The following is a 72,089-nucleotide window of genomic DNA, read 5'->3' on the forward strand; positions in this document are numbered from 1 at the left end:
CCCAGCTACAAGCCAAGAGGGAGAATTGGTGAGCGACTTTTTGTTTGCACATGATTGTGTAATCAATGCAGCCTCTGAGGCGGAGGTACAACAGAGTAAGGATCCATTTTCTGCTATTTGTGCTCATTTTGGCTCGACATGTGGAAGGACCATCAGCCACCATCGGACACACTGTAATTTGACCCCAATGTTAATGATGCCATTTGGGTTCTCTTTGAGTATGAAAGTCTCCCCCCAATTGGAGCTGGAATGGGCAAGGCTTTGTGAGATCTCAATAGAGGCAGGTGGCAGTTTGCTACCAGTGGGACCCTGAGCAGTGACCTCTAGGATCCAGTATAGTATTGAATTGGACTCAGTTGCCAAGATTCAGTTTTCCAGAATAACTGCTGCATTCAGAGGGGAGCTTGCAGGGGACAAATGCTTTGTGTCAACTGTTATATGTTTGTAACAACTACTGTCTCCAGGCTTTGAGATGGAGTGAGCCCCTGGTTTGAGGGAATGAGATGAGCTTCTCTTCTTGCTATTTCTTCTCAATAAATCCCTTTGCAAAAGCTAATTGATATTGCTTGGTTAAATGAAACCAGTTGCTAATCATGGGAAGGTATAGAGCACAGAAGGGAAATATTAACTATAACTGGCAATCGCAGTTGGGAAAACATAATGGAATGGAGATGTAAGCTGATGGCATTCGATGAGAACTCAACTGTCACAAAGAGAAACCTTGAAGTTGGAAGAAATGTGACCAACCTGGCTCTAAGAGTTGGTTACAAAGTCCAGAACTTTGCTATATCTTTCTAATCTTTGGGGAAGTTCTAGAAGTCTAGCTATTCCATCATCTCTGGGTAGAGTTGTTTCTGTTATGGTCTTGCTTTTCCACTCTTTTTTATCTCACATTGGTTAAGGTAATTGTGTTTTCTCTCTCCCCCGCGGCGCCCCCCCCCCCATTTTGCTTACTCATTTCTTTGTTCTTTCTGTTTGTTTTCCTTTGAGATTTTTCCTGTAAGAGCTCTTTTTCTTTTCTTTTTTTAAACAGGCATACATATTTATATAATGATCTTGCTGTACAAGAAAACTCAGATCAAAAAATTTTAAAAAGTGAGAAAGAAAATAAAATTCAAGCAAACCACAACAAAAAGAGTGAAAATGCTATATTGTGAACCACCCTCAGTTCTCATAGTCTCTCTCTCTTATCATCACAAGATCATTGGAACAACCCTGAATCATCTCACTATTGAGAAGAGCCATGTCCATGAGAATTGATCATCATATAGTCTTGTGTTGCTGTGTACAATGATCTCCTGGTTCTGCTCATTTCATTCAGCATCAGTTCTATAAGTGTCTCCAGGTCTCTCTGAAATCCTCCTGCTGATCATTTCTTACAGAACAATAATATTCTATAACCTTCATATACCATAACTTATTCAGCCATTCTCCAACTGATGGGCGTCCACTCAGTTTCCAGATTCTTGAAGGGCTCCTTTTCTTTTCTTTTCCTTTCCTTTTTCTTTTTTTTTCTGTTGTCATCCTTTTATTTTATTTGGAACATTTGTCACCTCAGTCACCAGGTCTTTAGTGAGTCACTAGTTATTTATTGACTTACCATCTATTTCCTGACTCTGTTGCCAAAACCTATATCCTTGTTACTCTGGAGACAGAGCAGGAACAAACTGATGCTTACCTTCCATCATCATAGGACCCTTGAGGGCAAAACAATTAATCAAGTTGTACTATAATAAGCAAACTCCCACCTTCTTCTTTTCTAATCTCTGTGATTCAGAATTGATGACTACCTGGGTAAAACTTCCCCTTTCCACCAAGTTCAGATGAATTATACACATTCAAGGGAACTGAAAAAGCCAGCTACTAAAACTGTTGAGTTACTGGCATTGATATCTGAAAGTTCACGAAAGATGGGAGAAGTACTGGAATTAGAGAAGATTGAATATTGTTCCAACTTAAAAAAAAATAAAGAAATGAATTTGGATTCCTGGAAAAATTCTAGAAGGTAATTTTTCACTTTATTTTTTAATTAAAAAGTTTAAATCAGCAGAATTTGTCTCTTAACCAGACCTCTTAACACTGGCAATGAAAGATAAACAAAACCCCTGTTATGAACATATATAGTCAAACAAAACAAAATTCTACTTTGTCCATATCCAAAAATGTTCTATTTTGCATTATAAGACTTTTATCTCTTTATAGTAATTGAGTTACATATTTTATATTTGTCTTTTGGAGTAATGGTTAGTAATTATACTGATCAGAATTCCTCGGTCTTTCAAAAGTTGTTTGCTTTCATGATATTACTGTCATTGTATAAATGGTTCTCCTGGTTCTGATCATTTGCTCTGCATCAATTCATATGAAATCTTTCTGAAACCACGTGAATTCATAATTTCTTATAGCAAATAGTATTCCATCACATTTATATACCAAGAACTTATTTAATCATTTTCTAATTTATGGAAAGATTCCCATTCTTTGTCATTTTAAAAAGGCTTTTTTTTTGGGGGGGGTACATCCTCAAAGTTTGTTTTGCTTAGAACTAATCTCTCTCTGTTAATCTACCCTCCCTCTAGTTCCTCCTTTCTTTTCTTTCCCTTTTAAGAGAGATATATTTCTGTACCTAAATGAATGGGATTGTATTCTGCCTTCCTTTGACCAATTTAAATGTGTGAAGTTCAAGGGCCAGCAACTCCTCTCCACTCCCTCTTCCTTGTTCATCTTTAGTTGAAGAGTACAATCTACTTGTACACCTTCATTATGTGAGGTAACTTTTCCTAATCTTCCTTTCCTTTCTAAGACCAAGGTCTCCCACTGCAACCTGGTCCATTTCCAGTTGTCCTGATCTCTCTCTAGGACAATGGACCCAAGTGGCTCTGGAGGAAAAAGTGAAGCTGGTGACGTTGCACAACCCTCCCTTTCTTTAAACCAATTCACTTGCATATGATGGCATCCCTGATGTCATGGTCCTCCTCGAGAATGAAGGGAAAATCCTCCACTCTCTACTCAGCATAGGAGCAGAGTTTGACTTTGCAAGACCAAAGAAGAGGTAGAATGACAACACATATCATCAGATCAAGGAATTTCAGAATTCTTGAACACGGAAGTGATGCCTTTGTGTGAGAAAATTGAGGAACCTGAAAGGAAGTTTGAGGGAGTATTACTTTTTACTTTAAAGTTCCCTACTTGCTATAGGAAAAAGTATAAAATTTGGGGAGATGGGGAGGAGAGAAAAAAACAAATGTTCTCCTCTTTCATCTCTGTCTCTCTTCCTTCAGGTCCTAGTTAAAATTCCTCATCTAATAGAAGCCTTTCCCCGCTTCCCCTTACATGCCTTTCCTCCATTGATGATTTCCTATTTTCCCCTCATATGACTGAACTTTTCAAGAGCAGAGATTCTATTTTGCCTTTCTTGTCTCCAGTGCTTAGTACATAGGAGTGGGTGTTTAATGTTTATTGATTGACTGACTGAACCAAGAACAGAACTCATTGAGGAAAGAAAGGAGTGTCCTGGAGTTCAAGAGACAACAGTCATAAGAATCAAGTGATTTGACAGCAATTCTTCTGAGTGATATACGTGTGTGTGAGAAATGGCAGCCATGCTAAAAATGTAATGATAACCAAACTAAAACCTTATGTATCCTAATGAAGTTTATTAAAGGTTATATATATTTGTATGTATGTATTTAACAGATGGAACTGTAAAAAGATTGAAGATTAGAATTGCTGCAAATGTTTGTGTACCAGGGAAATGTACGCTCACTGGTTTGGAGAAGCAACTCTCGTTGGAAGGCAACGCTAAATGTGGCTTGCCAATGTTCTTTTTTATACCCTATAATTCCTCTCTTTGAATTTTCAAAAGGATGCTCCTTTAGCTGTTTAGTTCCCAGGGATTCTGGGTCAATGGTTGCTAGATGGGAAAGGGACAGGGTGAAGAATAGAATACTCATTTCCTTTATCTTTGCTCAAAGTCCTTTATTATGATGATTCCCTAGTCTGTTATCTGTGATTCCCAGGAACCCAGGTGCCATACAAGACTCCTCCATTTGTGTGGAGATGGACACATCTCTGCAACTTTCATTTTTAGAGGCAAAGGAAGATCTCAGCTGTTTAGGAGTTTGAGGAAAAATAATGAGAAGCAATAAAACTGTGCGAGTCTGTACTTGACCCCTGCCAGGAAAATGACTTTGGGATAGATTCTTAGATGAGGAGAAAAAAGGCCTTTGATCAAGCAGAATGGCTTTGCCTTGGGAATCTATATAGGAATAAGAGGCTATGTCCTACAAGATGGAGTTTCTTTAAAGAAAAAAAATCTAAAATGAATTCTTTATCAGGTCATTGATCAGTAAGGACCTTAGTGGCTGTCAAGTCCAATGCTCTCATTTTACAAATGGGAACACTGAGGCAGAGAGATGAAGTGACTTGCCTAGAGTCTTAACCATAGGTTCTTAAATGTGAGCTCAATGACTGTCTCTCTTAACTCAAGTATTGGATGGGGATTTGTCCTGGGGAACTTGACCTCTAGTAAGAGGGGGCTCCCCTGTTTCCTACTCTTTGGCTCTTTAGATTCCCCATTGTTATCCTGTAGATGACATTAGTTATTATTCCTTTTATCTGCCCCCAAACTGTGTATACTCTGTATAATATATCAAGTAGGGGACAGGTAATTTATTCCTGTATAGGCAAGACATGTTAAGCATAGATGCTCATTCCCTTTTCCAGTGCCCACAAAATATAGACATCAGAAAATTGACTTGATCTATTATTATAGCTAATTGTTGGGAGGCTGACCCATATATTTCTTCCAAATAGACTTAATTAACAGGACTGTTAATTAAGCCATCTCAGTGCCATCTTTAGCCAGCTACTATCTGAACAATTACCGCTACATGTATCCTGGTAAAATAAGAGGCTGATCCTCTTATTATTCACTATCCCCCCATCCAGAAGCCTTCCTTGGATGCTGCTGAGCAGCCATGTCGTGATCTCACTGGTCCCAGGACCTCTGGACGGCCGCCCCCAGTCCTGAACCGGCGCGGTGTCCGTTTCTGGAGAGCTGCTCACTTGCCCAAGGACAGGAGTCCCAGAAGGCTTTGGTTGGCGAAATCCCTTTGCTGCCAGGAGCTCCAAGCTGCCCAAGCTTTTCAAGTACGATCCCATAGGATCTCGGGATAACGATAGCGCTTTAAGGTTTACAGAATATTATGTATCTGTTATCTTATCCTCATGATGGCCCTGGCACAAATTAGGTTCCCGGGACAGGAGATGAAAAGGAGAATGAGAGCTCTTCCGTTGTGGGGGGCACATTCATGGAGGAAATGGCAGCATGAGATCTGGGCCTTGAAGGACGCCCTCCCTCGGGTGCCGGGGCCCTGCCAGCCCCCCCTCCCACCCCCCATGAAGGGCATGGGAAGAAAGACTGTTTTTCCCCGGGTTCCAGACCCCAGAGTTACGGCGCTAATTAATGGGCACAGGCTGTTTAGCACTGGGGATCCTCGTGTTTGATGGGTAACAATCTGATTGCCCTCAGAGGCTCTACTGGGGTCCTTCAATTACCAGCCAATTTAAGCCCATTTCGATCAATTCTATCTAGAGGGGATAACTGGCTCGGAGAGCAAGGGGATATTTTCCGGATTGATCTGAGGGAAGGGGGAAAGGAGGCTGAGTAGTGGATAAAGACAGATAAAGCACTGTCTTGAAATCCTCCCTCTCAGCGTCTCCCACTTGGACGTTCAGTCGAAGACCCGGGGGCCTGGAGTGGCCAATGGGAACTGCTGGGCCCTCCGTTTCAAAGCTCTTAAATGCTGCTCATCCAACGATCTTGTTTACGGGTGAGGAAATAGAGACCATGGAAGTATTGACCTCTTAAGACATGGGAAAGAACAGATGATCTTTAAGATGCGGTCTGATAGTCCTTCTCAGCCTGCGGGGTGTATTTGTGGCCCACCCCCTGCACCTGGATCCCCCTCCTTCCTGGTTTTTTGGACACACGTCTCTTTTCTTCTCAGTTGCCTTCGCCAGCATTTCATTCACACCCCTCCCTGTAACCGGGGATTCGATCTCAGGTCTCCTTATGTCCCTGGCCGTTCTCGCCCGGGCCTTGTCAGCTCTCGTGGCTTTACCTGACGACTTTGTGCCCGTCACGCCCAGATCTATGTTTCCAGAACCAGTTTCTCGCCAAGAGCCTCAGGATGGGGTCACTGATCTCCCACAGGGCGTTTCCAGCTGGACACGTCTCAGACCTAGGGTACGTAGGACTGGGCTCATCTTTCCTCCCGAGCGCTCCCGCTTCCAGACTAGCTTATTTCTGCGCCACCAGTCTCCGGGTTGTGATCTTGGCTTTCTCCCGGGCCCTCAATCTCTCTCACCCCACACACAGAGTCAGCGGCCAAACCCGCCGTTTCCCCTTGCACCTGCTCTCTCTCTCCGCTCACACAACTGCCCCCTCGGTTCAGGTTATTGTCTTATTGCAGCGGCCTCCTCGTGGGCCTCCCTGCCTCACGCCAGCACATCCTCCCCTCTCCCATCAAAGTGAATTCCCTGCTCATCTGGCTTTTGTTGCCTCTGTGGTAAAGCAGAGGCTCCTCATTAACTCTTAAAGTCCTATACGACTTTATCCCAACCTGTGTAGCCTCTTCTGCACCCCGGCCTCCAACTAACCTGGTCTTTTCTCTGTCATTCATTCTCCATCCTCCATTTCCCATCACACACCTTTACCTGGGCCTTCTCCCCTACCTGGAATGCCTTCCTCCTTCCTCCACTTTTTTTTTTTTTTTTTTTTTTTTTTTTGCTGAGGCAATTGGGGTTAAGTGACTGGCGCAGGGTCAGGCAGGCAGGAAGGGTTAAATATCTGAGGCCGGATCTGAACTGTGGTTCTCCTGACTTCAGGGCTGGGGCTCCATCCACTGCGCCACCCGGCTGCCCCTCCCCCATCCTTCTGTTTGATGTTTTGTGTAATAGCCCGTGTGTGTGTGTGTGTGTGTGTGTGTATGTGTGTGTGTGTGTGTGTGTGTGTGTGTGTGTGTGTACTTTGCCCTTCATTCCCTAAATTTCCCAACCTCTTCTGGCCTAGAGCTAATGAATTTTTTAGTTAAAGCATGATCCCGGGGAGTTTGGACCAATGTACTGTGTTAATTATTTTTTATTAAAAATATAAAGATCCAACACACATACACACACAAGGGGCAGCTAAGGGGTATAGTGCACCAGCCCTGAAGTCAGGAGGTCCTGAGTTCGAATCCGATCTCAGACACTTAATACTTCCTAGCTGTGTTACGCTGGGCAAGTTACTTGATCCCAGTTACCTCAGCAAAAAAAAAACAAAAACAAAAACAAAAAATAAAATTCAGGAACCATGTTTGATATAAAGCCTTGCCTGATCGCCTCTCTCTTAGTGCCCTTCCTCCTCAACCATATTGTATATATTCACTTTCTGCTCATGCTGAAAACAGCCTTTTATGTTCCTGTGGTCACTCCCTTTGTAATGTCAGCTTTTTGTGAGGAGCGATGTTTCATGAATTGTACTTGTACCCCTATTACCTAGCACAGAGCCTGGCATACAGTAGGTACTTAATTAATCCTTTTCAATTGATTGATAGATCAAATTCTCTAACTCCAAATTCAGTCTCCTTCTTCTCTACCTCTTTCACTGCTTGACCAAGTGGCCTCTCATTTTCCTAGGCTGGACTTTCAATTCCTCTTTGATTGGCTTTCATAGCAGATGACCTTTTTTTAATTTTTAATTTTTTTATAAAGCTTTTTATTTTGAAAACATATGCACGGACAATTTGACAACATTGACCCTTGCACAGCCTTGTGTTTCAGATTTTCCCCTCCTTCCTCCCACCATCTCCCCCAGATTGCAAGTAATCTAATATATTATACATGTTAAATATATGTTAAATCCATTATGTGTAAACATTTGTACAGTTATCTTGCTGCAAGATCAGATGTAAAGATCAGAATAAAAAGGAAACAAATGAGAAAGAAAATGAAATGCAAGCAAACAACAACAAAAAGAGTGAGAATGTCATGTTATGATCCACACTCAGTCCCCACAGTCTCTCTCTGGGTATAGACGGCTCTCTCCACCACAAAGTCACTGAAACTGGCCTGAACCATCTCACTGTTGGAAAGAGCCACGTTCAACAGAATTATCATCTTATAATCTTGTTGTTGTCTTGTATAAGTGTACAATGATATCCTGGTCTTGCTCACTTCCCTCAGCATCAGTTCCTGTAAGTCTCCTCAGGCCTCTCTGAAATCCTCCTGCTGATCGTTTCTTACAGAACAATAATATTCCATAACATTCATATATAATTTATTCAGCCATTCTCCAACTGATGAGCATTTACTCAGTTTCCAGTCTCTGGCCACTACAAAAAGGGCTGCCATGAACAGTTTGGCACATGTGGGTCCCTTTCCCTCCTTTCAGATCTCTTTGGGATAGAATCCCAGTAGTCTGTGTATCCCTGTACCACTGCTGGATCAAAGCGGATGCACAGTTTGATATCCATTTGGGCATAGTTCCAAACTGCTCTCCAGAATGGTTGGATCAGTTCACAACTCCACTAACAATGCATCAATCTCCCAGTTTCTCCACATCCCCTCCAACATTCGTCATTATCTTTTCCTGTCATCTTAGCCAATCTGAGAGGTGTGTAGTGGTATCTCAGAGCTGTCTTACTTTGCATTTCTCTGACCAGTAGTGATTTGGAGCACCTTCTCACATGATTAGAAATAGTTTCAACTTCTTCATCTGAAAATTGTCTGTTCAAATCCTTTGATCATTTTATCAATTGGAGAATGGCTTGGATTCTTACAAATTTGAGTCAATTTTCTATATATTTTAGAAATGAGGCTTTTCAAATGATCTATTGTTTCTGCCCTTCAGAGAAGAGGAATTAGCAATAACATTCAAGAGAAAAGATCTGTCAGGTGGATCTTTTTATTTCTGTAAGCTGTATATGCGTCCATGTAAGTTAGAACTGAAAACTCGGAGGTTTGGATGATGAGCTGCAGCTTGTGGGTAAAAAGGAAGGATGTCTCTGGAATCTGACCCATTTCTCTCCAAGGGAGACTACTTTGAGGGGAACAGGAAAAGGACTAAGGACAAAGCTTTCCTAGAAGGAATAGATCTCTAAGAAGCCTATCAAGGGAAATCTAGGTTACATCAGTCCCCAAACCCCTTGGTATGAGCTTTTCTCCTCATTCATAAATATCAATGTCCTGTGCCTGCATGAAGAGAGACAGAGAGAGGGAGAAAGACACACATACACACACAGAGAGCTAGAAACACAGAGAAAAAGGCAGAGAGACAAGAGATAGAGACAGAAACAGAGAGACATGGAGAGTCAAAGAGACAGAAGGATAGAAAGACAGTGGGGAAAAGACAGAGATAGAAACAGAGAGAAAAGACAGACAGACAAGAGACAGACAAAGAGACAAGAGACACAGAGATAGGAACAGAGAAACAAACACACAGAGAGAGACAGTCAAAGAGATAGAGGGCTAGAGAGATAGAGAGAGAGACAAAGAGAGAGAGAGACAGACAGACAGACAGATAGACAGAGACAGAGAGAGAGAGACAGAGAGACAGAGAGACAGAGAGAGACAGAGAAAGAGAGCTCCAATCTTTTTGGACTCTTCAGACTTTCTGTGAGTCTCTGAGGTTTCTTTGGACATTTTAGTTATTTCAGATACTTCTATCTCTCCACTTCTAGAGAGAAAATAAATATACCAATTCCACTTCAGAATACTGAAGGAAAAGACTCTGGGAAGAAGCCAACATGAGTGTCCATCATGTCCCTCTTACCAGCTTTTTACACTAGAGACTGGAGAACTTCTCCTTGTGTGAGATCTTTTCTCTTTTCTTTTGCTTACAGTAAGTTATCTTGTTTCCAAGAGAAGAAATCCTTCACTTGGTATTGTTTGGAATATGTTCTGCAATGTGTACTCCTCTGATTTCTGTTTTACTACGAAATGTCTAGGAGTTTGTAGTGGCTAGAAACTGGAAAATGAATGGATGCCCATCAATTGGAGAATGGCTGGGTAAATTGTGGTATATGAATGTTATGGAATATTATTGTTCTGTAAGAAATGACCAGCAGGATGAATACAGAGAGGACTGGCGAGACTTACATGAACTGATGCTAAGTGAAATGAGCAGAACCAGGAGATCATTATACACTTCGACAACGATATTGTATGAGGACATATTTTGATGGAAATGGATTTCTTTGACAAAGAGACCTGAGTTTCAATTGATAAATGACGGACGAAAGCAGCTACACCCAAAGAAAGAACACTGGGAAACGAATGTGAACTATCTGCATGTTTGTTTTTCTTCCCGGGTTATTTATACCTTCTGAATCCAATTCTCCCTATGCAACAAGAGAACTGTTCGGTTCTGCAAACATATATTGTATCTAGGATATACTGCAACATATCCAACATATAAAGGACTGCTTGCCATCTAGGGGAGGGGGTGGAGGAAGGGAGGGAAAAAAAATCGGAACAGAAACGAGTGTCAATATAAAGTAATTATTAAATAAAAATTTTAAAAAAGAGAAATGTCTAGGAGTGCAGCTAGGACAGTGAAAGGCTTTGAGTTTATGTCATTTTAGGATTTGATGATGGTCTGGAGATGAGAAGACTCAGAGGGATGTGTAGCGAACACCTTCAGGTCTTTGAAGGGCCATATGGTGGAAGAAGAAATAGACTTATTTTCTTTGACCCCAAAGGGAAAAAACAGAGCCACCCATGGAAATGATGGAGAGGAGGTGATTAGAGCAGCCCTGAAGTAGAGAAGGCTGCCTTGCAGGGAGGAAGGTTTTCCCACATTGGAGATCTTCAAACCTGGGTTGGATGACCCTTTATTGAGTTTGTTAAGGTATGAATTGGTCTTGCTGGCTTCTGAAGTTCCTTCCAATACGAGCCTACATGGTTATCTCAGTAGTTGTATATGCTAGACACCAAATAAGTATTTTACAACTTCTTAGGGGGTCAAAGAAGGTTAGAGGAGATGAGACTTGGGCTGGGCCTTGAAGGATGATAGAGGAGGAGGACAATGGTCAAGGTAGAAGTACTTGCCCTGCTGGCAGTGGGTTAGGAGTACTATCCTTGCTCTTCCTTGAAGAAGATATGGTAACTCCAAACACTTAAGCGTTTTCACTGACTGTCTCTCTCTCCCCCATCATCTCTGCCTCTTGACTTTCCTGGATTCCTTTAAGTCTCAGCTAAAGTCCCAACCTCCACAAGAAAGCTTTGCTATTGCTCCTTAATCTCAGTGCCATCCCCCTGAGACTCTCTCCAATTTATTCTGTATATTTCTTGCTTGTACTTTATTGTCTGCCTGTTGACTGCTCCTTAGACTGAGATCCTTGATGACAGGGACTATTTTTTCCCCCTTTCTTTGCATCTTTCCTCTTTTGCACAGTGCCTGGTACATAGTAGGCACTTATAAAAGCTTATTTACTGATTTTTTGTTTTACAATTTACAATTCCTTATATTTGTTTATATATACTACAATGTTAGACTAGTTTTGAATTATTATACAATAATTAGACCGTCGGCTTTCCAAGGATGAGACTAATATGGACAAACTTAGCAACAGTCAGTCTGTCAGTCAATAAACATTTAATGAGTGCCTACTAAATGCCATGCATTGTACTAAGAAAATTGAAAGAGTAGGAATTTTTTTGGGGGGGGCAGTTTACTGGAGAAGATGAGATTGAATGGGATCACTTCTTGCCAAGTCATACTCCTTTACATGTAGAAGTGATCCTATTCAATCTCATCTTCTCCAGTAAACTGCCCTATTCTGGTGGAAGATATCTAAATAGTTTAAGATAAGAAGAAGGGAAAAAGCAGGCAAATAACCTCAGTTTCCCCCCATGAAATATGAGGCAAGATTTTTGGCATACAGAGTAAAGGAGGGGAAGCTATTAAAGATCTGAGGAGGGACAAAAAGGTTTGGAAGAACTGCTGTATTGAATGGGATTACAAGTCAATTAGGAGAGTATAAAAAGATTGCTTTGCTGCGTGAAGGCCCAGTTGAAATGATGTATCGTAAACTTATAGTAGATCCAGTTGGCGTGCTTTTGCGATTGTGTCTGGTTTCATTCAGCAATATGTGAGAAGAAGCAAAGGCAGAAGATGGTAGGAGTAGTTAAAAACTGAACTCGTCAGGGCAAAATCAGTGATAAAATCAGGAGGCCCGGTAACTAAAAGAAGAAAGAGAGTTGGGTTGGTTCGCTAAAGAGTCAAAATGAAGAAGGTGGGAGAATATAGCCACGATAGGAATGATAGCCTGGAAAGACAATAAGGGACAAGGAATTAAAAGTTTCTGGAGGATGAAGAACAGGATTTGGAACTGGATGGCAGAGGGAGAAGTGGAATGGCAAAGATTATGAATAGGTAAGGGAATTTTAATAAGAGTTTCTAAACATCATTTGTAGGTTATGAGGAGATCTCAAGGAACATGAGATAGGGTCTGAGACAGTATAGGAGCATGTGAAAAGACTTAGTTTAGGAATTGGGGGAGGGGTTAAGGAGTCTGAGGGAGTTTCAACATATATGTTGAAGTTCCCTACTATAAAGGAAGGTGTTGAGGAAGAAAGAGACTGTAAGCTAGACATTGAACTCATTGAGAAAAGAAGGGAGGTGGCTTAGAGGTCCATAAACAACAGTTAGTATAATCTTGATTGGGTGTAGATATGGTTTGAGTGAACCACAAAGGAAAACACATTAGTAAGTGATAGAGTAAAGGGAGATCTTGGAAGTGGCAAGTAGAACAAGCAGCATTCCAAGTCATCATCTCAACTGGTGAGTTGAGAGGAGGGAGTAAAAGAGTAGCCAGTGATGGAAGGGGAGGTCAGTCATCCAGAGAGATGCTTGCTCCCTCTGTAAATATAGAAGATGAAAGGAGAAGGAAAAGAATGAAGATGGAAGTCTAGTTGGTTACTTATAGAACAGGCATTCTAGGGGGCACAGTGGAAGGGATGGGATTTAGAGAAGGACGTTGAACAGGTAGTTGGTTGGAGGGAATGTAAAGGAGGATTAGAGAGTGGACAGTGGAGGATACAGAATGAGATTTGAATAAAAGTGGCCTGGGATTCAGAATCACTGGGAAGAAGAGGGTATGATCAGGTGGGAGTTCGTAAATCATTGCTGAATTATTCAGGTGGATTATCAATATTATTAGAATTCCCTCTCAGGGTAGAGAAAACAGGTGTTATGGAGTTCCGTGCAGCGAAGGGCCCAGTCGTATGGACCTGATGGAAAGGTATTTCTTCATCCCCCAATGAAAGAAAGAGATCAGCAATATTAAGCCGGCTACTTGGTGATGACTTAGCCAAGACAACCTGTGAAATAAAGAACATTACAGCTTATTCTTCAGTGATGGTGGCATGAGATGCTGACTTAAACAGTATTTAAATCATCTATAAACTTGGCTGTTAATACTTTAAATCTGAGATTCTTATGTCCAGTGATCAAGTGATAAGTTCCACGAATAATGAATCAAAATATCTTGATATTCTTGCTATAAATAGAGCCAGAAGAAATAAGCTATAACTTAATGAAAGGATAGTTCCCAGGTATTCTTTGGAGACAGACATAAAAGTTGGTAAAGTTGATTTGATTACACACCCAAATGTAAAAAAAAAACAAAACTTCATTTTCTGCATCATCTGGTCATCTTGTGATAATCCTCCCATTAAATGCATGCACAAAAATCATGAAAACATTTGAAACTTATGGACCAACATATGTTACAGAGGACAAAAAAGCAGAAAAATGCTTTGGAGAAGTTGATGAGACTCCCCAAGTTAAATTAACATACACTTTAATTCTTGGTATTTTCATTGCAAAGATGGAAATAGGTGAGGAGGGTAAGAATTCTATTAAAAATGATGAGGAAAGAGAGACCAATGATTTTTTCAAATTCAATTTAATTAATTTTGATGAATAGATATCTACTTTCTCTTTCTTCCTGATTTCATTGAAAAAGAAAAAAAAAACCAAAACGCTTGTAACATATGCATAATTAAGCAAAACAAACTCCTTCATTGGCCATATCTATCTATCTATCTATCTATCTATCTATCTATCTATCTATCTATCTACACTCTGAGTTCATCACTTCTCTTTTAGGAGGTGAGTAGTATGCTTTATCATGAATCTTCTGCAACTGTGTTTGGCACCTTGATTATAGTTCTCAAATTTTTCAAAGTTGTTTATCTTATAAATTGGTCTCCTGACTCTGCTCACTTCCCTCTGTCTCTGTTTATACAAATCTTCTAAGGCTTCTCTGAAACCATCTCCTTTATCATTTCTTACAGCACCATAATATTCGATTTATTCGATTACACTCATATAGCATGATTTGAATAGCCATTCTGCAGTTGATGGGCAACCACCCGTCCTCCCAAAGACTTTTTGAGAATATAAAAATCTTGAGCCTTTACAACATGAATATTTTCTTGGAGAAAAGGACCAGCAGACTCTAGATATGATAAACACCAAACAACAATTTAAAAAGACAGAAGAAGATTTATTATTGATTTGAGAGTTTTGCCCGAGTTAGCTGTTTTGAATTCAATCAGATCACCGACAGAACAAAGATAAGAATTTATATGAAGCTAGAAGGAAGACAATTAATCAGAAAAATATATGGCATGCAATTGAAACAACTTAACTCTGACCTATTTAAATAAGCCTTGGTAGTAAAAAATGGGATGAAGATAGTAGAGATGACATTGACATGGATTAAAACAATTTTGATACAGGTGTTTCACTGGAATAAATCAAAAGCCTAAAAAGTGCCCTAATCAGCAAACATTGGATTTATTTGACAAGCAGGGAGAGATGGTTGCTAAAGGCAATACTGGTTTGAATTTAAGCGTGTTTGTAAAATCTTACTTTAACCATTGTGTGGTTGACTGAAAAATACATAGAGAGAATTGAGAACTGAAAATACATTAAAATTAGGGAGAAAATAAAATATTAATAATGCAAATTAAATTTAAAAGTGATAAAACTTTTTTTAAATAAAAAAATTAAAAGCGATAAAACAATTAACTATATAGGTTGAGGGAATGAAGCATCAAGGATGATGTTGAGATTGTGATACTTGGGTAACCAGAAAGAAGGTGGTCCTCTCAATGGGAATAGGGAATTTTGGTAATGGGGACTACTTTATGGGGAAAGATAATGAGTTCTGTTTTGGACATGCCATGTAAATGCTTTTATAGTGAAGAAAATAGAAAATAAAATATAAATTTACTTCAAAATGTCACTGAATTCATAAGAGGCTTTTGTTATCAGTTTCTTATCAATGGCTATTTATAGTACAGTACATCTTGTGGGGATTCCCCTCTTCATTGGTCCAGTTTATAAGTCTGGTTGTCACTTTCATTCCTGCTTTTTCTGATCATGTTGATGATTTTTTTTATGTCACCTCATATTTGAAAGTCATCTAAGGTGAGAGGCAACAGCCTATATTTACCAACCTACCTGCTTGTCTCTGTCTCTCTTTGTGCCTCTATGTCTGCTCATTTCTTTCTATCTCTGTCTTCCTCTATTTCTGTCTCTGTCTGGCTGTCTCTATCTATCCTCTGTCCATCTCTGACTCTGTCTCTCTCTGTCTCTCTCCCCCTCTTTCTCTCCCTCTCTCTCCTTGTCTGTCTGTCTTTCTTTCTCTGTTTCTGTGTCTATCTTTATCTGTATAACTCTGTCCATCTCTTTCTGTCTCTTTCTCCTTTCTTTTCTCTCTCTCTGTCCCTGTATCTCTATATTTATCTCTCCATCTCTGTCTTCTCTGTCTCTGTCTTTCTGCCTTTCTCTTCCTATGAATCATTAGCAATTAGAATTCTGTAAGAATCACACATGTTTAACCTAGCTTGGATTACTTCTCTAGGAGAGGAGATGGAGACAAGGGAGGGAGAGAAGGGAAGATTTTAAAAGGGTGAATGTTGAAAACTATCTTTGCATGTATTTGGAAAATAAAAAACTATTATTTAAAAAAATAAAATAAACCCTTTTTAAAAAAGAATTCTTCTGCAAAAACAAGGTTCATTGGTTTGCAGCCTGGAGAGTAGAAATGTCAAAGACCTATGACAACAATGAGATAAAAAACATAATAATAACAAGATAATCCAAGAAGTACACTAAGAGGAAAAAGAGGTGGTATGGGGACAGAAGAAAATAGTCTTTAGTGCTTTATGATTTGCCTAATTTTATCCTCATTGATACCCTGGAAGGCAGGCATTATTCTTGTCTCCATTTGACAGATGACAAAACTAAGCCTGAGAAAGACGAAGTGTTAAATTAGGCTAGAATTGAACTTGTTTTTCTGATTTCAAGTCCCATATTGTATACTTGACTTCTCTAGTTATTGCTTTGTTAAAGTGTATGTGTTTTTTTTCCTTGGAAAATTAGGAATTTATAGTTTTACTTGTGATTTTATTTCTGATTTGGTTTATTTCCTTATTTTTGTTAATTTTTGTAATGGCAGGATGATGCAAAAGAAAGAAGGCCGAATGTGTTATAGCAAGACATGTTTGAACCCTGTGACTTTGCCACTTGTGCCCTGCATGATCGATCATAGGTGAGCCACCTAAACCTGTCTCAATTCCATTTTCCTCACTCATGTATGATTAAGGATTGGCAAAAAGCTCAGGCCTCGTGAATATGCATGAGATTGCCTCGACTAATGCAGCCCCTATGGGGACTTGAAAGTATATCCAGACAATCTTTAACTTCTCTTTGATTATTCTTTTATCTATATATCTATCTATCATTGTGTCTTTCTTTCTTTCTATCTGTCTATCCATTAATTCATTTATCTATCCATCCATCCATCTATCTATCTATTTTTCCATTCATTCATTCATTCATTTATTCATTTATCTATGTATATGTTTGTTTATTTATTTATCATTGATTATTCTTTTATTTTAGATGAAGGAGATTGGAAATAGAGGTCTGAGAGTAAAGGCTAACTGGAGTATTAAAAGCCAGATGCCTCAAGGATCAAGCAGTGGCCTTTGGGACCTTTGGGACCCCCAGCTCCTTCGGTAGTTGAGTTTGGGACAGAACCAGAGGTGAAGCAGCCTTTAGACATGAACTTGGTGGGATCAATGTTTTATAGAACTAAGAGTTCATTCTTCCAGAGACTGAGGTGATATAAGGAAGAGTTTGTCCCCCAAGTCTCTGGGGAGAAATGGTTGTGCTTCTGCCCTTGCTGTATATTCACACCAAATATCCCATTGTTGACGCTAAAATATCTTAGTTAAATGGAGCTGGAGTTATTTATTATTCATTAATAGTAGAGAAATCATACTGGATCGGAGGCTCGAGTGAATAATGTCAGAGAAGAGACAGACTGGCCAGCTAAGTTGCTTGGGAGGAGGTGGAGAAACTCAATTTCTTTAAGTCCCTTCAAGCAAACGGTGAATTCAGGAGATCCACCAGCCTGTTTTCCCTTTTGCTTGTATCCCTTGTACTTAGTACTGGCACACAGTAGGTACTTAATAAATTCTTGTGGTTGTGCCTTGCCTTGTCATTCATATTCAACTCCTTATGACCCCATTTGTTTTTGTTTTTTTGACAGAGATACTGGAGTGTTTGCCATTTCCTTCGCCAGCTCATTTTATGGATAAGGAAACTGTGAGTGACTTGCCCAGAGTCACATACCTCGGAAGTACCGGAGGCCAGATTTGAATTCAGGAAGGTGAGTCTTCCTAATTCTATGTACTATGGCGTCAGTTACAATAGCAATCTCCCAGGTGCAGCAATGGTTGAGGAGAAAAGCCTGGAAAGACTTATATGAACCGATGCTGAGGGAAGCAAGCAAAACCAGGAAACCATTGGGTGGTAGAAAGATGGTGTGATGATCCACTATGATGACTTGGCTCTTCTCAACAATTTAGTGATCCAAGGAAATCCCACTACACTTTGGGTAGAAAATGTCATCCACATCCAGAGAGAAAATTTTGGCGACTGAATGTAGGTCACAGCATACTTTTCACTTTTTGTTGCCTTCTCTTTTTTTTCCCCTTTGATTTTCCCCCTTTTTTGTTCTAATTTTTCTCTCGCAACATAACTCATATGGCAATATGTAAAAAGTGAACGAACATATATGACCTAAAAAATAAAAGCTTAAAAAAAGAAGCTGAGATACATTCAGGACAAACTTAGATATTTATTATCTAAGGGAAAGATGGCATTAGGACTCTTCAAGGCCAGGGAACTCAACAGTTATACCAAAGAAGAATATTATCAGTTTTCTGTGAAAGAAGACAAGGAGTTCCAAGAAGCAGGATCTGTGAAGTGTACTTTTGCCCTGTGTTTTCTCTACACGTACTCTCCGTCATTTGTAGTTTAAGTTTGTTCCCTCTCCCTCCATGGTTCCAGTGAATATTTGTGGGAGAAACTTCTTCAGACTTTTTGGTGATTGTTCTTCCTACCAACTGTTTGGCATTTCAATAACAACAGCTAGTTGAGGCTACTGTCTAGTAATTAATACGGGGGCTCATTGGTAAGAAGACTAGAAAACTCCGGCTCCTCAGGATTACCCCTAGAATCTTATAGGGAGAAGGACCAACCTGCCAGCATCAGTGGGAGTGGGGGAGTGGTTCTAAAAGTCACTTAACTTCTCAGGGCCTCTTTGTAAAGCTACAGACTATAAAAGAGTTATTCGTCAGCATTGGTAGAAGGGGTTTCCACATTGTGAGCTCCCTACACCTAATGAAATCACAAATCTGGATAGAAAAATTTTTTTAAAAATGTATTCACAGACAGGGCTTTAGAGGCAACCATAGCACAGAGTGAAGTCCAATTTGAGAGGGAGCACAGAACTTGGAATGTCAGAGCTGGAAGGGAGTTTAGAACACAAAATGTCGGAGTTGGGACAGGACCTTAGAATGGGATGTTAGACTTAGGAGGGATTTGGAACAGAAAGTCAGAGCTGGGAGGAGCCTCGGAACAGGGAATGTCAGAGCTGGGAGGAGCCTCGGAACAGGTTAATGTCAAAGCTGGGAGGGACTTTAGAAGAGAGAGTATTTGAGCGGAGAAAGTCTTGGAATACAGATTATAACTATAAATTACTTTGGAAGATGGAGGATTGGAATTTAGACTCTCTGCGCTAGAAAGTACATGAGAACCTAGAGTAAGTGTGGATTATAACCTCCATCCCAATTAATATGACAGAGGGAAGACACTCTATCTGAACTGACTGACCTGTAATCTAAGTATTAAAGAACTTTCCTATCACTTCATCACAGCATATGGACAAGGCCTTAACCATTTGGACAGGGCCATTAGATTTAGTGCCACCAGATGAAAGGCAGATGACCACATTAAGGGGGGGGTCAATAACAAGGGGTTGTTATTGGTTGAGAAAATCAAGTTTGATCTTTGAGCTGAGTATTAAAAATAGGGTGTTAATTGATATGAATACAAGTCACTCCCCAATTGATAAATAGTCAAAGGATATAAACAGACAATTTTCACCTGAAGAAATTAAAGCTAGTTCTAGTCATATGAAAAAATGCTCTAAATCACTATTGATTAGAGGAATACCATTTCACACCTCTCAGATTGGCTAAGATGACAGGAAAAGAGAATGATAAATATTGGAGGGGAAATTCATTTCAGTTCTCAGACACTCACTACCTGTGTGAATTAACTCCATTTGCCTCAGTTTCTTCATATGTAAAATGAACTGGAAAAGGAAATGGCAAACCCATTCCAGTATCTTTGCTATGAAAATTCCAAATTCATGAAGTCACACAGGACTAAACAGCAATAAATAAAAGTTTACTTATCAGTAGCCCTAATTAGCTCTTTTTAAGAAAAAGTTTATATCATGTGGGAAAACTAGGACACTAATACATTGTCGGTGGAGTTGTGAACTGATATTGATCCAACCATTCTGGAGAGCAATCTGGAACTATGCCCAAAGGACTATCAAGCTGTGCATAACCTTTGACCCAGCAGTGTTTCTACTCAGTCTGTATCCCAAAGAGATCTTAAAGGAGGAAAAGGGACCCATATGTGCAAAAATATTTGTGGCAGCCATTTTTGTAGTGGCAAGAAACTGGAAACTGAGTGGGTGCCCCTCAGTTGGGGAATGGCTGAATAATTTATAGTAAATGAATATGATGGAATATTATTGTTCCATAAGAAACGGTTGGTAAGCAGATTGTAGAAATCCTGGAAATATTTACATGAACCAATGTTAAGTGAAGTGAGTAGAAGCAAGAGAACGCTGTACACAGCAACAACAGGATTCATGTGATGATCAACTGTGATGGAAGTGGCTCTTTTCAACAACGAAGTGACTCAGAGCAACTCCAATAGTCTTGTGATAGAGCCATCCACATTCAAAAAGAGGACGAGGGGGATTGAATATGGATCACAACATAATATTCTCATCTCTTCTTGTTATTGTTTGCTTGTTTTTTCTTTCTCATTTTCTCCTCTTTTGATCTGATTTTTCTTGTACAGCATGAAAATGTGGACATATGTCTAGAAGAATTGCACATATGTTGGATTACTTGCTGCCTAGGGGATATGGGAGGTGGAAAGGGAGGGAGAAAAATTTAGAGCACAAGGTTCTGCAAGGGTGAATGTAAAAACTACCTTTGCATGTATTTGGGAAAATAAAAAGCTATTATAATGAAAAATTGGGAATTAGCTGAGGATTTGAGATCGTTGAGAGGGAGTCACTTTTGGGGGAAGGATAGAGTTCCTCCCTTTCTCTTGTCCCTAACCACCCATCCCATTGACCACGTTGTCAGAGAGACTGGACCAGTAAGAGACAACTTCTCCGTTTGAGAACAGAAGGCCATAATGAAAGGTTTGCAGAAGGTATCCTGAGAAAAGGAGAAGCTGCACTTCTGTTCTTCCTCCTGTGTGGAAGGTGATGGGAAGGGAACGAGAAGAGGAGCATTATAAGCAGAGGGACTTTTCTCTTTATTGTGGTCGTTAATTCCTCCTCTTAGGTACCAGGACAAGAGATGGGATTGATCAGCTTATAACTGTCTAAGCTTCAAAATATTAAGAGACCTTGAGGCTCTGGCAGCAGCGTTTACCACAATAGCCATGACTGGGTAAGGAGCCGATAGAAACACAGTGGGAACAGACTAGATCCTGGGGAAGGGATCCTTCAAGACTGAAAAAACACCTTCACACTCTAATGGCCCTCACCTTGGGAGCCCAGCAGGGACCACACCTGAGGGGACCTTCATGAGCAGCCTCCAGGAGAAAAGGACTTCCAAAATACAAGAGATATGAGGTGTGCTCATGCCATGGGTGATCTCTACATTGTGGGCCTCAAAACTACTTTAAAATTTAGTCCAGTTTTTCTAGGGACCTTGTGTATCCTTTCCCTTTCCCCCCATTTCTGTGATGTGTATATCTGTATAGTGTGAGGTGTGTGTGTGTGTGCATCCATGTATCATATTATTCCTTATATACCTTCTCAAAAAAGCAACAAACCCAAAGCCGATCTTTGGAAAGAGCCAGCAAAGTCGGGCTGTCTTTGGGAAGCACATTTGTGGGTCCCTTTAAGCAGAAGCTACTTGACGCTTACCAGGTATGTTCTAGGCGGGGTTCCTTTCAGGTCTGTGTTGCACAAAAGCAGTGGGGTCAAATTCAAATAAAATTGAGGGAGGGTACATATCTAAGCATCCCTGTGGGCTGCATATTGACTTAGAACAAACCATATGTTAACTTTGTCTAGGATCTACTGTATTTTTGGGGTTAATATTTTCCAATTATATTCTGGTTATCCTCTACTAGATGACCTCCGTTGTCCCCTCTATCGCTTAAATTCTGTGATTCTATGATCCTTTGAAGTTAAATCCTGGGTAACTAAAATGATGAAGCTTGGTCCAAAGTAAAAACACCTCTCTCATTGTAGAGGCAGTGAACTGTGGCTGGGGACTTGAGGGAATTGCCTGTTTTCCCAGCTTGCTTTTGAATGGCGTCATCGGCGTTTTGGGGCAGCGGTGGGGCAGTAGATGGATCACCTCGTCTGAGTCAGAAAGACCGAGATTCAAATCTAGTTTCTTGCACTTACTATGTAACCCTCGCCAAGTCATTTAACCCTATTTGCTTTGGTTTTCTCATCTGTAAAATGAGCTGGACAAGGAAATGGCAAACCACTGCAGTATTTTTGTCAAGATAATCCTAGATCGGGTCAGGAAGAATCAGACAGAACTGAGATGACTGGACAACAACGACATAAGCATTCTTCTCTAAGCACTGAATCCATCAGTTCTGGAGCTAGGAAGAGCGGAGCCACTGTGTTCTCCCTTGGAGGGACAGTTCATGCTCCCTCTGACAGGGACTGTCTATGGGATGGGTGGTTAGGGATAAGAGAAAGGGAGGAACTCTATCCTTCCCCCCCAAAGTGATTCCCTCTCAAGGCTCTCAAATCCTCAACTAATTCCTTATTTTTTTTATTGTAATAGCTTTTTATTTTTTTAAATAAATTTAAAAAATATTACAAAGATAGTTTTTAACTCACCCTTGCAAAACCTTGTGTTCTAAATTTTTCTCCCTCCCTTCCCTTCTCCCATCTTCCTTAGGTAGCAAGTAATGGCCAGAGATGCTGGCCTCATCCCTGGCTCATTCTAAGGGGAATCTGATTGCTGTCTGTCAGCTTCTGTAAGACTTAGATGCGCTAGTTAACTCCAGTGGGTCAAGGATTATAAGAACAGCTGGAAAGCCCCCCCTTTTATTACAGATGAGGAAACTGAGACTCAGAGAATTTAAGGGACTTTTTCCTAGTTCTCAAAAAAGTAGATGGCAGAGGTGGGATTCTCAGACTAAGGGGGTAAGTTACAAGGGGGCAGATAGTCACTCCCTTTAAAGGGCTATCAGGGGTCCTCAAACTTTTTAAATATGGGGCCAGTTCACTGTCCCTCAGACTGTTGCAGGGCTGGACTATAGTAAAAACAAAAATCTGGGCTAGAGATGGGACAATCGGAGATTTCAGCGCCAAAATCTCTCTTGGAAATCAACAAATCAAATCCTTTTATTTCACAGGTGAGGAAACTGAGGCCCAAGGTGTCCTGATACATGGACTTTAATTTCGGAGGGTCTGGATTCAAATCCTGACTCTGTCACTTGCTACCTCTTTAGGAAAGTTCATTCTCTTTTCCTGGGCTTCAGTTTCCTCAACTATAAAATGAGCAGCTTGAATAACATGATCTCTAAGGTGACTTCCAACTCTAAAGCTGTGATCTTAGACTTATCCAAGGTCATAGAGTGATAAATATCAGAGACTTGATCTGAAGACCCTAATCCCTATCTCTCCCCTGTCCCAGGGCTTTAGTTTCCCGTTCGTAAATCAAAGTACTTAGTTGACCCCTTTTGACCTTTAAGATGCTATAATTCTGAGATTCAGGGAGATCCTATTCAGTGATTTCTGAGAACCCAGAGTCTAAGATTTCAGGGTTCTCTGCCAGGGCCCTTAGTGCAGCCTCCAGCCAGGGGCTCAGTTGGGACATTCATGAGATGGCCGAAGGCTGATGAGATGTGGCCAGAAATAAAAACCAGCCAGGATCGTCTCTGAGCACCGGTGAGCAGAGGGGGCTCCCTCTGCAGCCAATCAGCCACAACCCGCCCTTGTTGGCACTCTCTGGGGCACCGGGAAGGAGGGATATGTTACTGTGGGGGCATGGATGGAGGGGAATTAACCTAGAGAAGGAGAAGAGCTCCTTCCAACTGGGGCCTCGTTAGGACTAAACCTGAGGAGAGGAGAAGGGAGAGCAGCTGCTTCCTATTTTTGTCCTCTTCCTTAGGAAAAAAAAAGCATCCAATTGCTGTCCTCAAATCATGTAAAAGGAAAAAACCCATGACAAAGGAGCACCTGGAATAAATAACCAAACCTGTAATAGTGATTTAAGGTTTGCAAAGTGCTTTATAAGTGTGAGCTCATTTGAGCTTCACAGTTCTGGGAATTGCTGCTATTGCTATTATTATCCCCTTTTGACAGATGAGGAAACTAAAGCAGAGAGAGAAAGTGACTTATTCGTTTATTAAGTGTTTGAGGCCAGATTTGAAGTCAGGTCTCCCTGACTCCAAGGCTGACACGCTCTATCGGGAGAAGAACAGTAGAGCTGGGTTCAAATCAAGCTATTTCAGTTTCTTCCTACAATTACAAATAGAGAACTAGAAGGACCTTCAAGGTCATCTAGACTTGCCATTTTATAGATGAAGCCAGAGAGGTTATGACTTGCCCAAGATCACAAGCTAATAAGAGTGAATGAAAAAAGCACCATGTGCCAAACACTGTGCTAAGCCCTAGGGATATCAGTAGAAAAAAACGAGAATCTCTGATCTGAAGGAGTTCATGGGGATTGTGAACTGGTCCAACCATTCTGGAGAGCAACATGGAACTGTGGCAAAAGGGCTCTCAAAGTGTACAAACCTTATGATCTAGCCGTGTCTCTACTGAGGCTGCATCCTAAAGAGATCATAAAAAAGGGAAAGGGACCCCCATGTGCAGAAATGTTTGTGGCAGCCCTTTGTGTAGTGGCAAGGAACTGGAAACTGCCCATCGGTTGGAGAATGGCTGAGTAAATTATGGTGTATGAAGGTTATAGAATATTATTGTTCTGTAAAAAATGATCAGCAGGAGGATTTCAGAAAGGCCTGGAGAGATTTATGTGAATTAATGCTGAGGAAAGTGAGCAGGACCAGGAGATCATGGTACACGGCATGATCAAGTCTGCGGGATGTGGCTCTTTTCAACAATGGGATGATTCAGACCAATTCCAATGATCTTGCGATGGAGAGAACCATCTGCACCCAGGGAGAGAACTATGAGAACTAAATATCTATCACAGCATAGTATTTTCATTTTATTGTTGTTGGTTTTTGTTTTTGTTTTCTTTCTCATTTTCTCCTTTTTGATCTGATTTTTCTTATGCAGCATGATAAATGGGGAAAAAAGTATAGAAGAACTGCACATGTTTAACCTATACTGGATTACTTGCCATCTAATGAAGAGATGGAGAAAAACATTTGGAACACAGGGTTTTGCAAGGATGAATGTTGAAAATTACCTATGCTATGTTTTAAAAATAAAAAAGCTTTCATTAAAAAAAACAAAAACAAAAACAAAACTTATTTTTAAAATTCAGCCAAAAAACCCAACCCAATAAACAAACAAAAACCAAAGAAGTCCACACACTAATTGGGGAGATAACATGCAAAAGAAAGTTCAACTCCAGAGTAAATGGAAAGGCCAGGGAGTTTCAAGGGCGTAGTTGAAAATAGTTCAGTAGTCTTTAGCTTGGATGACAGTAGAATTTAGAAGGAATAAAACTGGTGACTCCATATAAGCCAAGTGGTGGAAGCAGTGAAGCTGCCTGGAGGGGTCTTGGACACACTGGGTTGGGACTCCATAGCTACTGTTCCGTCACTGTCTCCATTTGTACGATGGGAAGAATGATAATGAACTCCTCATCTTGCAAGATTCCTGTGTAAGAGGAGCAGTTTGTAATGAGAAACACTCTAGAATGAGAGGATCAAAAGGCCCATAAAGGCTGGGATAAAATGAAATTGAATCATCACAAATGCTTCCGTTTGGGTCCCCAAACCCCAATGTCACAAGGGCTGGCCAGGCAATTGTGACTTTTCCAAAGGTACGCAATGGCTCTGAAAAAGATCTTGGACTGCAAGACTGCTAAAAGTTACCATGTGACACGGAAGTCCTCCAAAGCTAACGTTGACCTCAGCTGCATCAAGAGAAACATGGTGTCTAGAATGGAGACGGCTGCTGGCCCTGCTTTGGCCAGCCCAAGTCCGGCATGCTAAATTCAGTTCTGAGGGAATAAATTTAGGAAGAACTCTGAAAACCTGGAGAGCCTTCAGAGAAAGGCGATCAGGATGGCGAGAGGACTGGAGATGGTGGAGGGACCCACGCAGGGATCTGGGGCATCTAAACCCCTCTTGGAGGTCACCTGTGACCCTTCTCTTGTTCGTCTCAAGGTGGAAGCTCAGTCTCGTAATGTCTCTTTGGGGAAGGGTAGACCAGACCCCCCAACTATGGATGAACACGCTTACCTCACATGGGCACACGCATCTTAAACAGAATAGGGGGAAGACAACGTCCGAGGGGAAGGCACGAGCAGCAGAGACACATGCATTAGTGCTGGTTCTGCCGGGATACTCTGTGATGTGTCCAGCTCACCTCACCTTTTTTGAGCCTCAGTTTCCTGACCTGTAAAATTGGATGAATGCTTTGGATCGGTACTTTTAAGGTCCCTTCCAAATCTAAGATGGGATTGTTTCTATCTGTCCTTTATTGGACTGAATTCTGTGCTTCTAACAATTCAAACGTTTAAAGGTTTGTGATCTTCTGGGACTGCTGGAACTGGTGCCTGGTGGTCAGGGCTCTGGGCAATGCCTCTGGCAGCTAGAATGCTCGATCACCGTCGGAAGAACTGGGTGTAGATCCTGCCTTCAACACTAACTAACTGTGTGCCAGTGGGCAAATTGTGCAGCTTCTCTGCTCCTTAATCTCCTCATCTGTGAAATGGGGATAATAATGTAGTAGCCTTTTCACCATCTTGTTTTGGGATTGAAACTGAAGTAAAAGGTTGTGTAAATTATAGCACACTACAATGATATTGGTGGTTGTGTTGTTGTTGATGTTAGCTGGGATGGACAGCTACCTGCTGGAGGGGCTGTAGGAGGAACTCCTTTTGAGCCTGAATGGGGACCGGAGAGACCCCTTACAATGCTAACGTTGAGTGGTTCTGTGACATGGGGCAGCACAATCTCACCTTGGGATCAGACAGGACAGTCTCCCAGCCGGGGAAGCCCACGGGAGACTAGAGACATGTGGACAAACAGGGAATTTTATTGGAATCACAGTGGCCAGGAGTGGGGTAGGGGTATCTGGCCATCAGAGGCCACGACCCAACAGCAGACTTTGGGTTAGATCGGCAGTGTCGAGGCTATTGGGGGCAGGTGGTGAGAGAGAGGATGTAGCCCCCCGAGCAGGACTCAGGGGAGGCCCTGGACGTCTGTGGTAGTCACTGTAGCGATGAAGCACCTCTGAAAGAGGCGGTCAGGGTCTGTGGCCTGTGGGTCACAGTCTAGCCGGGGGCTCAAGAAGTGCCTTCGGAGGCTGTTGGGCCCCACGGCTCCCCCGCCGCTCCGGCTGGACTCTTCCAAAGATGGGGGCTCTGCATCTGAAAAACACAGCAAACCACATGCCGAGGTTACCCAGGGGGCAGGGCTCCATCCGTGGGATCTCATGGGATCTCGGGGCCTGAGTGGGGAGTTCTGAACAGATCCACCACAGGACCCAGGAACTGTGGAGGTTAAAATGATCCCGCCTACACTAAGAGAGACCGAGGCAGAGGTCCGAGCCAATGGCACTTTATTAAGGGTCCGCGGTCCCTCTGATGGAGGGGACCTCAGATCTTCCTTATGATCTGAGACGCCTCCTCCTTCCAGGCCCCTGTTTTTATAGGGATAGGTGTCTAGTCGTTTCGGAATAGCTTTAGCAAATACAGAATAATTCTGTGGAATAAGCAAGATGTCAGCAGGGCCACCGGCTAGGTGAAGCGAGGAACATCTCCACACAAGGTGGACAAGCTTCTCGTTAATTGGGGTGGGAGGAGACAGACAGTGCAAGCCGGCACAGGCAATGCCCTCAGTGGTCCTCCATTAGTCACCTGCTCCTGATGGACGAGCGATCGATCAGGAGGCACAGAAATATTTTGGAGGACTTCCCATGGAGCCGGGCTCTCCGCCATGCTGGATTTGGTCACCATTTGGTGGAAGGCCTTTGGTTATCTTCCTGGAGTCAAGCAAGTGAACTTAGAATCTGTAGCTCACAGCTCAGGGACCAATAGACAGGACTTTATTCTATCAAACTGATTAATATTGATTGTAATTAGAGTGGGGGTCCAAAATCAATTATTTCTCTCAGAATTGTCCTTGGTCTTCATAATTTCCAGATCTCCCAGTTCAGGTGCTATTTCCCCAACCCGCACAGCGGAGTTGCACTTCCACGTCTGGAAAGGGGAGTACGATGGGATTCAAAACTAGCTAAGTCCAGTGCTCTCTCCCCATCAGGCTACCTTTCGATTCTCCTTTAGCTCCCAAACTGACGATTTTCCCTCGGCACAGTCTATTCCCAAATAATCCTTCCTCACACTGAAATAACTGGGCTTTTTCTTCATCCTCTGTCTTTTTCTATGGGTTTGAAGCATCTTTCAGCTCAGGAGAAAGGCTGTGTACCAATCTAGCGATTATTCAATCAACCAACAGGCACCTACAATGTACCAGGCCCAGTGCCCGGCACTGGGCATACAAAGCCCCAAATGAAACAATTCCTGCTCACAAGGAGCTTATGTTTGTGTGTGTGTGTGTGTGTGTGTGTGTGTGTGTGTGTGTGTATGTGGGAACAACACGAGTATCTCCATGCAACAGGAATGATCAGAGGAGGCCTCTGATCTGCTGGAAGGGGCTATTTCTCATGGTGCTGGACATGTGTGCTTTGGCTCTGTGGGGATGGACATAGCAAATAAATGCCAAAAAATACAGAGTAATTTGAGGAGGGGGAGTGGGGGCCTACTGCGCCCTGCTGCTTGTGGCCCTTTGCTTTTCAAACAAGCCCCGGGATTTGTCTTTGGCCCTCTGACTTTTTACCGAAGATTTGGATGAAGGCAGAGATGGTTTGTTTATTAAAATTTCCCATTACACAGAACTGGGAAGGGAAAGCTCATATATCACTGACGGAATAATGATCCCCAAAGATATGGAACTGTGGTTCAAATAAATTAGATGAAATTTAAAGATAGCTATAAAGGATTCAAATTATATGTTGTTGTTGAGTTGTTTTTCAATCATGTCTGACTCTGTGACCCTTTTTTGAAATTTTCTACACAGAGACACTGGGCTGATTTTCCATTTCCTTCTCCGGCTCATTTTTCAGATAAGGAAACTGAGGCAAACAAGGTTAAATGACTTGCCTAACCTAGTGAATGTCTGAGGCTGGGTTTGAACTCAGGAAGAGGAATTCTTCCTGCCTCCAAGGCCCAGCACTCTATCTGCCCTTCAAACTGTACACTTGGATTTTTTAAAAAAAATCCATGACATAAGTATATATAATGTGGCACATCATGTGAAAAGATCTGGGGGTTTTCATGGGCCACAAGCCCAACAGGAGTCAGTTGGGTGCTATGGAAGCTAAAAGAGCCCCTGAGATCTCGAATTGCTTGGAGAGATCCAAGATCCAGTGACGGGCAGTGGCAGTCCCTTCGTGCTTTGCACTGCTTGGCCCCTCCAGAGTTTTCCGTTGAGTTCTGGACATCCCAAGTCACTGACAATCCAGAGTTGATCAAGAGGAGGGCGTGAAAGGATTGTGATCCCCATCGTGGAAGGGGAGAGGACCAGGGAGAAGAGGAGTAAAGGCCGCAGGCCGCAAAAAGGATCCACTTTGGCCAGAGATCAGAGGGGGGTGGTGAGAAGCTACAAAAGGCCAGTTGGGGTGGGAGGTCCGGACATTCTCCCTGTGGGAGGAGCTGCCCCAGAGCTCCGGGAAGGGCTGCCTCAGAGGGTGGGGGACGGGTTCTCCCTTCCCTGGAACACTCGAAGAGCCACAAGGCAGGGGTGGGGTACTGGGACTTCCTCGCGTGGGGGGTAAGGACGCTGGACCCTGAGACTCATTTTCTGTGATCCTGATGTAACACTGATATGGTGAATACGTTTATTGACATCCCAGGCTAAGGCAGAGTGGACAGAGTGGCTGTGTATGCAGGCAGGTTTGCCCAAACACACGGCCGTGGTGTGGAGTCCCCCTGACCTGGTCCCAGGACCCTGGACAGAGCCCCCACTTCTTCTATAAAATGAGGATTTTGAAGGTTCGTCCCACTTTGAAATCTACTTCCCAGTGACCTCCTTGGGCTCTGGTTCCTCCTCCGAAAAATCCAGCACTGAGTGCAGAGCGGAGTTTCTCAGCATTTCACCTTTTTGGTGATCTCCCCCCCCCCCACCCCCAGGAGTCAGTCTGGTTTCTCAGAACTGGGAGAGTTCCCAGGATGTTCCGTAGGGACACGGTTCCTAGAAGACACGCAGGCATCTTCCCCATTCCCATTTCTAGGACTTTCTCACGGGGGCCGTTCCCCTCCCCCCCAGCTCCTTCCTGGGCCGCCAGTGGGGGCCCCCCTCCCCGGTGCTGCCAGTGGCGGGCAGGAGCCTCTTACCTGCTGCCTGCAAGCTTAAGCCCGTCTCCAGCTTGGCGGGGGGCTTGGACTTGACGAAGAGGTAACAGAGCACGCACACGGTGACGATGAAAGCCAGGAGGACCACGGCTGCTACAGACAGGCCGATCAGGGCTCCGATGCTGGAGAAAGAGACCCCGGGGCCCAGTGAGAGGCCGTGGCCCCAGAGGAGGCAGAGCTGCCGGAGCCTCGGGCAGGGCTTTGGCCCTCTTCAGCCTGGGGAGGGGGTTCCATCCCCTGACTCCACCCTCCTCCCTGGCTGTCCTCATCCCTGGAATGCTCTTCTTCTTCACCTCAACCCCTTGATTTCCAGGAGATTTTTAAAATATTTTTGCTGAGGCAGTTGGGGTTAAGTGACTTACCCAGGGTCACACAGCTAGAAAGTGTTAAGTGTCTAAGGTCAGATTTGAACTTGGGTCCTCCTGACTTCAGGGCTGGTGCTCTATCCACTGTGCTACCCAGCTGTCCCCAGGAGGTTTTCTTCTTTCCTAGCATATTGACTGACTGACTGACTGAACAGCTGACCCTGGCCGATTACTTCCATCCTCTGAGCTTCAGTTTCTTAAGCTGCCCTGGGCTAGAAAACGACTCATCCACTGGGTCTGGGGCATTTTCTAGGTCGGTGTAGAGAAGAGAGAGTGGGAAGCTGGGAGCAATTGCTTCCTCTTCCTCCACCAACTTGACTCTGCTTCAGGACCTCAGCTGCCCCATCTGTAACATAATCTGCCTGCTATTAAATATGAGCACACGGGAAGTTTGCCCCCAAAGTCCCAAGGTTCCCTCAGAGTCCCCAAAGTTCAGGATGACTGCGCATCCTTGCAGAATTCTCAGGAAAGCCTTCAAGGGCTAAGTTAAAAGGGGGAGCTGTCCATCCATTCCTGGCTGTGTGACCTGGGTAGCTTCCTTGGGAAGTCCCCTTTAAGCCACATGGTTCCACAGCAGGGACCCTGGGCTCCTAAAGTCTCCGACAGTGGAACTCAATTTCTAGCAGCTCTCAAATGGCAAGGGCTCAGATGGAAACAGATCTGAGTGTCTATCGTCTAAGGAAGGGCAGAGACTAGCCACCAGAAGATAGCATGGATGATTTTTTTCAGCTTCTAAAAGATTTCAGGGGCCCTGGAGGGAGCGCTCCTGTAATGTCCGGGCTAGCTTTCTTGAGGATCTTACTGGAGTCCGGAGTCTGGAGTCTGAGCTCTAAGCTCTAGCACACTCTCACTCGAGTCTCAAGTCTGCTTATTTCAAGTCCTTTCAGCCCTTATATACCTTAGTATCATTATATCACTACAGCACTCTGAGCATGTGCCAAACTGTAGAACCATGACATCACCATGCGAAGTACTAAGTATATGTGAACTAGAGAGCCATCATCTCCTCAATCCCACAAGTTAACTCCCTGCTGTAAGTGTCCTTGCTTCAAGTAGCTTTTTCCCAGACTTCCCCACTCTCTGCGGTCCTCTACACTCCCGCCAGGGAAATTCTTATTCCCTGAAGTCTGGCAGCAGGCAAGCTTCTTTGTACTTTAGTTTCCCATTCATGAACTAGAGATAAGAGCGACCTGCCCTATTCATTATGCTAACGCCAAATCAATCGATCAATAAACATTTATCAAGTGTCTACCATGTGCCAAGTGCTAGGGATGCAAAAAGAGCCTAACCCAGTCCCGATCTCTGCCCTTAAGGAGCTCTTGGTCATCCTCTCCCAGCCATTTATCCAAGCAAGGCAAGTCACTTCATTTTGTCCCAGAATGGAGCCAAGATTATCAAAAAGACAATTAAGGCAATATCTCCGTTTATTCTCTCCCTCCCAGCGCAGCAATCAGGACCACATTTCCTAGTGACGAAGGGCATCCACCACAATCTTCCCTTCCCTTCCCCTTTTTTCCCCATGAGACTGGAAGTCTGGCACAATTGGGGTGCTACCCGCTTCCCACTCCTGAAAAGCCCCTTGGCCAATAAGAGTGGGCTCCTCCATCTGGAGGTGCTGGGTGCTCTTTCACTCATTCAGCCAGCCCCCAGCTTGGTTCCCTGCACCAAGAAGGTCCTTGACTGGTACCGCTTGAAAGCAACTGGGGAGTGTGGCCTGGACTTGCAGGAAGCCAGAGCTGCTTCTCCTGCCCTGCCCATTTCACTGTTTTGTGACCTTGAGCAAAACCCTCTAAGGTTTTGTTTCCATATCTGGCAGATAAAGATGATCCCACCTCCATTATCCACTTCAGGGGCTTGTGGGGAGGAGCGAGGGGAGTAATGGAACCAAATGACTCCTTCCTGAAGTGCCATAATGGATGGCAGCCTGGAGAAGAGAGAGTCCAGCATGATGGGTCAGCTTCTCTGCTGGCCACTTAAAGCTTTTCACACCTGACCCTATCCTACTTTTCCAGCCTTAGGTCACACACATTACTCTCCTCCTCGCTGTTCTTCCCATCTAGTTCTTCTCCATATCTACCATTCACTTTCTCACGATCTCAGAATTCCTAATTTCCTTCAAGGCTCATTCAAATCCCACCAGGGGTTGAAGCCAGAGCTGAATTCCCAAGAGCTGATTGTTAAATTTTCAGGGTGAAATCAGCAAACACTGCAAATCGGGACTTGATTTCTTGTTTTGTTGATTGTCAAGACTTAAAGAAAGTGATCAGAAAATATTAATAATGCAAATTAAACTTAAAAGTGTGTGGTGTGCACATTTCCCTCCCTGACCCCAAGAGCTGGTTGTTAAACATATCCCAGTATACCCCTGGATAAAGTCCTCCTTGATCTCCCCAACTGCTAGCACTCTTCCCCAACTCACTTGCATCCATTTTGAATAGAATGCTCACTATTAAACTCCTCCCCAAACCTCCCTTTATAGAAGGCACAAATTAGACTTCCAGCTCACGACCCTCTTCTTCTGCAATTGTACTTGCTCTCAACTCTGCAGAAAAAGATGCCCCCCCAAAAAAAAGAGATGCCCCCACATTAGACAAGATGCTCTGGTACCTCTGGCTTCCTTTTGTCTTACGTGGTTAGATTGTAAGACCACTGAAGGCAAGGCGCCTTTTCTTTTTCTTATCTATCTGCCTAGTTCTTAGCACAGTGCCTGGCACATAGTAGGTACTTAATAAATATTTATTGAAGGGACTGTCTCACTTACCTGTCTTTGTATTTCTAGTACCAGACACCCAGTAGGTGCATAATTAGTGCTTGTGGATTGCTGGGTAGATTTAGATTCAGAAGACCTGGTTTAAATCTGTTTTGCTATTTACTGGGGGTGGGGGGTGTTGGCTCAGGGGTCTGATTTCCTCTTCTATAATGAGAAGGGCTTTTCAGGTCCCTTCCAGCTCTGAATCCCTTGATTCCATGGTTCCTGAAATGTGGTAGTCAGACATCAAACTCTATGGTAGAGTGGGCTTGGATGTGGGAGGGGCGGAGAAGGGGGATGTTGAAAAGAGGGAAAAAACCACTTGATTGGAGTGGGGGGGCGACCCAAAGAGAACTTAGGCTGCTCAGTCTCCTTCAGCCTCTCTCCTGGAACCCAAGGGGGTCGGGTTGCACGCCGGGAGTTGGAATGAGAATCCGTGACTGTCTGCACGTGGAACTCAGCAGTCTTTCTCCCCGGATGCAGATTGTTACAGTCTTAGAGAAGAAAGAACATGAGCCTTTTCCAAGAAACCTTCCTCCATCAGCCCTCTCTGCCTCTGCTGCTTATGCCCTCCTGGCCAAAACTACCCTGGATTTATTCTGGCTGAATTTATCGATACTTTCCTGTGCAGGTATTGACTCCCTGAGCTAGATGTAAGCTCCTGGAGGGCGGAAAGTATTTTACTAAATAAATGAAGGCTGATTGAGTGAGTGGGAGCCAAGTAAGCTGACCTAATGCATTGCCTTGAAGATTTGCAAACTCTATTTCCTGGAAAAATAGATTCTGGTTGTGATTAAGATTGTTGTGTGGGCTTTGACTTGAGAAAAAAATCACAGGATATTTAAAACCTTAAAGGCCGTTGAATCCAACCCTGTCATTTGAGAGATGGAGAAACTGAGGTGCACAGAAAGGAAGGGGTTGGTTCAGAGAGGCTTCTTGTGGGGTTCCCTCTTACTTAAATGGGCTACTGGCCAAGATTTGGACGTACCTTCATTCATAAGGCCATAAGCAGGTTCCAATTGAAGGAAGAAGGATTTCAGCTAGAGATAAGAAGACTTTTATTTTGGAGAAAAATGAAATGAGATATTTAACATGTATGGGACTGCCCGCCATCTAGGGGAGGGGGTGGGGGAAGGAGGGGAAAAGTTGGGACAGAAGGTTTTGCAAATTACCCACGCATATGTTTTGTCAATAAAAAGCTATAATAATTAAAAAATGGCACGAGCTAACTAGATTGAATACAGGGTCATTTTCTCTGGAATTCCTTGAAAACAAGGCAGGATGATGTAATAATGGAACGTGTGGTCAGGAAACTCTGAGTTCAAATTCAGTCTCAGATCCTTACAAATTGTATGATTTTACTCTGTCTCCCTCAGTTTCCTCATCTGCAAAATAAACCGGAGCAGGAAATGGCCAACCCACTCCAGTGTTTCTACCAAGAGAACCCCAAGTGGAGTCACAGAGAGTCAAGTAATGATACTTACTATGAACGACAGCATTAGCTTTTGCAAAGCACTTAATATTATATTATCTCATCTGAATCTCACAACTTAGTGATTGTTGTTGTTGTTATTATCTATATTTTACAGATGGTGAAACTGAAGTCTGGAGAGGTCATGTGACTCGCCCAGCTATTAAAGAGAGGAGGCAGGATTTGAATTCAGGTCCTCCAACTAATTTCCAAGGCTTTATCTTTGGTGTCAAAAGACCTGGGTTCAAATGCTTTGTGCAAGTCACCGCCTCTCCAGAGCATTAAGTACTTGGCTGGGTCCTTGCTCAGTGGTAGAAGGCGGCCTGAGTCCCTGAGGAGATCCTAATGCACACTTCCCGGGTAGGGAAGTTAATGGATCTGGGAGAGACCGCCTTCTAAGGACTTAGAATGAGCTTCAAAGTCAAGTTTACTGCAGGACTGGGGACAGCGTGTTCCAAACAGTAGCAAATGTTCCTGGCTTCGAGAACATTTGCTCAGGAGGAAGCAAGAAGGCCATTTAATTGCACAAGTCCCTAAAAGGAAGTGACAGACAATTAGAAGAGTCTCTCTCCCTTCTGTCTCTTTCCCCCTTTCCCCCCAAACTCTCCACAGAGCCATTCTTAGAAAGCCTGGCTGCTTGTCAGCCAATCCCTTCCAAGGTATTTTTGTTGTAGCGGAATCGGGATTTAAATAGAGACCTGGAAGACTGAGGTAAATAAGATGAGGAAAAGTGCATGGTTTTCTGGCTAATGCAGTCCTGACTACTAACTTTCCAGCCTCATTGAACTGACACCGATTTGCTTATTTTAACTGCTAAAGGGTTTAGATTGTAAGCTCTTTGAGGGCAGGGATTTCTTTTGCTGGTGCTTAGCACAGTCCCTGGCACACAGTAGGAGCTTACTAAATGTTTATCAATCGATTGAATTGGTCATAAAGAAAGGTGGGAGGGGTTTTTATGATAAGGTTAAGGGAAGGAGAAATAAATAGCACCTCTATTATAATAAGTGGAGCTGGGGGGACAAAAAGACAGTAAAAGCTGTCAATTATGGGATGAAAAAGCAGTCTTTCTTCCATCTGTAAGGGGAACAAGAACCCCTGGGTTAGTATTTACAATAAGCTATTGCATACTCTGGTTGCAGGACTGATTATTCTAGAAAGAGTGAGATAGGTGGGGGGCAAAAGGGAGATTTTAGGGGGCCTGAAAGGTGTGGCTCCAGGACTGTGATGTTCCCTAGTAATTTCTCCCATGTTCTTGTGTTCCTGTTCCCCTACGTCATGTGTCTCTGGGGAAGCCTCATGTGCTGGGCCCTCCTGACCGCTGCCTGAGGTCTCGGTTCCAGAGAGCACATTAAGGTTTGGGCGCCTCTGGGGCAGGGAATCATCTTTTGGCATCCCTGAGCCCTCCTTCCTTGATTGTGTGTGACACCCTCCCGGCGAGGCCTTTCAGGGGTGACGGGCTGAACTTCCTCAGATCTTTTTATTTCAGTTGCGGGACAGACCCTAAGTCTTTGGGGACGCGTGATTTGCTAGAAAGGGCATAGACCTAAATCCAGGAGATGCTTTCTCTGGTTCTCCCTGTTTTCTGCCTCATTTGAAGAACCGTTGGAGTTCCACGTGCTTCCTCCCCCTCCAAATCCCAGATCCGCACAAATTCTTACCCCCTAACTTCTCCCCACCCCAAATCTGGCCTCCGATACGCAGGAGCTTTGTAAGTCCCGGAGAGTCATCTCTCCCCAAGCCTCGGTTTCCTCAGCAGGACAATGGAAATAATAATAATAATCTCTGCACAATTCACTGTGGGGGGGGGAGAGAACCCTAGCGAAGGGCAAACAGCTGAGCCGGAGGCGGCGAGGGGCCGTAGCTGCTCACCCTGCGAAGCCCGTCTGGGGCATGTTGAAGGGTCCAATGAGATCCAAAGAGATCTCCAGCCCGGAGGGAATCTTTGTGCCTCTGATCTCGGGCACAGAACAGGAGCGAGTGGGGGCAGGAGGCTCAGGCCGCCGGCCTCACACAGGGATGTGGTAGGGAGAGCACTGGTGAGACTCAGACTGAGGGGAGAGGGACGACCTGAGGAACTCCTCACCAGAGAAGCTGCCACCTTCTGCATAACTTTGGACAACCGGACCACATGACTTGCCCAAGATCACACAACCAGGAAGTGTCAAGGCCGGATATGAATCTGGGTTTTCCCAGCTCCGGGGACAGTTCTCTATTTCCTGACATTCTGCCACGAAATGCCCAGGCTGAGAAATGGGAATAATTATTAATTCATTAATCATTATTAATATTTTAATAACTAATAATGATTAATTAATAATAATTATTGGTCCCTGTTGGCTCAGTAAGGGCATTATCTAGGCCCTCTGGGGGTTGGCTCACGCAGACACCAGGCAGGCCTTGTTTAATGAGCAATCCCTTGGTCTCCAAACCCCTTCTGGTTTTCATCTGTTTTGAAACTTTAATGGAAAAGCCACCTCAGAGATGGTCAACTTTGAGCCGCAGAGGACCTTGGGAGTCATCCAGTCGAACCCTCTCTTTTGACAGGGGAGGAAACTGAGGTCCACACCGGGGAGTCACACAGAGCCAGGGTTTCTTCTCGGTCCAAACGCACCGTCCTTGGTTGTGACACAGACTGATCTCACCTCCTCCCCCTCGCTCAGTCGGGCAGCCAGCCGAACTGCTTGCAGGCTCCCTTCTCCCACCTCCACACTTTTGCCCAAGCCGTCCTTCATCCTGGGATCCACCTCTTCCTCACCTCTACTTCTCTGAATGTTTAAGCTCCCTTTAAAGCTCAGTCCCAATAAACGTCACATGCTGTAAGAGACCTTCACTGCTCTCCCTGCCCCCAGATTTCTTTGTTTTTCTGCATGGTCTGCGTTTATTGAAGGGATACACATGGCAGCATCCCACTAAAGTCTAAGTTCTTAGGGACGGAGACTGGTTAGTGCTCTTCACACCCCGGAGCTTAGCACGTTGCCCGGCACAAAATGCACGGAATAAATAACTGCCCCTTGGTCTTGTTTCCCCAGAGTCCAGTCCCGGACACAAGTTTAACGGATGTCTGTGGAACTGAACTGACTTTAATCTAATCGAATGGACTTGCTGTCCCTTTAAGCTAAATGCAGATTCTCCCTGACTGCTCTCTCCTGAGGACCCAAGAGAAAGTTAATTTATGTCTCTGCGAAGAGCTCCTTCATGGAGTGTTTAGGACCAAGAGGGAAAGTGGGAGAAGCTGCCAGCCCGAGGAGAGCCCAGGCTGAAGCTTGGAGCCAAAAAAGGAACTCTGGACTTTACACTGATCAGTTTTCCCATCCGGAAAAGGGGCCATTGTGAGCTCAGTGATAGCAATTGTTTCAATGCAATGGAAAATCCTGGAGAATGAAGGTTGAGCAGGAATGAGCTTCCATAGCTTCTCTGGCAGGTGGTCCTGCAGCTCCGATGGGCACTCACTGTGTTATAAAACAGCCCATTCTGCTGTGGAGCAGCTGGGGGAAGAGGCTCTCCTTATATCGATCGGACACAAGTCTCTTTGGGGTCACTTCTGCCCTTAGAAACAGCCATTCAATTTTGAGGATTACTCTTGCCCTAAAAATGAGCCCCAAGTCCACAAGCCCAGACCCATTTCTGTCTCCTTTCTTCCCTCACCTGCTGGACGTCCCACCCATCCCCAGAATTCCACTTTTCATATTCCTGCCACGTAGCCCAGTGCCTGGCATATAGTGGTGCTTAAGAAGCACTTTTGGATCATTTGACAGTTGAAAATATTACTTAGAGTGTCCCCCCCTTCCCCCAAACTTCTCTGGTTCTTTCTCTTCGCACCCACCCAGCCCCACCTCTTCTCCCCTCAGCTCTCATCCAGTCATTGCTGAGTCCTGTCTTTCCCAGTTCTATCAGCTCTGTCGCCTTTTCTTTCTTCAAAACTGGTTCAGGTCCTCATCACCTGGATCTGGCCACAGCCTCTAACTCGCCTCCCTGCCTCCGGTCCCTGTGTCCGGTTCATCCATCTCACAGCTCCCTAAATCAGCCTTCTTTTAATCCAGATCCAACCCTGGCATTTCCCTGTTCAAGAATTTTCAACGACTCCTTCTTGCTTATAGGATTAAAAATATCAGTTCTTTAGCCCGGCATTCAGCATTCAACCTATTCCAACATACCTTTCTAGCTTTATTTCTCTTCTCCCGTCTCCTCCAGACCATTCCCTGACCTTGTCATCTTGGGGATTTCATGGGACAATCTCCCAGGCTTGGCGCATACCCCTTCCTCTTCTCTACCCTTCACAATCCTTCTTTCCCTTCAATTTCTGGCTCAGTAGTTCTTTCTTCTATGAAGGATTCCCTGATTTCCCTCATTGTTGGCTCTTCCTCCTTCCTTAACTTTCCCTCAAGTCCCTCGTCTCGATTTTGTCCTTCCTCCTCATCATGGTGGAACCTGTAGGATTTTGGTCTTTTGTGAACATGGTATGCTGCACTCTCCCTCTGCCAGCTCCGAGGGCAAAGACTCCGCCATTTTAAATCTTCCTGCCCTGGACCTAAGCAGCAGGGCCCAAGATTAATTAATGAGTCAATTAATTAATCAATTAATTCAAGATTACTTTGTTCCTTCCTGAGTCTGAAGGATGGATGTGGTAGGGGATGGGAAGGAAGTGGCATGTGCTTCTCTCAGACTGCTCATGGCCCACTTTGCCTGGGACAGGTATGAGGCGGAGCTCTCAGAAAGACTCGGGAGGGATGATTTTCACATGTAAGAGGGGGTACTCTTCGGGACCTGAGAGGGAGCGGGCTGAGGCACTTCCCTATTATTCCTGTGAAGCAGCTGCATTTGCCCCCAACATGTGAAAGAGTCTTCAGTGGGTGACAGTTAAGGGTCATGGTAGGGGTGGGAGGGTTCCGTGGGGGAGCGTTAGGGAGGAGGATGATCAAGAGGGAGACATAAGAAAGGAATCGCTGTATAATATGACTCAGTCAATAGCTTGACAAGACTGACAGGGACTTCCCAGATGCTCTTCTCAGGACAATACCATCGCCCCACTGATGGATCTCTGTCTGTCCCTTCTGTAATCCCTCCTGCACAACTGCCAATGTCATCTCCCCATCCTGGAGTGGGATGACTGCCTTGGGAGGCAGGACATTCTCCATCCCTGGACCTCCACCTGGAGGTGACCACTCATCCGGAGTGCTATGGGGAGAACTCTTGTCCAGACCCAGGTCAAATTAGACAGCCTGCAGGGTCCTTTTTGATTCTAAGGTTCTGTGGTCTGTGTTTATTCTTGTGAACTTGGATCCCCTGGCCTTGAATTTCCCACGACTATCTCCACTATCCACCTCTGAGGAACCTTGTTGAGTTATTGTTATTATCCCTACTTTACAGATGAGGAAACTGAGGTCCAGAGAGGGAAGTGGCTTGCTCAAGGTCACACAAGTAAGTAGTAAGTGGCTGACTCAGAATGGCTGCTCCATACTCAATACTCTTTCTCCTACCTCAAGCTGGACACAATCGGGCCTCATGACATTTTCACTTCATTCAGAAGTTCTAGGTCGTTCGGGAGAGCTGAAATTAAGAGGCTGCCAAGATCTCTCCCCACTCCGAGATTTGGGATCGTGGGTTTCCTAAGGTCTGAACATGCAGCTCCTCGGCTCCACAGCAGGGAAAACCAGCAGGATCCTCGTTAGCTATCTATCTCATCCAACCTGTGACTAAGCAGGAAGCTGATCCAACCCAGAAGCAATAATCTTCCAGCTGGGAGGGAAGAAGGGAAGGAGGGAAAGAGGAAAAAGGAGGGAGAAGAAGAGGGAAAGGAAGGATAGGAGGAGGGCAGAAAGAAGGGAAGGAGGGTGGAAGGAATGGAAGAACGGAGGGAAAAGGGAAAGGGCAGCACCTGAATGGAAATCACAGTCCCCCAAAAGAGATCAGCCACCTTTTCCTGAAGACTTTTAAGGATGGGGACCCTTTCTCCCACCCGCTCCTGAAACCCATCAAACCCTGTTCAGCTCAAGCTGTCAGGAACCTTGCCCTAACGCTCAGCCCCCCAGAAAGCCCAGCTCACCTGGAGCTCCCTTTGTCAGGAACCACTCTCCCTTTATCCCCCTCCCTCCCAAAGCCTGGCCCACCATGAGGCAGAATAGTCCTGACATGAAGCCTCAGCTGGCTGCCTCCCATGTCCCTGATTTTGCTTCTGGAGCCAAGAAAAACTCAAGGCTGAGCCCTCTCCCATGTGACAGCCTTCCAGGTATCTAGAGGCGACTTTCATGCTCCCCCAGGATTTGATTTTCTCAGTTAAATGTCCCTGAATCCTTCAACAATCCCCAGATGTCACAAAGCCACTAGTTTAGTTAGTTCCTTTGGTTACTTGCCAGCCTAGCAAAGCTTTCCCTAAATGAGATATTCGAAACTAAGAGGACAAGGTCAGAGGGTTGGACTTCAAGTCAGAAAGACTCTTGACACTTAACTAGCAGAATGACTGGGGACAAATCCACTTGAGCCTCAGTTTCTCCATCTGTAAAATGGGATAATAATATCTGTAACCCTGACCTTCTAGAGTCTTTGTGAAACTCCAATGGAGTGGCTAAAGCACCAGCCCTAGAAGTAGGAATCCAAATTTGGCTTCGGACACTTTACTAGCTGTGTGATTCTAGGCAAGTCACTTAATCCTGCCTGCCTCAGTTTCCTCATCTGTGAAAATGACCTAGAGAAGGAAATGACAGATCATTCCAGTATCTTTGCCAAGAAAACCCAATTGGGATCATAGAGAGTAGAACATAATGAGATAACACAAGAACAAGATGTCCCCGAAGTCCTAATTTGGTTTTAAACTTTAACAGTCTAAAATTTCACTGATACTTTTAGGACACCTTGTACAATTGTCAGGGTTGGGGGAAAGGGAAGGAAGAAAACAGGGGGCTAGGGAAGAAGGGAGGGAAAAAAGAAGGTATGTGAGTTAAGAAGGCAAAGAAAAGAAGGAGGGAAAAAAGAATGAAGGGAAAGAGGAGATAGTGAATGGAAGGAGGGAAAGGAAAGGAGGATAAAAAGAAAAGAGGGAAGAAGGGAGGGAAGGAGGAGAAAGGGAAGAAAAGATTGAGAAATGGCAAGAAAGGCAGGGAAGAAAGACATAAAAGGGAAGAAAGATGGGAAAAGAAGGAGAGAGAACAGGGAGAGGAACAGGAAAAAAGGGAAAGGGAAGAAGGAGGGGAGGGAAGGATGAAAGAAGAGGGTGAGGAGGAAAGGAGGAAAGGGAGGGAGAACAGGAGAAAAAGAAGAGATAAGGAAGGAGGGCAGAAAGAAGGGAAGGAGGATGATAGGAATGGAAAGATGGAGGGAAGAAGGGAAGGAAGGAAAGAGGAAAAGGAGGAGAAGAAGAGGGAAAGGAAGGATGAGGAAAAGGAGGGAGAAGAAGAGGGAAAGGAAGAATAAGGAAAGGAGAGCAAGAAGAAGGAAAGGAGCTTAGGTAGGAATGGAAAGATGGAGGGAAGAAGGGAAGGAGGGAAAGAGAAGAAGGAAGAAGAAGAGGGAAAGAAGGAATAAGGGAAGAGGGACAAGAAGAAGGAAAAGCGCTGTAGTAGGGATGGAAAGATGAAGGGAAAGAGGGAAAGAGAAAAAGGAGGGATGGGGAAGGAGAGCAGAAAGAAAGGATGGAGGATAGTAAGAATGGAAAGATAAAGGAAAGAAGGGAAGGAGGGAAAGATGAAAAGAAGGGAGAAGAAGAGGGAAAGGAGGGATAAGGGAAGGAGAGCAGAAAGAAGAGAAGGAAGATAATAGGAATGGAAAGATGAAGGGAAGAAGGAAAAGGATGGAGAAGAGGGAAAGGAAAAATAAGAGGAGGGCAGAAAGAAGGGAAGGAAGATAGTAGGAATGGAAAAATGAAGGAAAGGAGGGAAAGGAGAAGAGGGAAAGAGGGATAGGTGAAGGAGGGCAGAAAGAAGAGAAGGGGACAGGAGGAATGGAAAGATGGGGGGATGGAGGAAAAGGAGAAGAGGGAAAGGAGGGATAGGGGAAGGACAGCAGGAAGAAGGGAAGGGGGCAGTAGGAATGGAAAGATGGAGGGAAGGAGGGAAGGAGGGAAAGAAGAGAGAAGAAGAGGGAAAGGAAGAATAAGGAAAGGAGGGCAGAAAGAAGAGAAGGGGGCAGTAGGAATGGAAAGATGGAAGAAAGGAGGGAAAGGAGAAGAGGGAAAGGAGGGATAGGGGAAGGAGGGCAGGAAGAAGGGAAGGGGGCAGTAGGAATGGAAAGAAGGAGAGGAGGAAGCCGAGGAGGGAGGGCAGAGCGCGAGGGCAGAGGCCGGGAAGGGCAGGAGGGGGCGCGGCCGGGCCTCGGGCCTCACCTGAGCCACCACATGTAGCGATGCTCGTAGGGGAAGAAGCTGTGCGGGTCGTCGCAGCAGTAGCGGTGGTCCTGGAAGCCGCAGCAGTAGACGGCGGCCGCCTCGCCGCCGGGCCCGGGGCAGGGGAAGCCGCTCACCAGCTCCTTGGCGGCGTTCAGGTAGCTGCTGCACGAACTGCTCATTGCGCGCAGCCCAGCGCTCGGCCGCCGGGCCGGAGCAACGGGAGGCGGGCCGGGAGGATGGACGCGCTCGGCGGTCGGCCGGCCGGCCGCTAGTCGGCTGCGCCCCGGGAGGCCCCCGAGGGCTCGGAGGAAGCGGCCGGACCCGTGGGACCGGGGCCGGAGGGGGGGCTCCGTGGGCCCTTGCGGAGGGAGGGCTTCCCGAGGCTGACCTGTGGCTCGGGCTCTGGGGCCTCGGGGCGCCGGGAGCTCCGCCTCAGGGCCCCTTTTCCCAGCCGGACTCGCTGGCTCTCCGACCCCCGGGTCCCGCCCTCCAGCCCCGGGACTCCAAGCTCAGGACGGCCCCGGCTCAGCGCATCAGGCTCCGGAAAGGTGGGGGAGAGAGCGCTGACCCAGGCAGAGCGCAGCCGACTCGTGCGGAGAAGGAAGGAGGAAAATGGGAGGGAGGAGAGGAAGAGGGAGGGAGCGGAGATGACCTGGGATAATGGGGCAGCCGCGGGAAGAGAGAGCAGGGGAGGGAGTAGAAGCAGGGAAGGGTAGTGCTGGCTTACGGGGAAGGGGGGGAACTTTCTAGAATGATCCCTCATTTTCCTGAAAAAGAAACTGAGGCCGAGAGAGAGAAAGGGGATGGGGAAGAGGAAAGGGCAAGAACTGGGACCCAAATCCTGGAGGCCCACTCCCAGTAAATGGGGGGTAGGGGGGAGAGAATAAACGACATAGATAATTCAGAGAAGAAAGAGGCCAAAAGAAAGGAAGGAGGGGGTGGGGATGGGGAGGGCATTCAATTCTGCCTCCGTTCATTAAGAGTCTGCTATTGTACATTCAAGGCCATGTGCCAGGTACCGGGGTTGGAAAGATGAAGTAGCTCCTTCCCAGCCTCCCTCTCACCCCGCCCCCCAGGCTTAACCACAGCTCCCAGTCGGACAGTCTAACAGTGGAAAGAGGCATGTATGTACCCGGCCGACATGGTAACCCAGGGGATGGGGGGTGAGTAAGAGAATGGCAAAGCAGCCTGAAGGATCATGGGAGGGACAGAGAGAATCTTAGAGAGCAGGAAACTGAGGTAGCAGAGAAGGCATTGGCAAGGATCCCGCAACCAGAAAGTAGCAGAACAGGGATGAGAAGTCTGGGCTCCCAGGGAGAAGAGACAGCAGGGAGGAGTTCTGCCCCACTCTCGTGGTTTCAGGTAGGCTTATTTCAGGAACTTGACTGAGATCAGTAAAGGGGCTTCATCTTTTTTTCTCCCCCGGCCATTTTACTCTCCTGCCACCTCATTGCTTCAGACAGCACCCAGATTGCTTTTGTTCCCCTATTGGAACTTTGACATTTTCTTACAACCAGCTCCCTGCTGAGATGCAGAGCCTCCTGTTCCCCTAGGGGGAAGATCCCCCTTCGAATATCCACTAGAACTCCCTCTAAAACCAGACTGGCCTGAAGCTTCACTAAATAAGAGAATCATAAAAGACCAGAGTTGGAAGGGATCTCGGTACAAATAGTGAGAGGCTGGAAGGACCCTCAAAATGGAAAATATCAGAGCTGATGGGACTTGGAAACATCGGGAGGGTCTTTCGAATGGAAAATGTCAGGCCGACGAGAACCTGAGAACATGGAATGGTAGAGCTGGAAGGGATCTAAGAATACAGGATATCAGAGCTGGGGATGTGAGAAGTCACTTAACTTAATCTCATTTTAGAGATAAAGAAGAGAGGGAAAGGGGGCAATATAGAGGAAGAAGGTGAAAAGAAAAAAGGAGAGGAGGGGGGAGAAAGAAGAGGCAGAGCGAGTTTGGAAAGAAGATATGGCTTTCTTCATACAGTGAAGGGCATTTCTTGAACACTTGAGCAGGGTCTTGTGCTCAGCATTGGTAAAATTACAGAGAAGATACTATTCCTTTCCTCAGAGCTGATGGTGAAGGGCTGGAGGTGGGGAGGAAAGCTGCAAATCATTTATTTGACCAAATATTTCCCATATACGGTTAATGGGACACTGAATGGATCAGATGGGTAACATGGAATAATGAAAAGCACTCTGGACCTGGAGTCAAAAGACTCCGGTTCGGTTACTACCTTGCTACTAGTGCAATGTTTGGGAAAGCCACAATCTTTTTTGTGCCTCAGATTTCCCATCTGTCAAATGGGGTGAGGTGGACTAAATGACTTACGCTCCTTTCAGATCCAAAAAAAAAAAAAAAAATGGAATAGGCTGCCTCAAGAGGTAGTGAGCTCCTATGTAGTAGAAGGATTCAAGCAGAGGATGGATGCTTTATTTGTTGAGAGATAAATATCAACAAGAATCTATCAGATATTTACCATGTCAGTGGAATAAGCAAATAAATAAATAAAAACCTGCAGTCGTCCCTGTCCCCCGGAGCTTATACTCTAATGGGGAAGAAAACATGTATCTATACAAAGGAGATTTGAGGGAACAGTAAAAGAACTAGCAGGTGGGGTTCCTGGAGAAGACTTTTGGCATAAGGGGGAGTTTACCTGAGTCTTGATGGAAGCTACAGATTCTAGAAGATTCTAGAAGGTGAAGGTGAGGACGGAGGCTTCCAGGCCCCGGAGAAGAGCCAGGGCAAAGGCACAGAGGTGGGAGATGGGATGCCTTAGCCAGTAAGGCTGGACCTGGGCTGGCTGGAGGAAGGAAAGTATGAGAAGACTGGAGAGTTTCCAGTGCTCTACCAAGGAGCTTCTGTTCTGTCCTCGAGGTAATAGGGAGCCACTGAAGCTCACATGGTCAGATCTCTGAGCCGCCAGTGGGATCAAATACCTCAGAGAGTCAAGGAGAACCGAGAAAGGGCCGTTAGATTTGGTAACACAGAGTGAGGTGTCAGAAAGCACAGAGCAGGAGGGACTGGGGCTCTGAGACCGAGACCTTTTACAGTGAGGGGAGTTAGAAGGGAAGGAGGGATGGAAGATGATACCTGGAGGGGATGGAAGGACAGAAGGGGGTTTTTAATCAAGATGCAGGATAGGGATAAGCAGCAGAGCAGGGAGAGAGTGAAGGGAGAGAGACAGAGACAAACAGAGACAGACAGAGAGTGACAGAAACACACACACACAGAGACAGAGACACACATACATAGAGAATGAGACAGAGAGACAGACATAGAGAAACAGAGACAAAGACTGGGGAGAGAGAGAGACAGACAGAGACAGAGACAGAGACACAAAGAGAGAAACAGAGAGAGACACAGAGAGAGAGAGAGAGACAGAGACAGACAGAGAGACAGAGACAGAGAGAGAGAGACAGACAGAGACAGAGAGAGAGAGACAGAGACAGAGACAGAGAGAGAGAGAACAAGAGAGAGTAGGGAGAAACAGAGAAAGAGAAAGAAAGATACAGAGAGAGAGAGGAGGAGGAGATTGGAGGCAACCTGCTGGATAAAATGGGGAGGCATGAGACCAAGGCTACATGTGGACTGCTTGACCTTAGCAAGGAGAAGGGTCACTTTTTTCATCAAAGATGGAATAAAAGAGGAAATAGTGGAAGATGCTAGAGGCACGTGAAACAAGGAGAAAGAAAAAAGAGGAAGTCCATGGTGAATAATCTCAGTATTTTTTCTAAAGGGAAGTATGAGACAAGGTGAAAAGATGGAGGTACTATGGGATGGTTGAAGAGAGAAGAGAAGGTTTGGACCCACCACTCTGGAGAGCGTTCTAGAGAATCAGTTAGTATAAAATAAAAGGGCTGGTAGAGATTGGTTGGCATACACTTGCATTGGACCCAGTCATCATGATCTCCCGACTTCCTCTAGCTCTGTGCAGCAGGACGTAAGTAGGGATGAAGGAGGCAGATGGAGGGAGTCATCCATCCTTCTGTAATAATAATAGGTTTTTTTTTTTTGCAATTCCTAGTGTGAAGATAAGAATTGGGGTGAAGAGGGAGAGTGTGAGCTAGGCATTAAACTCACTGAGGAAGGAGGAAGACTGTCCTGAGCCTAAAGGGAGGCAACTCAGTCATACAGTGAATAAGGCACCGGAGGCAGGAAGATTTGAGATCAAATCTGGTTTCAGACACTAAGTAGTTGGGCGACTCTGAACAAGTCATTTAACCCCTGCCTGCCTCAGTTTCCTCGATTGTGAAATGTGGACAATGATGGTACCATCTCCCACGGTTGCTGTGATCAAATGAGATATCCATTAAGAGCCCACTACCATGACTGAAACACAGCAGGTACTTAATAAATGCTTGTTCCCTTCCCCCCAATAGATAATAGCCACCGGGGTCTAGATTGGGTGCTGAATTTGGACATTGTGAACCTCAAAGGAAGAGAAATTATCAAGTGATGGTAATAGAGTGAAAATCTGGAAGAGCAATGTTGCTACTGAAGTATTTTACAATACTTCAGCAAGAAATATCGACTCCCCTTGGGGATCAGTGAGTCAGGGGAGAAGAGAGAAAGTACAACAAGTGCTGAAAAGGACGCCCAAGCTTATGTAATGCAATCCAAAAGGAACGGCCTGGTCTCAGTGACTGCCAGAATATGGAAGGACTTGGAGAGGAACAAGTTAAAAATGATGGAAGTTTATTAATTGTGTAATCAAAGTTTTCCATTTTGCATTTTATAATGTTCTCTAGTTCTTCTTTGGTCATAAATCTCTCTCTTCCCCAAAGATCTGAGAGGTAAACTCTCCCTTACTCTCCTAATTTGCTTATGGCATCTCCTTTTATTCCCAAATCATGGGAACCATTTTGAGTTCTTATCAGAAGCTGGAGTTTGGGGGCTTATCAAATACTAGATTGACTAGTAGTCAATGACTATATGACTATAGTCGATGATTAATGTGTCGTGTGTATCTAACCTATCTGACTGATCTACCACTCTCTTTCTTAGCCAAGACCAAATGGTTCTGATGACTGCTGCTTTATAATACAGTGTTAGGTCTGGTACAGCTAGGCCACTATCCTTTGTATTTTTTCATTAATTCCTTTGATTTTCTTGACTTTTTGTCCTCCCAGATGAATTTTGTTCTTATTTTTTCCAGTTCTATAAAATAATTTTTTAGCAGTTTGATCGGTACTGCACTGAACAAATAAACCAATTTAGGTGAAATGGTCATTTTTATGATATTCGCTCGGCCTCGCCATGAGCAATTGTTATTTTTCCATTTGTTTAGATCTGACTTTATTCGTATGAGAAGTGTTTTGTAATTGTGTTCCTATAGTTCCTGGGTTTGTCTCGGCAGGTAGACACCCAAATTCTTTATTTGGTCTACAGTTATTTTAAATAGAATTTCTTTTTCTATCTTTTGCTGCTGTGCTTTGTCAGTAATATATGGAAATGTTGATGATTTGTGTGGGTTTATTTTATACCCTGCAACTTTGCGAAAGCTGTTAATTGTTTCAAGTAGGTTTTTGCATGATTCTTTAGGATTCTCCAAGTATAGCATCCTATCATCTGCAAAGAGTGATAGTTTTATTTTCTCACTGCCGATTATTTATTCCTTTAATTTATTTTTGTCTTTTCTTATTGCTAGAACTAACATTTCCAGTACAATATTGAATAATAGTGGTGATGATGGGCATCTTTGTTTCTCCCCTGGAAGTTTACTGATTGTGGAACAGGAGTTCCAGAGGGCCCAGTGGAAAGGGACAGATTTGCAGTAGGACATAGTGTGTGGAGAAGCTGGGTTATTGTTGCTGTTGTTTGTCTATCATTCTTGAAAAGGTCCTTGAAATCTGGATGGCGATGTCATGACACGCAAGTGAATTGGACTGAAGTAAGGGAGGACTGTGTAAAGTCTCACTTTTTCCTCCAGAACCATCTGGGTCCAGTGGCAGGACATAAACCATAGCTTCTTAAAACTGTGAGTCAACACTCCATCTCGTAACTGAATACGGGAGTCGCAAAATTATGAATTAAAAAAGGGGAAATAATTATTACCTTTAGCAAGCTTACATTTTACAAAGATATTCTATTAAGGGACGGAGGAAGAAGTAATGGTAGTTGGTGAGTGACTCCCCATCGAGGGCATCTGAGGCAACTATTTGCCAACTTTCCTATATTTTAAAGGCCAATTTGACCTCATAAACAATGAGATGGGATGGGATTAGGGTTGGATTTGGAGTCCTGACTCTGCTGCTACTCACTACCTGTGTGACCTTAAGCAGTCACTCTATCAGGGCCTCAGTCTTCTCATTTATAAAATGGAGGCATTGGACTAGGATATGGCCTTCTGGCTCTGTGATCTTTGATCCTATGAAAGTCATGATTGGAATATTCCTCTGGGTGGTTATACCTTAATCAGAAGGAATAGATTAGCATGGGACAGTGAAAGAGCTCAGGCTGTAAAGTTAAAGATCTGGGTTTGAATCTCCTATCTAAGGTTTTCTACTTTGGGGACCTTTAGCTCCCTGGAACTGGTCCCTAAAGTTTCCTCATCTACAAAGTCAGAGATTTGAACTAGATGGCCTCGGAGGGGCAGATAAATGAAGAGGGACAGAAGGGGAAGCATTTTAGAAAGCATTTGAATAAAGGCTATTTGAGGTTAAAAAAAAAAAGCAATAATAATCTTATCAGAGTTATGACAAGCAACCATTCATCAAGGATTTATTAAGAGAGGCATGATACAGTGGAGGGGGAGGGCTTCAGGAGTAGAGACACCTTCTGGTGGTCCCTTGGCCCAAAATAGAGCAGAAAAATGAATTTCCTTCTTCCATGGGCAAAGGAACTATTTAGGGCAACGCCTATGTCATCTAGAGACCACTAGGTGGTGCAATGACTAAGAGCCTAAGTCCTTGAATTAAGAAGAACAGAATTCAAATGTGGTCCCAGACTGTAAGATCATTATAATATCTTGGGCAAGTCACTTACCCTTTGTCTGCCTTGATTTCCTCAGCTGTAAAAGAGGGATAAAAATAGCTCCTCCCTCCAAGAGTAGTTTTAAGGATCAAATGAGATATGTGTAAATATGCCCAGCATAGAGCAGGCATTAATAAGTTAAGGAAATAAATTAAATATAGTAGCATTAATAGATGTTTGTTTCCATGCTTCCTATCCGGATCTGATTTTTTAAATGATGAGCTCTTGAGTAGAGATGAACGGCTCCATCTTGGAATTTGTGACAAAGGAGAGGAAAACCGAACAAAATCTGATGTACATTTTATTTTTTTTCTTTTCTTTTATTTTATAATAACTTTTTATTGCCAGAACCCATGCCAGGGTGATTTTTTACAACATTATCCCTTATACTCGCTTCTGTTCCGACTTTTCCCCTCCTTCCCCCCCCCTCCCCCAGATGGCAAGCAGTCCTATACATGTTAAATAGGTTACAGTATATCCTAGATACAATATATGTGTGCAGAACCGAACAGTTCTCTTGTTGCACAGGGAGAATTGGATTCAGAAGGGAGAAATAACCCGAGAAGAAAAACAGAAATGCAAACAGTTTACATTCATTTCCCAGTGTTCTTTCTTTGGGTGTAGCTGCTTCTGTCCATCCTTGATCCATTGAAACTGAGTTAGATCTTCTCTTTATCGAAGAGATCCACTTCTCTGATGTACATTTTAAAGAGCTTAGAGAAAGGATAGGTTGAAACCCCTAGTCTACAATTTTCCTGGAGAAGACACTCTAGGAGGGAGAGGGAACGCTCAAGAATGGATTCTGACGACAAAGAGAAAATTCTCATTATGAGTCAGAAAGAGACTGTGCAAATGCATATGGAAGCTGCTCCCCAATTTAGATTTCAAAAAGACATATACAGAAGGTGGAAGTCAAGGGCAAGTAATAAAGGGATGAATAGAAAAATAGAAAATCTCCATAAGATTTTCAAGGGTTAATCTTGATTGTTTCAATTTACATATCTGCAAAATGGGGATAATAACAGCACCCACTTCTCAGGCTGGGAAGTGAAAATGAGATAATATTTTAAAGTCCTTTGCAAACCTTAAAGCGCTATGTAAATGTTAATTATTGTCATTATCATCACCATCATCATTATGAGTTCTAGAATGTCAGCATGAATGAGACTGCTGAAGAAGGCTAAGGAACAAAGACAAAAACATCGGGAATATGAGAGTATAGCGGAATAGGCTGTAGGATATGGAATCTGACTATCCAGGAAGGCCTGAATTGAAATTTCTCCTCAGATACTTACTAGCACCGTGATTTTGGGCAAGTCATGACCTTTCTGAATCTGTAAAATGAAGGGGTTAAAGTCTTTGACCCCCCCCCAAGGTCACGCCATTTCTAAATCTGAGATTTTTTAAAATAAGGAGAAGTTCAAAGGATAGGAGGGCTGATGGGTGAGATATGATAGAGAAGACAGAATTGTTCATCATTTGTTATTGTCGGTGATGATTGAAGGATAATAGACAATGAAGGAGGCATTTCAGGGTTGGAAAAGGGCAAATGTCCTGATTTTCCAAAAAAAGGGAGAGGATGAAATCTGCAAGCTGGAGGCCAGTGAGCTGGATCATTTTTTAAAAAAGTGATTAGAATGGGGCAGTTAGGGGGTGCAGTGGATAGAGCACCAGCCCTGAAGTCAGGAGGACCTGAGTTCAAATCTTCAGACACTTAAAACTTCCTAGCTGTGTGACCCTGGGCAAGTCACTTAACCCCAATCACCTCAACAAGAAAAAAAGTGATTAGTATTTTTAAAAGGAAGTAGGATCCCAAAGACATAGCTTGGTTTCATCAAGAATGGGTCATATCAGACTACCCATTTTTTTTTTACAGGATTACTAAATAGATGAGGGGAGTGTTGTGAATATGTCTTACCCAGGTTTCTAGCAGATTATTATTTTTTAAAATTTTATTTATTTTAGAGATCTTAAAGAAAAGAAAGGGACTCACATGTGCAAAAATGTTTATGGCGGCCCTTTTTGTAGTAGCCAGAAACTGGAAACTGAGTGGATGCCCATCAGTTGGGGAATGGCTGAATAAACTATGGTGTATGAATGTTATGGAATATTATTGTTCTGTAAGAAAGGATCAGTAGGAGGATTTCAGAGAGGCCTGGAGAGACTGACATGAACTGATGCTGAGTGAAATGAGCAGGACTAGACATCAATAAGATGAAATTTAATATATGGCAACAAGAAGACTATAGCTCTCTTCAACAATGAGATGATTGAGGCCAGTTCCAAAGATCTTGTGATGAAGAGAGCCATCTGCAGCCAGAGAGAGACTGTGGGGACTGAGTGTGGATCAGACCATAGTATTTTCACCTTTTTTGTTATTGTTCGCTTGCATTTTTTTTCTTACTAATTTTTTTTCCTTTTTGATAGGATTTTTCCTGTGCAGCAAGATAAGTGTATAAATATGATTATATGTATTGGATCTAACATATATTTTAACATGTATAACATATATTGGATTATTTGTCATCTGGGGGAGGGGTTAGGGGAAAGGAGAGGAAAATTTGGAACACAGGATTTTGCAAGGGTCGATGTTGAAAAATTATCCATCCACATATTTTGAAAATAAAAAAGTTTTAATTAAAATTATGTTTAATACACATTGCTTTATGAATCATGTTGGGAGAGAAAAATCAGAGCAAAAGGGGAAAAACATGGGAGAGGAAAAAAACAGAAAAATGTGAACATAGTATGTGTTGATTGACTTTCAATCTTCTTAGTTTTTTTCTTTTTCTTTTTTTCTGGCTGCAGATGGCATTTTCTGTCCAAAGTCTATTGGGATTGCTTTGGATCACTGAACCACTGAGAAGAACCAAGGCTCTCATAGTTGATCATGGCACAGTCTTGCTGTAATTGCATACGATGTATTCCTGGTTCTGCTTGTTTCACCCAGCATCAGTTCATGTCAATTTTTCCAGGCCTTTCTAAGATGAGCCTGTTCATCATTTTTTATGGAACAATAATATTCCATTACCTTCATATACCACGGTTTGGGCATCTATTCATTTTCCAATTCTTTGCTACCACAAAAAGAACTGCTACAAACATTTTTGCACATGTGGGGCCTTTTCCCTCCTTTATGAGTTCCTTAAGATACCAAATAGTGGTATTGTTTAGCCTCACAATATTTTTTCTGGAAAATATGGACTTAATGTGGACTACAGTAGAGCACGTCTACACACATCTACATGTTGGAACTGGATTGAACAAATAGCTATTAATAGCCTGATGTCAACTTGACAGGAAGTCTCTTGTGAAGTGCCTTAGGGATCTGTGCTAGGTTCCATGATATTTAACATTTGTATCAATGGCTTGATTAAAGGAATAGAGGGCATGCAGATCCAACTTACAAATGACGCAAACCTGGGAAGGATTGACAGGGACTTGGTAAAGTCAGAATCCAAAAAGATCTTGACAGGTTAGAACACTGGGCTAAATCTCAATAAGATGAAATTTAATAAATTTTAATTTTTTAATCTTTTAATTTAATTTAATAAATATTATTTAGCATGTAATAAATAAAATAAATTTTAATAGAAATAAAGACTTACACTTGAGTTCAAGAAACTGACTTCACTAGAACAAATCGAGCAAAGGAGAGCAGTTTGTCCAAAAAACTGTTGGGTATTTTAGTGGCAATTTGATTGAGAAATGGAATGTGTTGTACAAAAAAGGGTAACTGGGACTTGGTCTGGGCCACAGAGCCTATAAATAAGGAGGTGACAGTCTGTGTCCTCTCTGCTCAGATCACACTGAGAGCATTGGGTTGAACTCTATGAGCCACATTTTAAGAAGTGTGTCGACAATCTGGAGAATGTCCAGGGGAAGATAAGCAAGATGGGGAAGAGCTTTGCGATTATGTTGTGTGGATCATGCATAGAACTAGGAATATTTAGCCTGGAGAAGAGAAAATTTAGTGGGAAACATGAAAACTAGCCTCAAACATTAAAAAAAAGTTTCTTGGGGGAGAGGGATTAGCTGCTTCTTCTCCTTCTCCTTCTCCTTCTCCTTCTCCTTCTCCTCCTCCTCCTCCTCCTCCTCCTCCTCCTCCTCCTCCTCTCCTCCTCCTCCTTCTCCTCCTCCTCTTCTTCTTCTTCTTCTCTTCTTCTTCTTCTTCTTCTTCTCTTCTTCTTCTTCTTCTTCTTCTCTTCTTCTTCTTCTTCTTCTTCTTCTTCTTCTTCCCAGAGTAGGCAGAAGCTGCAAATTTGGGTTGGCAATTTTAGACCAAAAGTCAAGGAAAAAACTTGATAAAAATTAGAATTCTCTGAAAGTGGAATGGGTTGCCTGGGGAAGCCTTGGTGTTTCTTTCACCGCAGGCCTTCAGTGGAAAGCCAGAGGACCACTTGGGTATGTTGCAGAGGGGAATCCTTGTCCAAATACAAGGTGGCTATGATGGCATTTGAGATCCCTTTAACCCAAAGATTCTGGATCCCCGAGAGAGAACCAGTAGTCCTTCATCATATTCCAATCTTAGCTTCTTTACTTTTAAATAATGCCTGTTGCGCCTATCCTAAAGAGTTATTCATAGGATCAAATAAAATAATGTTTGCAAAGCTTTCCCTCTCCTCTGATTTTTAATTAATTAATTAGTTGTTTTCCTCCGTTGTGTTCAAAATAATTTTTTATGTTTGTTTTTAAGATTTTTGAGTTCTAGGTTCTCTGCCTTTTCCCCACCTACAATTAAGAAACCACGTGTTAAAGTCACGCAAAACATTTCCATAAAAGTGAAGTAGTGAAAAAAATGTCTGCAAATCTCCAAGAGCCTATTGAGTGCCCCATCATTATTCCCAAGTCTGCCCTCACTAGCTGTGCAGTGCTAGGTAAGTCACTTCCCCTCTCTGTGCCTTCTCCCGAAAGCCTCTGTGATCCCCCTTTCCCTTATATATCACCCACAGCTCTTGCATTGGACCTTCCCGATGTACTTCTCAATGGAATATTGTGTATTCGCAGTCCCTTAGGTTGGAATCATCCCCTCCTGCTGTGTGGGCTCAGGATGGCCCGAAACAGGGGGTCCTGCACAAAGCACCTGCTGGCGGAAGGACGTGGGTCAATGAATGATCCAAAGGACGTCGGGCAATCGATGATCGATCTGCAAAGGGAGAAAGGAACCCAGAGCTATGGAAGTTTCTACCACCAGGTGGCGCCCCGAAGAAAGGAAAGGAGACCAACCTGGTCTTTTAAACTCCGCGAGGGTTTCTCGCTTCCCATTTTCACTTTTTAAGCGATGGTTATGGCCTTATCACCTACCCGGACGCTTGTTCGGTGGTCTCCACTCGTCAGGGAAGAAAAAAAGCCTTGTATCTGGAACCAGGAGGGCTTGGATCAAGCCCGGCTTTTCCGTGAAGTGAAGAGAGTAAGATGTGCACTAAGTGGCGAGAGGACCTTTCTCAGAGTCAGGAAGATTTGAATTCAAGCCCCTCTTCTAACCCTTATTCAGTTAGTGACCAGGGACCGATTATTTAGGCGTCTTTAACTTGGGGGCTTAGATTTCAACAAAGTACACCTTTGCTTTCAGTAAACCTTGACTATAATTTTTCATTTACTTCAATTATGAACTAAAAAATATTACTTAGGTTTCACCAGACTGCCGGAGAGGGTCCAAGACAGACAAAAGAGAAAGAAACTCCGAAAAAATCACAGATTATCAAGACTGATCTACACCAGGAGAGGGAATTCCTGCTCCTGCACAGGTCATGCTCCCTCCCTCCTAAAAAAAAAAAATGATTTTACACACTTAGAAACTAGTAGATCTAGAATTCTCAGTAGGAGAAATCAGGCTAGATTTGGAAGCAAGCAGGCAGTTAGTTGGTCAATAAGCACTTATTAAGCACTTACTATGTGTCGGATATTGTGCTAAGCACTGGGGATACAAAGAAAGGCAGAAAGGAGTGAGTTCAAATTTTGCTTCGGCTAGCTGTGAGATCTGGGGAAAGTCACCACTCTCTGAGCTTCAGTTTCCTCTCTGTAAAAAAAGAATAAAATACAGCACTCTCTACTTCATAGCACGGTTGTGAGGAAAGCATTTTGGAAGCCTTAAAGCAGAGGAGAAATGGATAGTTCTTTTTTTTTTTTTTTTTAAACCAATTGATGTTAAGTGATTTGTCCAGGGTCCCACTGCTAATATTAAGTTTCTGAGGCAGAATTTGAACTCAGGTGCTCCTGACTTCAGGGCTGATGCTCTACTGACTTGGCCACCTAGCTGTCCCCAAACGGGTATTATTCTAAAGATAGTAGAGACAGAGACTTGGTTTTGCATCCCGACTCTGTGGCTGGTCAGCTTCCTTCTGGTGGTCAGCTTCTTTTATAAAATGGGACTTACTCTCTGTACATCACAGAGTGGAAGTGAGGACAGTGTTTGGAAAAACCTTAATTCAGTCTCCTAGACCTTTAACAAGCACCGACTCTGTGCCAAATGCAGTGCTCATCTTTGTCTCGTAGAAACTCAATATGGTGTCTTGCTTGTAGAAGGTGTTTACAGATGCCAAATGAATATGGGAATGAATGAGTAAAAACACATAAATAAATGTCCTCGAGGACTATATTTTGTTAGGAGAATATAATTCACACACAGAGACGTAAATCTACAACACATCTATAGACAGTAAATATGAAGGGGTTTCGATTAAAGCACTATAGAATGTGAATTGTTTTTATGACTCCATTTCCTGTTGTTATCATTATTAATTCCAGCCATGTACCTGAGCGATCCGGGTAAAAGGTAAATAAGTTCTCTTCTTCCTCCCAGCAGGAATGGGGGGCCAGATTTTAAGCTCTGACTCCGGCGCACAGCCCTGGGCCAGCCACAGGTGGGGGCCTTCAAAGATGGCTTTGGAAACTGATGTCTTCAGCAGAGTCCCTGTGGATACCGACAGGTGGCCTAGTTACTGTCAGATGCCCAATCCCAGGCTAACACCGACCGCTGCTGGTGACGTGCTCAGTTGCTGCACAGGATGAGGGAGAAATAATCAGTCTTTGACTGTTCAGCACAGCTGCCTCAGACTATCCAATTATCTCAGTTTCCAACCCAGCCAGTGCCTGGAGCCAACAGGTGCTGTTCCTGGCCATCTCCCCAGGTTCCTAGGGTCAGCGTGATCATTGGAAATGGATCGAGAGGGAGTTTGATGTTGAAAGTGTGCTGAATCAGGACTCGAGTGCTGGACTAACTCTGATAGGAAACTCGGTTTTGCCCTTTGTAAAAGCAGAGTTCAGACTGGATGTTCTCTCTAAGGTTCTTCCTAATTCTAACATTTTGTTTCCACCTCATTCATCACAGTGCTTTCTCTGCTTGGACAGGGAACAATGCCCCACACCATTTCCTGGCCCGGTCCAAATCTCACACCCTTTATATTCCCTCTGTAAATGTCCGAGGACAGGGATTGTCTCTTTTTTTATTTGTGTTTGTATTTCCAGCACTTTACACAATATCTAGCATGTAGCAAAAATGCTTACTAAATGACCTATCTTTCTATCTACTGTCTAGAGTCTAAGGTCGCTCCACACTCTAGCCTCCTAAGCTATGGTGCTTGGTCCCTTCCAGAACTAACATTTTCTCTTCTAAGGTCCTTCCCAGTCCTGCCATTCCGTGCTCTAAAATCTCTTCCAGCTCTTATCCCTTGTATTCCAAGGGCCCATTCAGCTGGTCCCTTCCTTGAATGGGGTCTTAGAAGCAAACACCTGTTTCACAGAAGGCCTCATAAGCTTCCTGCTTCACTTGATTTCAAGAGAACTAGGAAAATCTCAGTGAGGAAAAACCTGCTCACTCCTAACCTGCTGTGCCAAACCAAGGACCTCAGTCTCCTATGAAAGAAAAAGCAATTAGCTCTTGAAAGAATGAACCCAGTGACTTCCCATCCTTCAGTAATTCAGCACAGGCAGGGGTCCCAGCACAGTGGAGAGGGCAGGCGTACAAGAGGAAAGGCTACGTGCTCCGGTCTCTCCTTCGTAACCCCCTTCTGGCGAGCATCTGCTCTCCGCCGGGCTCGGGAACGTAGCCTCCTTCCGTGCGGGAACAATTTAAGAAGCTTGGGGCCAACAGCTTACTTGGAACAGCCTGGCGGTCCTAGGGAAAGCCAGCGTGATGAAATCAGGAGAAGACCTGGATGTGAGGTCGTCTTCTATCTCTTCCTAAATTGGGCAACAGCTCTCAACTACACGGCGCTGTACAATTTACAAAGCACTTTTCTCATAATGATCATGTGAGAGCAGGCAGTGTAAGGATTATTTCCATTTTATAAAGGGAGAAAGCTAAACTTTAGAGGTTTAAGGAGAGATTCTGTAGTGCTCCAATTAGATAATGGACGTAAAGTACTTTGAAAACTTTAAAACACTATATAAATGCCAGCTAGCATTGCTGCTGCTATTGTTGTTAACCTACAGACACCAGGCCTCCAATTTGGTGATGACTTCATTCTCTTTCTTCTTTCTTAACCTGACTTTCTATTGTATTCCTGTTGAGTTCAAGCAATATTTATAGCTCAGTACCTGGGTATGCTGGTAAAAGTTTAACAATCAGGCTTTCCGGGAGAGGAAAAAAGATGCACGTTTATTTACTTTTCTTTTTTTGAGGCAATCAGGGTCATTTAACCCTGATAAATGACTTTCCCGGGGTCTCATGTCCAGTAAGTGTCCGAGGTCACATCTGAACTCAGGTTCTCCCGATTCTAGGATTCCTGTTTAAAAACGGATTGGACTAGAAGCCACTGAGGATGGAGAGTCTTTGATTCTATGCCTTGGCCAAAATCATATAACTAGCATGTGTCAGAAGTCCAAACTTCTAAACCAAGTTTTCTGAATCAAATGTTCTTTCTACCTCTCTGGAAATGAGAGGGTCATTCTCTAGGGTCCTTTTCAGTTCTATTGGTCTATGATTTTGCTTTGAGGTCATACCTCAGGCATAGATCAGTCAGTCAAATCTATCATTTTCTTCTTCTAGTCTAATAATAATAATAGCTTGAATTTATATTGGGACTTATACATTATCTCATTTGAGCTTCCCTAAAACATGATGAAGTCAGTATTTATCACCCCCAGAAGAAACTGAGAGGCTTAAAGAGGTTAAGTTATTTGCTGGGAGTGTTACTTGGAAAATTTGGCCAGTTAGTAAGTCAATCAACCAACAATTTATCGAGTCTTTATTATGTACCAGACATTAGAATATAAAAAGTGAGACAGTCCCCTCTGTCAAGGAATTTATATTGTAACAAATGACTCATTGACCACATTCTGGGCTTTCCTGTTTCCCTTCCTTTGTTCATAAAGTTCCTCATACCTAGAATACTTTCCCCAACAGGAGTGGCCCTGTTCCACCTAAAGATCCAGCTCAGACGGACATAGCATACGGAGTCATCTCAGATCTCGGCTTCCTTTCCTCACCTTGAATGAGTACTCTGGTTTGGAACCAGAAGATCTGGTATTGCATCCTAGATCTTCTTTATATTTGTTGGTCATGTAACCTTGAATATGTTACTTTAATTTTCTGGGTCTCAGTTTCCCCTTATGTAAAATTAGGGGGCTATACTAGATCATAGGATCATAGATTTAAAGATAGAAAGGGAATTTAGTCCAAACCCTCTGTTTCAGCTTTAAAAAATAGTGTTTTGTTAGGATATAAACTGATCTTTAACATAAAAATAACACACATAAATATATGTAACAACAATAAAAAAAATCTACCATATTGATAATATCAGTGCATTGGGTGGATTTGTTTTTTGGCGCAAAATTTCTCCAAATGAGATATCTTAAATGACATTTCTTCTTATAATTCCTTTTCAATTCTTTTTTCTTTTCCTTTCATAATCCGTCCCTCCTAACTAGCTAAGCACCTCATTTTAGGGATCTAAGGTCTCCTTTTGGCTGTAAACTACAGGAGCCTCTCATAATCCTTATCACACACTGATAGCCTATCATATAGATGATATTGGTGTGTCGTCTTACCCTTCTACTGAACTGTTAGCTCCTTGGGGGCAAAGAACGTGTCTTCATATACGTATCCAGTTCGTGCTGCGAGCAGGGTCCCGTTGACAGGAGGAGCCGAGAACCGTGTTAGTGACTCCGATCAGCACCTCGGACAGCTCCAAAGCCAGCGCGGCTTCAGGGAGCTGTCTGCTGCGGTTAGTTATGACCCTTTAAACGTGAGAAGCTGTCACTCACTTCTTTCCCGGGTCTCTTATCCCTGTCCCATACTCTCTCCTCACTCCTCAACCCACCCCCCACCCCCTCACGCCTCCCAAAGCGGCCAGATTCTTTTTGGTCTTAAAGGGCCAGAGCTAACTGTCTCTTTCTCCCTTTACGATCTCACTGACCTGCTGAAACACATCAAGGTTTCCCAGCGGACTCTGGAGGCAGAAAGCACATTCAGAGTCTCCTTCCCTGGTCCATCATGGCCTCGTATTGACCAACGCAGACCTGGAAAGGCAGTGTATTGTAAAAGTTAATTCATCTTCTCTCACTAACTCTAATTCATGTCCTGAGCAGATGCATGATTCTCTAGCGAGCTGACCGGTGGTGGAAAGGACTTAACACCGAATATGTGAAAAAGGGCATTTACTGACATTATGTCAGAGGGGAGAGAGGGCTGTCCAGGAAAGCCTATACTTGAAGAAACCATGCTGGTTCTCTGTCTAAATGTTCAAACTCTGTCCTATTAATAATATATTCTAAAATTGTATGAAATATTATGATGTTCCAGTCCTCATTCCAGAGGAGTACTATGACCTGGCAGAAAAGGCTAATTTTAAAATATTGACCAGTCAACAAGCATTTGTTTAGCACCTAGAGGCACTGGGGAGATTCACAGACAAAAAATGAAAGTTTCTGTCCCCTAAATACTTACATTTGATAGGAAAACTCTAATTTTTAAATTATTTTTTTCCTGGACCACAAATATTTTATATTATATTTATATAATATGTATATATATATATAATATTTTATATGAGCAAATACAATCCAAAACGCACATTCTTTGCTAAATATAGAATGGGTTCTATAAGATTTGTAAAGAAGTTTCTGCATTATTTTCTTCTGATTATAATAAAAACAGTTAACTTTAAGTTTTGCAAACAAACAAAAAATAACAGCATTCTAAAATCTTGCCAAGAGATGAAGGCAAGTTCATTACTAGAGAATCTACTGTCTTCTTCTTTTTAAAACTCAAATCATTTGCTCTCTTTAAGTCTGTGGCACATCTTCCACCTTCTGAGCTTTTCCAGAAATTACAGGATCAGCTCAGCAAATAACACCTGATTGTCCTTTTATTACCTGGGGGTATACAGTACTAAAAGACATTATGATAAAAGATGGAAAGGTATGACTAGAGGTCCTTGCTCTCTTTGGGAGAACAGAGAAAAGTTGCTATTTGGAAGACTCAGACACATTTGGGGAGGCTCTATGAGGTAACAGTACCTCATACAAAGAAACAGAAAGTAGAAGACTCTCATCAGTGCCTTCCCAGAGTTCCTAGTTTGTGGTCATAAATACAGAGCTGGAAACCACCTCAGAAGTCACTTAGTCTAATCCTTTCATTTTATCACTAAGGAACTAAGGACTAAGAGAGCTTAGATAGACTTGTCCAAAGTCATGGGTAGCAAATGGCAGAGCTAAGATTAGAAGATCACAGAACTAGAAGGAACTTAGGGGACATATAAGTTCTTTTTTAGGGAGTCATCTAAGGAATCAGAGATATAGAAATGACTTGATCTAGGTCACATGGTAGGAAATATTAGAACAAGGATTCGAACAGAGATTTTCCGACTTAAAAGTCAGAACTCTGGAACCCATCATTTCTGTATGATGACTTTGCCCCCAACTATTTTCTTCTTATTATGATAACCAGGTCTTCATTATGGCTCTGGATTGCCAGTCTTCTGAATGGGATGATCAGTTGCCTATATTTTCTATTTTTAGGCACAAGATGTACTTGAAGGTTTACTGAGGTTTTAATATCTGCTATCAGTGACAAGAGCAATCCTATCTCCTCAAGTTGACAGGGCTAAGAATCTCAGGAAAGCCCTTACCACCAGTGCCCAGGGGAACCAACTATCAGGACAAAGAGCTAGAGAGAAAGGGAATTCTTAGACATTGATAGAGAGGGGGAAGCTGCTTAGATAGTTGATTTTTCAGCAAAGATTTTTCCACAGCTCAATGAACAAGTATTGATTAAGCCTGGCACTAACATATATGCCAGGCACTGCTCTGAGCTCTGGAGTTTCAAAGACAGAAGTGAAATAGTTCCTGCCCTCAAGGACCTTCCATTCTAGATACATATAGGCAGAAAATATTTATGAATGAATACAAGATAGCCAGAGAAGGAGACAAACAAAGTAGCCGGGGGAATAAGCAAAGGCTTCACATGAAAGGTGGAACTTGAGCTGAGTCTTGAAGAAAAAGAGGAATTTGGAATAGTGGAAGTGAAAAGGGAGTATGTTTTCTCTATCACTAGGAAACCAACTAAGTTTCACAGGGGATATTAATTTTCATTCCTTTTTATGTGTGGTTATTAATGGCAATATAAGGGAATGAATTTACAAAGCATGGAACTAGGTTAGGTTTTGAAATACAAAGACAAAATTGAAACAGTCCCTGCCCTGAGTGAGCATATAGTTTACTGGGGGCAAACAATGTGGACATGGATGAATCAACACAATATATTGACTCAGTCAATCAATAAGTATTTATTAAGGGCCTATCCTGACCTAATCCCTTAATAAATTTGTTAGGTACAGGAAATACAAAGACAAACATGAAACAGATGCTGCTCCCAGGGAGCTTCCATTCTAATGGAATAAGAGCGATAACAATTCTCTGTCATTGACACTATAAGGCTTTCAAAACATACAATAATCCTTATGGTAAGAAATACCATTTCCCCCATTTGGCAGCTAAGAAAATGGTAGCTCAATGTATTCAGAAGCCTTGGCCAAGGTCACACAACTACTAAATGATGGACTGGCATTTGTAGCAGATTATTGGAGATGAGAGTGCTTTGGCACCCTCCAGATCCACACCTAAAACTAGCTGGTGGAACGGCACCTGAAGGGTGACTCCCCTCCTTCCCTATGGGGAACACTACTTTGCAAATCTTAAGTCACGGTATCAATGTTAGCTATTATTACTAACATTGCTATATTATAAATATATAATATATAATAATATTACCATATTATTATCATTGTTACTTGTTGTTGTTGACATTAGTAATGTGTATTTGCTTGTAGATTTTTATAGCAAGTCATATTGTTTCATTTATATTCTCCCCGGAGAAAGGCTGGTACTTGACATCACAAAATGCTCAAAGTCATAAAATGTACATAGTGTGAGAAGAGGTCTTAGAAGCCCCAGGTTAGATGCTATTAAATTAATCATGGTAACCCCAGCATATTAGACCCTACAGAAGCAACTGCACAGGGGGACTTGAAAGATAGTGTGAGCACTGGGCCTTTTATCCCTTATGGGGAGTCAGTGCTGTGTCCTCAGAGCCTGCCCAAGTATGAGAAAGTCCCAGGATCAGGTCCTCAGCTCCATTGCCCCCAGAAGAGTAGGGATTTGGGGTTAAGATCCTGTTTGGTCTGGAGAGACAGTCAAAAGAGAATCGCAAATTTAGAGTTGATAGGGACTTCATAGGCCATCAAGTCCAACATGATCATCTGTAAAGTGAGGATGAGAGAGATTAAGTGACTTTCTGGGAGTGATGGAGCTCCTCAAGTGTCTGAGGTAGGATTTGAAACTCCAAGCTCTGCTCAATACAATCTAGCCTCAGTAAGTCAAATTAAGAGAACATATTACTTTCCTGGCCTCAGATGAGACTGGTGTTACCCCTGAGTCTTTAAAGTCTGAAACAACACGGTTATAATGGAAAATACGCTGAATTTAGATTCAGGAAATCTGAGTTTAATTCATTGTTCTTCTAACCACTTGTGTGGCCTTAGGCAAATCACTTAGTACTAGAAAGACATCAATTGATTAAGTAGTGTAGTTGTTTTTTTTTTTTTTAAATCCATAGGGCAACTAAAATAGAGATAGTAGGATGAAAAATTTTATTTCCACAGTTGCTTTTAATTATTTGTATTTAAAACACATTTACATAGATAGGAGAAAGAAAATATTTATTATCAAATACATTTCCTTGTAATTGCTTATTTAAGAATTGCATTTTGTACATTTTTAGTCGTGCTTTGTTGCTTTTTGCAAATGAAACATACATCTATGCTCCCATTCCAATCCTTTGTAGAGTCACAAGTGATGCATGAACTTACCTTCAATCAGGACTGCCATACCTTCCAATTTGGCCTTGGACAATCTCCAGTAACTCCTCTCTCATCTTTTTGGATATATTCTCAACAGCTCAAGTTTGAAACACAAATTTTTGAAATATATTTAAATATATATCCAGCTGGTTTTTGTTGTTGTTGTTGTTGTTGTTGTTGTTGTTATTTATTTATTTATTTATTTATTTATTTGCTGAGGTAATTGGGGTTAAGTGACCTGCCCAGGGTCACACAGCTAGCAAGTGTTACATTTCTAAAATCAGATTTGAATTCCGGTCCTTCTGACTTCAGGGCTAGGGCTCTATCCACTGTGCCACCTAGCTGCCCAATATCCACCTGTTGATTAGGATTATATCTAGAAATACGCATTAACCATCTCCTAGTTGTTGCTTTCATCAAATGCTTATTTGGTTATAAACTACCTTGCCATTTGGTTATAAAAAGGATAGTATCTGGCTTTTGCTTTTGGTTGTTTTTTAATTGAGCCTGAACATCTGGAGGAAGGGTACACATGATAGTTATAGACTGAGATCTCACACACTAGTATAAAGTTCCCTTTAGGCTTTTCTCTAGACTCTAAAACCAGAATTTCACACATTTCATGGCCTCTTCATTCTAGAAGTTCTCTATGGTTCTGACAGAGAGTCCCAATTATGCTTCCCCTTTGCTTTGCAAATCTTAGGAAAGATCAAGAAATGTAAAGTAATTGCTGCAGATTATCTTTAGTCTTTACAAAATGGGGTTTTCATGAGCTTCAACACGACATCTGTAGGTATCTTAGTAGCATTGCTTCTAGTATCATCTTTAAAAAAAGTTTTTTTAATTAAAGAGGTAGCTAGGTAGTACATTGGACAGAGCACAGATTCGGACACTCACTACCTGTGTGACTCTGTACAAAGTAAAAATGGGGGATTATAATAAAATAGGGATCAGAACAGTACCTACTTATTTCCCAAAGTGAGGCTCAAGTGAAATGTTTGTAAGACACTTAGCACAACGCCTGGCATACCATCCATGCTTAATAAATGCTTCTTCCTTTCCCAACTAAGGGAATCTGTTAAACCAGTGTTTGTTTTCAGTATCCATTGCCAACCAAAATTTCCAGGCCAAATTTGTCTGGCTTATTTGATATATAGCGAATAAATTTACAGTGTGTCGTACGAGGCAGCAACAGCTCTTTTTGACATATATATGTATATGACAGGAATAAATGCCTTCTGAAAAATTTCAATAAAAACTCTGTTATTATGACAACCAAACTGTAAATTCTGAAAATCTGAAAAATCAGAAAAAAATTAATAAAATAGAAGAAACTACATGCAAAGATAAATTTTTATTTTACTCTATAAATACATTATTCACAAAGTTTTATAAATGTTTGATGAATTCTACTGCCACTCCAAGGGGGAAAGACTAATATAGACAAAGAAATGACTCATTAGAAATAAATGTAGGAGAACTTCCTCTTATTTACACAAAAGTATAAAGTGTTTAAGCATATGCATCATTTGTTATATCTGGTCCTTAGAGGTAGAACCACATATTTTATTTCTTTCATTATTTGAATTTTTTTTTTTTAGAATGCTAAGGGATATTGGTAACAGACAAATAGAAAAAGATCGTAAAGTAGAAATACCCAAGCTTTGTCAAGTTGCAAGTGCCTACAAAAATTTTTGTGTCAGTTGACATACTTGGTCCTTCTAGTTAGCTTCCCTGGGCCTTAGTTTCCTCCTCTGTAAAATGAGAGGGTTGGATTAGGTAGCACTTGGGATCCCTTTGGAGGGGATCTAGGAGAGGATCTAGTTGGAGAACTAGAACTTTGGACACACCACTTAGATTTTCTGGGCCTCAGCTTTTTCCTGCCGTTGGATGGCACTGGAAGGCCCTCCTAACTCTTCATCTGCTGTCTTATGATCCATGGCAGAGTATGGAGAAGGAGAAAAATTCTTTGAAAAAGTGAGATCCTCCAATCAAGCCAATTCAATTTTTAATATTTTAAAATATTATTTTTATGATATCTCTTACCCCCAGATCACTTTCATTTCTTAACATATCTTTCTCCTGCAAAAGAGTCAACATTTGTCTTAAAGAATTAGAAAAATCCATTCAGGAATGCCAAAAAATACTTCAATCAAGTCTGAGAGCATCCACAGTGTACCTCACCCTCTGCAGGGAAGTGAGAGCTGTGTGCATTTTCTCATCTCTTCAGTTTAAGGGAGAGGGAAATTTTGACACTATTTTTACACAAGTGAGGAGAAGGGGACAGATACTTGAGATGCGGTAACTGTAGAAACGACAAGATTTGCCGACACATTGAATATATGGGATGGATGAAGGAGAATGAAGAGTCAGGATGACATGAAGGTTTTAAACCTGAGTGTAATTTCTAAAGTGGAGTGGATTTGGTAGCAAAGAAGATGTGTTTAATTTTAAACAGCTTGAGTTTAACATGTCTGTGGAACATCCTCCTTGAAATGTCCAATGGGTAGTTGGTAATATGGCACTGGCGCTCAAGGAGAGACAGTAGGACTGGACACAGAGAGCTAGGAATTGTCTGCTGAGATGTATAGAAAGAGAAGGTTCACTACAGAAGATCAGGGGAGGTTAGAGAGTGTCAGATGGATGATAATTTAGCAAAAGACACAGAGGAGTGAAGAGACAGATAGAAGGAGAAGCTGGAGAGAGCATGTCATGAAAACCTAGAGGAAGGAGCATCCACAACAGGAAGGTTAATAGTGCTCAATTCAGCAGGAAGGTTGTGAAAAATGAGGACTGAGGAAAGGAAGTTATATTTGGCCTTTAGATTTCATTGGTGACTTTGGAGAGAGCTGTTTGGGTGGAGTGATAAGGTCAGATACCCGGTTACAAAGGGCTGAGCAATAAGGGAGAGGACAGACAGTGAAGACATCTTTTTTCCTAGGAATTGGCTGAGAAAGGGAAGAGAGACAGAAAGAGATAGTTTAAGGACATGATAGGGTCTAATGAGGGCTTTTCCAATAATAGAAGGTGCTTGGGCAGCAGGGAAGGAGCTGGCAGTTGAGGAAGGGAAAGGAACAAGTGTTTATTAAGTCCTCCTACATGCTAGGTACTGTGGTAAATGTTTTACAAATATTATCTCATTTAATCCTCAGAACTCTTCGAGGTAGGTGCTATTCTTCTTCTCACTTTACAGTTAAGGAAACTGAGACAAGCCCAGGGTCACACAGCTAGTAAGTGTTTGGAGTTGGATTTGAACTCAGAACTTCCTGACTCCAAGCTATTGATTCTATTCACTGTGTCTAATCAGCAAAGATTAGAGTTGGGATTAGTGGGAAGTCAATAAAATGGCACAGTGGGTGAAGTGCCAGGACTGGAGTCAGGAAAATTCATCTTCATGAGTTCAAATCTGGTCTCGGATACTTATTAGCTGTGTGACCATGGGCAGATCCCTTCCCCTTGTTTGCCTCAGTTTCCAAATTTGTAAAACGAGCTGGAGAAGGATGTACCAAACCACTCCAGTATCTTTGCCAAGAAAACCCCAAATGGGGTCATGAAGAGTTGAAAATGATGAGAGAGAAACGTGATCTGTCGGAGCATATGGGAGGGAGAGGGACAAAGACCTCAGGGAAGAGTAGCCTGGTCAGCAGAGGTGGGAAAGAAGGAGGAGAGGCTAGAGGATGATTGTGAGATAAAGAGAAAGGGAGAGGAGAAAAAACATAACAAATGGCTTCTATTTGCTCCACCAGGCCAGAGGTGAGGGCTTCAGCGGTGAGGGGTGTTGTGGGGGAGGAGGTTTAAGGTGAGAAGAGAAGGTCAGCAAGAACCACTCTATTGAATGGGGTAATCAATTAGGGAGAAATGAAAGGATTGTTTTGTTTTACTGAGGACCCGGTTGAGATTAGATAACAAATTGGTGGTGGATGCACTCAGTTCAATTGAGGAGCTTTCTTTTCAGCAACATGTGAATAGAGGTGGAGGTGGTGGATGATGGGAGTAATTCAGGGCTGGGGTTTAGCTGGGGATTAGTACATTAGCAAGGGATTCAAGAGCAGAGGAAAGCTGAGCCAGTTAACTAAAGGGTGAAGATTGAAAAGGGAGAAATGTGATGCTCTAGGAGGGATAATGAGCCCAGGACTTACTCAGCTGTAAGACGAGGGCTTGTACTGGCTGATCTCGGAAGCACTTTCAAGTTCTCCATACTAACAAAATGAATCCTATTCATTTTGGCAAATCTCCTGCCGTAGTGCAAAGGGACTTACAGGAGGAAAGGCTGAATTCCGACTCTGAGGCTGTGTGAGCAGGGGCAGGTCACTTTTGGTCTCAGTTTCCCCCTTTATTAAGTGAGGAGGTTGGACTTTGCAGCTCTCCATTCGAGAGGAGACAAACGTTTACCTGGCACCTTTGCGCTTCGCCCAGCAGGTTACCTTTGCGCCCCGCTGGGGAGTCAGATGAGATGCTAGTGACGTTGCTCTGCGAGCTCTCCACTTAGCCATCTGGGAATTATTGTGTAAGGACCATCCTATTCAGCCTCGGCAGATGCTGGCCGCTAACAGGAGATTTGCATTTCATTGTGAAACTGGAACATGATGTCCTTAGTTTCAGTCCCTGGCGGAGGGCCAGGTGAGGATGGAAGCCTAGCACAGGCCAGGCACTTGCAGCCACTAAGCAGACAGCAATAATAGAGATAATCCCTCACGTGTGTACCGCTCTTTACAGGTTGGAAAAAGCTGAGCCACCAAAAGGACATTTCTGAAAGGATTTTGACTAAAATAGAGCATCAGACCTAAAAGGGCCCTTAGAACACAAGATGGATAACCTCAGAGCAGGGAGGGAACCTTGGGAGATAGAACATCAGACCTAAAAGGACCTTTAGCATATGGGACATAAAATGGCAGAACTGAGAGGGACCTGAGAACAATAAACACAGATTGTTAGATCTTGGAAAGACCTTAGAATGGAAAATGTCAATGCTGGGAAGAATTTCAGAGCCAGGATGGAGCTTAGAACATAGATTTCATTTGTTTTATTTTAATTTTTTTTTTACAAAATATATTTTTAAATGCAGAAATAAAATAAATATAACTTAAATATGATAAAATAAACTTTTTATTACCTATATTTCTCACAGAATTCCTCCTCTTCTCCTGTCCTAGAGAGCCTTCCTTTATAAGATTTTTAAAAGAAGAAAGAAAATATTTTCTTTTTTAAAATTTTCATTTAAGCTTTTTATTTTTCAAAATATATGTGTGGACAATTCAAGAAAATATTTTCTAAAAAAAAATCAACTAAACAATATATGCAAGAAGTCTAACTTCATATATAGTATTCCACACTATGGATTTGTTTCTCTGTAAAGTATCAGGGGAGGTATCTTCTCATATCTCTTGGAAACCAAGCTCAGTCATTATCATTTCAGAACATTGTTTTAGTTTTAAAATTTTTTTGTTCTTTCCATTTACCTTGTTGGAGTCATTGTGTATACTGTGTAATAGTACCAATAGTCTACAGTGTTCCCTCCTAGCAGCGCTTAGGCCCACCCCTTCTGTTTTCCCCCTATGACAGAGATCCTTTAAGTTTCCCCTAAAAGGAGATAAAACGGGCGGAGCACCTGATTGGCCCTCATTTCCCTGGCACAACCTCTTGGTACCCAAAGGGTATCAAAAAATCCCAGCCATCTGCCGGTGGAACCCCTCCACCTTGGTGGATTTCTGGAGAACACCATGTTCTGCAGCGTAGCCCTGCCCTGATGCCCACCTTCCTACATGGAGATGAGGGGAATGTGCATCCAGAGAAGGTAGGTGTCCATGGGTCCTTGTTAAGTTAGGGCAAAGTGTACCTCCTTTGGTTAATTGTCCAGTGCCTTCCAAATGTCTCATTTGGTCTCACTATGAAGCCTGAACTAAGAGTGATCTTGTGCTAGAGCTCTCTCATCTTCTGTATTCATCATATTTGTCCTTTCCTCCAGCACTGTATAGTCCGTTATATTCATGTACTACATTTGTTTAGTCGTCCCCCAAACACTGAACTCTTACTTTGTTGTCAATTCTTTGCTAAAACAACAATTGTTGCTCTTCAATGTTTGTGTGACTGTGGGACTTTTTTGTCATTTATATCTTTGGGGTTAGAATATAGGATGGTAAACTAGGAAAGTTCCTAGAACCCAGAATATCAGTGCTGGTGAGGACGTTAGAACCTAGAATGTCAGAGTTGAAAGGAACTATGGAACACAGAATGTCGGAGCTGGAAAACAGAGTATCAGATCTGAGATGGGCCTTAGAACACAGAGATGGAACATCACTCAGGAAACAGTTCCCAGGCCAGTCTGACTAGAATGGGGAGTGTGGGATGGTTCCAAAAGGAAATTCAGCTAGAGAGATGAGGGGGAAACAGAGGGGCAGCTGAGCGTCCCAGTGGGAAGAATTGTGAGAGGCAGGTTTAGGAATTTGTTTCTTACTTTAGGGGAAATGGAGGAAATGGGTGATTTTTGAGTCAGTAGTGACAAGTAGGATATGGGGTTAGGAGTGTTCTTTCTGAAGCTAGACAGAAGCTGTCGGAGAGGGGAGCACCAAAAGCGAGACTTGACAGAAGGCTTTAGTGATGCTCCCGGCAAGAATCAAGGATGTAGAGGCTGTGGGAGTGGATAGAGAGGGGCACACATGAGCCATATTGTGCTGGTAAAAGCCACAAGATTTGGCAATTGGTCAGATGTATGGGATGAGGGAGAATGAGGAGCTGAAGATGATCCTGAGGTTGCAAAACTAGACTGGTTTGAGATACATGTCAACAGTGACACTATGGCCCCCATCAATCTCCCCCTTCTCTTACACAGTTCAGCTTTTCTTACTTTTCATCCATTACCTTTTTTGCTGTGGCTCTTCTCCTCTCTCTACCTTCTTCTCCTCTCTTCTCCCCGTCTCTCCTCTCCCTTCCCCTTTCCTCTCCTCTCCCCTCCCCTTTTCTCTCCTCCTCTTCTCTTTTTTCATCTCCTCTTCCCTCCCCTCTTCTGCTCTCCTGTCCTTTCCTCCTCTCTCCTTCTTTTCCCCCTCTTTCCTCTCTCTCTCTCTCTCTCTCTCTCTCTCTCTCTCTTTCTCCCTCCTCTTTTTCCATCTCTCCTCTCCTCTCCTCTCTTCTCCTCTCCTCTTCCCTCCTCGTCTCTTCTTTTCTTTTTTCCCATTACCCTTATTCCATGGCTTGTATTTCTGCTGCTCCTTAAGGCATGTACCCTCCTTCTCAATATGCTCTCTTGCAAATTGTGTATGTCTTTTTCAAGACTCCTGGGTACAATTCAATTTGCCTTCCTGCTCAAAGATCACCATAGTCTAAATTGCTCTCAGGGATGAAAGAGAATGCTTGTCCTTCTGAACTTCAAATTTCCAAATGCTACTCAGTTCTCAAAATTCTTTTACAAGAGGATAATAGATTTAAATATATAAATCAGCACAAAGATCATCTAGTCCACCTCTCTCGTCATATAGATGAGGAAACTGAGACACATAGGTGATAGATGATAGAGTTGGGATGAGAGAGACAGAAAGAGACAGGCAGAGAGAAACAGAGAGACAAAGAGAGACAGGGAGACACATACAGAGAGACAGAGATAGAGGCAGAGACAAAGACAGAGAGACACAGAGAGAGAGAC

The 72,089-nt window shown here is 43.1% G+C and overlaps 1 protein-coding gene across 1 annotated transcript; it reads right to left on the reverse strand.

Annotated features, from left to right (window-relative positions):
• Positions 1 to 26,868: 26,868 nt before the first annotated feature.
• On the reverse strand, positions 26,869 to 46,508 carry SHISAL2A (shisa like 2A). The gene is made up of 3 exons (XM_051999680.1): positions 43,164 to 46,508; positions 30,247 to 30,386; positions 26,869 to 27,222 (listed from the first exon to the last, which is right to left on the reverse strand). The coding sequence occupies exons 1-3, from the start codon at positions 43,343 to 43,345 to the stop codon at positions 27,035 to 27,037; spliced, it is 510 nt and encodes a 169-aa protein (XP_051855640.1). The 5' UTR covers positions 43,346 to 46,508; the 3' UTR covers positions 26,869 to 27,034.
• Positions 46,509 to 72,089: the final 25,581 nt, after the last annotated feature.

This window comes from Antechinus flavipes, chromosome 4 (assembly GCF_016432865.1).
Source record: "Antechinus flavipes isolate AdamAnt ecotype Samford, QLD, Australia chromosome 4, AdamAnt_v2, whole genome shotgun sequence".
Lineage (NCBI taxonomy): Eukaryota > Metazoa > Chordata > Mammalia > Dasyuromorphia > Dasyuridae > Antechinus > Antechinus flavipes.

Excerpts from the sequence above, each read along its gene's own strand:
- SHISAL2A (XM_051999680.1), bottom strand. The coding sequence starts at position 43,345 with ATGAGCAGTTCGTGCAGCAGCTACCTGAACGCCGCCAAGGAGCTGGTG. Across the intron at positions 30,387-43,163 it reads CGCTACATGTGGTGGCTCAG|CATCGGAGCCCTGATCGGCC; the intron begins GTGAGGCCCGAG and ends CTCTTTCTCCAG. Across the intron at positions 27,223-30,246 it reads CTTAAGCTTGCAGGCAGCAG|ATGCAGAGCCCCCATCTTTG; the intron begins GTAAGAGGCTCC and ends TGTGTTTTTCAG.